Below are 72089 nucleotides of genomic sequence, written 5' to 3'. Positions count from 1 at the left end.
CTGGAAGAAGCTTCACGCTTCTGATTCCGAGTTGGTGGATCCTACTCTATACAGACAGTTGATTGGTTGTTTGATGTATTTGGTCAACACTCGACCAAATATATGTTTTGCAGTTAACACTATGAGTCAGTTCATGTGTGAGCCCAGGAGAGTGCACTGGGTGGCTGCAAAACACATTCTTCGTTACTTGTAGGGGACTGTGGATTTTGGTCTGGATTATAGATAGGTTGATGGAGTGAAACTGGCAAGGTACATGGATTCAGATTGGGAAGGTGGTGCTTCAGATAGGAAGAGTACTTTCGGGTGTTGTTTTGGTTTGGGTTCAACAGTTGTGTCGTGGATCAGCCAGAAACAACAGTCAGTTGCATTGAGTTCAGCTGAGGTAGAGTATATGGTTGCTAGTTTGGCTAGTTGTGAGGCCATATGGCTTCACAAGATGTTGTTTGGTATATTTGGTCAGGTATTGAGACCTTCAGTAATTTACTATGATAATCAAAGTTGCATAAAACTCACGGAGAATCCAGTTTTTCATGATAAGTCAAAGCATATTGAGATCAAGTATCACTTCATTAGAGACTATGTCCAAAAGGGAGTTGTCAAGCTTGAGTAGATTTCCACAAATGAGCAAGTAGCGAACATTTTCGCCAAAGCCTTACCATGGGGTAAGTATGTATACTTCAGAGACAAGATGGGAGTGGTGAGGAACACTTTCCTCGGTAAGAGGGAGTGTTAAAATTTGGGTACCAGAGGACAAGTGGTTCCCTAAGGCTTTGATCTTTGGCCTAGGGAAAAGTGTCCAAATTTATTTTTTACTTTTCTCCTAAAGTGACTTTATAAGTGGTAAAGTCAATTTAATTTAAAAGTGACTTTATAAGTGGTAAAGTTACATTCTAATTTAAAAGTGACTTTATAAGTGGTAAAATTACATTCTAATTTAAAGGTGACTTTATTAAACTCAATGAAGAATTAGAAAGTGAAAAAGTGATTATGGAAATAAAAGGCTAAGTGGGTCTTTATTTAAGTGGGTGAGTTAAAAAATAGAAAGTGAGAATTAAATGCACATTTATTCTCATCCCTATATCTAAATGAATCTCAGCCATTAGATCTTAGGGTAACCCAAAAGGTCTTTTGGAGAATAAAATGAGAAAAGGAGGAAAAAATCAATTCATTCTTTCATGATCATTTGAGAGAAAGAGAAGAGAGAGCAAGGAGAAAATTTATGAGCAGTGAAGGAGAGCAACAAGAAGACATTTCAACAAATATGGGCAGCACCATTTATTGGCACGCATCCCAAGGAAAAACCATACAACAGGAGACAGGCATAAAAATCGAGGAAGAGCGATAGCAAGTTCTGGGCACACTTTTCGATGCTGGTCGTACAACATTTAATGTTGTTTTATTGCTGTAAAAATTTATGTTTTGGCTGTTTGCTGATTGGCATGATTTTTGAGGCGGAGTTCAAGCACAAAAATCGAGATAAGTTGTAATTTGTGGTTGCTGGAATTTTTACTGTGTATTTCAGTTTCTCTGTAAAAGCATTTTCAGAAATAAAGAAGAGTTCTCAAACTGGTTTTCCCCAAGAGTTGTAGGGGGTTTTTCTAGGGTCACATTGACCAAAAAATCACTGTGTTATTTTCTGTGTGTGGCTATCATAATTTTGTTGTGTTTTATTTTTGCAATTTCAGCAGTTGTGAAATCTCTAAATTTGTGTTTTCAGAAAAATATTATCATTTCCAGATTTTAGATTTTTTATCATGCTTGGATTTAAAACTAAATGCATGGAGTGATAAGGAAAACTAATAACTGGAGTGGGGGTTGAAATTTCTTCATTCTTCTTAACCAACATCCAAGAGAGGAGAGGTTCATTAATTCATTTGGTCAATAAATAGTCTCTTCATCCTTTAATTCAACTTAAGCAAAGTTAGTTGGATATTTGTTTTTTGATGTATGTGAGAGAGAATTCTTGTGAGGATTAAGGCCAAATTCTATAGTATGCCACATTCAACCTCCAAGATATCAATTCTATGTTTTTGGTGTACTAGTGGGTTCATAATAGTTGCATGTTGAGAAATGTAATGGTGCTCATTCTTACGCACCTTAGTTGTTACAAATAATAGTGATGTATTGTTTGAATAAACATGCTCTTTGTGTCTCTTCAATATCCCTTTGAATTTCAAGATGCCCCTATTCTCCATCACTGCACTATGTACATATCTAAAACAACCAAAGAAAATATTATATTTGCACATCAATTTCATCCCCAAGAAACAAAGGAATATGTTACTGGCACCATGTACAAAGAACTAAAATAATTGAGGCCCTTAATCAATTGTACCTTACAAATTTTAATATATAAGACTATTGAGAAAAAAATGGTACCAAGAAAGGCAACAAAGCTTTGAGCCATTTCTCTTGCTAAGCAAGTCAAGCAAAGAATGAGATCAACACAACCTCCACCAAAAGGATCAAACGAAAAGGTCACAAATACCACACTTATCCAGAGAAAACTAGTAAAACTAAAACCTTTGAACAAAATTTCTCCATAATTACCATTGAAAGCGACTATCCAAAGCAAAAAAACGTAGGGGAAACCAATTGGAAAAACATAGGGCTAGAGAATAAAAATCGAATACCAAACTCACTTACCATGGAGGTTCTTCTAATTTTTCTAGCTCAAAACCATAATGCTAGAGGACCAAAGTATGAAGGTGTAAAACCCATGACATTGATGCCAAAACAAATGTTTTAGTTTTTATCTCGATAGAATTTCTCGCCATTACCATGAAATAAATCAAATCCCAGATAATCCTCTCAAATTGACATAAATGAAGGCTTGACACTAACAATTATTGACTACAATTTTCCCAATGTCGTCCACCTATATTCCATGATCCTATAATGCTAGTGCAATTACATGCTAAGGTGCTTAACACACAAAGCCAAGGTTAAAGCCGACACGTGAGAGAGGTCGAGGGTTTTCTTATAAGCTCTACTCATAATACCACTGAGTTGATATGTGTGTTGATGAGCCATATGGATATTAATTGATGATTATATGTAATTAAACTATGGTAGTGGCATCATTGACCCATGTATCAACTTCAAATTTGAGCTCACATTTCACATGGAAGAAAGGAACCTTATCGAATGAACTTGTCATTTTGGCTCGGGCTATGACCATAGGTAGTTTTATTGTCACTATAGCATATCTCCTATGAGCTTGCTTATCAATAGAGCATATCTCCCATAAGATTGCTTCTCATTGGAGCATATCTCCCAACAATGTTTTTTAATATCACCATGGAGTTTGCTAAAATTATCGATGTCATTACCTTTGAATTATTATCTATATGGGGACCTCTTGGGAGAATAGATGTTTCTATTAGATTATTTGGTGTTGCCTCGAGACTCTATGCATATGTTGCTATAATAGCTCCTCCAAGATCATATGTCACCCCTAACATAATGCACCCAAATACTACCTTAGAAAAACAACAAGATTCCTATAATTGTTTACATTAATTGTAATTTTACATTCAACCATGATATTTAAGGGAAAATATATTTTTACAAGTTAAAGTTGAAAATGAATCCAAATTACATTATAGGACAACTGAGATTACATTATGGGATAAGTCACAATGATAACTTATGACACACTATTCATTTCATTTGTATCTTACATTTAGATACATGATTACATGCTCTTTTCCCCCAAGTACCACATAATTTCATCATGTAATATAGAATCAAGCAATGATTTGTTTTTGGTGTAGTCTAACTTATAGACAAAATCGTCCTTTTCACTGGAATTCGATTATACAATTTCAAGCAAGATTGTGATTTTTTGTTGTTTAAAATACATTTTGAATGCATAAATGGATTTAGGACTCTGGAAAACCCCCGAAGCACTCAGATTCTATAGATTAAACAACTTAAACTCAAGTTTTAAAAAATATTTGAGGGATTTTAGTTAAAATCAACCAGAAAAAATGCCTTGAAAAAGGCCATTTCGTTCATAAGTTCAACTATGCCTTTATATTTTAGCAGAAAAACAACTATTAATCATTAATGAAGGTGGTTATTTTAAATAAATATTCAATAATCCTCATAAAAAGCAATGTTATCTCATTATGTTAATACATGTTTTCCCTCTCATTTTCAATCATGAAATTTGAAAGTTTTAGTGTATATATGCAATGAGGAGTGTAAGTGTAAGTGAAGCATTTGTTTATGAAATGGACAAAAAATATAATTTCAATTGTAGGCTTTTAAATATTTGTTTTGAATTTATATGATAAGTGAGATGGGTGAAAGAGGAATTGTGATATTTTTTCAGGAGAAAAAAATTAGAGAAAACCCAAAGTTTAGGGATAATATTTATTTTACAAACTTTTAATTGAAAATAATAATACTTTATATATATTTATTTTATAATGAAGTATATGAAGACATTAAATATATACTTCATCATATGTAATATCATAGGTTCATAAACCATGAATGATAAACTTATTATTAATTGTTTCGAAGTTATCTTAACTACTCTATGATCGATTCAATATTAACCAAATATAACCCACTTTAAACTTGACTTCAGAATAAATGCTTATGCCTCTCAAAATTTATTTATTGTATTTTTGGGGACTACAACATGGACCCTTGTCACCTAGGTCTATGTCTACACTTTATATGTGTGAACTTTGAAATCAGGGTTATGTACGCTGCCTAAATAAGTCTTATAGCCATATCCTCATTTACATGTGATAAAATCCAACACCATAAAAAATAATTACAACTGTACACATTAGCACATGATGCTTTAAGACATCAACCTATTTCATTTATATCATCCCTCCTGCTCCAAATACAATTACATGAACCAAGTAGTTCTCAACTAGGTACTTATCTTACCACTATATGCTTGAGAAAATGATGCAATAAACATCTACCTACTTTACATGCATCCCTCTTTGTTCCAAATATACTGATCCAAATCAAGCACTTATTCACTGATTACTTCGTCATCAATTTGTTTTTGCTAGTGTTCAAAGTTAATCCTTATAATGCATTTCCATGTGCCAATTTTCATAGTTCGTATATTGAAGAACCATCATGACCCAAACCATATTCTTAAGTTGAGACAACATTATTATCTACATAATTCTCTTTCACAAGTCACTCAATTAAGCAACAACTTCATAAGTAACACAATATCTTCATTGAGGCCACAAAATATAATACATCCACATTGTTAACTTGAATGATGTTGTATTGGCATTGTTGCATTGTTGCAAGTGCATCATTATTCCTTGAAAAACCCACTTTTGTTGCACCCTTAAAATGATCACTTATATCATAATGGATTTAACATTGTTTAATCTCACTAAATACTAAAAAAAGTTGCTCCATGTTGAGAGTGGATACTCCATAATCCAAAATTGGAGATGCTCAATTTTATATTAGTCTCAAATCAAAGTTACATGCCAAAAACCTCCATGCAATATTCAAACATATCATTATACCAAAGATAACCCTCGGCACAACCAAGAGACTTATTTATGTCATTTATAAATTTTTGGAATTAAAAATAAAATAGTAGAAAACCTCAATCCTACAAGCTACATTGTGGCTCACAATGTACAACCTATAATTTAATATGTGTGCATGGCTTCAACATGATACTCTTGTAACTCCTTATTGAGTTCCTCCATAAAATGATCACATACTTGGTTTTTGAGGCCATGCCTTCTTCCATGACCACAACCACACCTAAATCCATGCCCACGACTTCAATTCCAGCCACCACCTCTTATTCTCATGGAAACAACCCTTGTGTATCCAACTATAATAGAGGTTCCTTGTCCTCTTCCAGTTAATATTCTAGTCAATATAGGCAAAGCCAAGTTTGTGTCAACTACCTTAATCTTCAATGGTTTACCATCAAGTTAGACATCATTGTATCTCTACATTCTTGATGTATTAACCACTCTAATAGAGCAACTAACCAATATTAATTGATCTCTCAAGATTGATTTCAAAACGCAATACTATGTAATAGATCTGCACACCATCCCACAGTATATACATCCATTAATCTCTTTGCAATCACACACCAATGAAAGAAACAAATCTAGTTCTCCATAATCAATTTGAATACATCAACAACAGCTACACTAGGGACCTCACTGCCCACATATTAATAATAATGATCTAGTTATAATATAAATGTCGTTCCTTGCGAATCTATATTCGTTTTTTTTTTTCCAAAGGGGAAAAAAACTGTAATTTTATTTCAACTTTTGAAAAAAAGGAAAAAAATTTCTTTTTGCAGATCCTAAAAGCATTAGATATGTGTGGCCTTACGTCTCAAGAGCAGGGAAAAAACTAAAAATAGAAAATACATTAGAGAAGATTAATTGATATAAAAATCACTTATCTTCTCTTTCTTTTCTTTCTTTCTTTGGACCTTCTACCACCCCCCTACATAATAGTCAATAGGAACAATTTCCAAATCACTAGTAGTTGTTTTTGGTGGGGTTTTTTTGTCTGAATCTGAACTTTCTGAGACATAAACTCTATTTGTGCCCATAGCCCCATCCTCTTTGTGTGCCACACTTTCCTATTCCTTTGGTTCATGGATCAATTACGATTCTATAACATTCTACTTTTGGGTTGCATTACTATTGTGGACTTGAGTACCTCCTTCTTGGTTGGGATGGTTATTTTTTTATTTCCCCTTCTTCTTCCTCCATGAGGTAGGGATTAGAAGGTTTCCATCCTTTTCTTTTGTGGGCTCGCCTCTTTTTCCTTTTTGCGTGCTTTTTTTTTCCCGAGGACATATGTCCTACAAGTGTCTTGTTTGGTAGCAAAATCGACATTTGAATGGCATATTTTCATAATCCAGCATTTGGGTCCATTAGAAGGTTTTATATTTTAGTTGAATGTGATCAAGTAGACCTTTACTTGGATATATTTCTATGTAGATTATGGTGAAGGTAAGTGACCCTTTCTCTGTTCTCTTAGAGTCCGTCTTTTTGAATGACCCTAGGGTGTTTCCAATTTCCTCAAGGATCTTGTGATGCCAAAAAGGAAGGGGGAGATTTGGTAACCTCAACCAAACTGACATTATTAATACCATCATTTTGGTGGCATAAAAATTTGGAAAACAGGGGTAATTAAGAGCTCTGCTTTTCTCCAGAACTAGGGCCCTTCTTTCAATACTTTCTCCAAAACTTTTGGGGTATCAAACTAAATAGTGAAGAAACCTTTTGAGCATAGGTATATGTCGTAGTTGTTGGTCCAAGTTATAAAATTCCAATGATGCAAAACATAATACTTTGGAAAAAACCATTGAATCTACAAATCACTACCCTAGATTGAAGAAGAAGAAGAAAAAGTTGATTCACCTCTGTTAGGTTTACCTCCATGGCGAGCAATTGTTGTTGTTTTTTAACAATGTAAGGTTTGGGATTTTATTGTGTTATATCTGATGGATTACGACCTTTACCCCTTGTCACGTCCTTGTAGGAGGTTGAGCCTCCTGGGTTCTTGGATCCCAAGGCACCCCCACACAATCTCAACAACAAAACAATGATAGAGTTTCTAGAACTGCCATGATCCTTCAAATAGGTATAATACTACTATTGTCTCCCTTCACAAAGAAAATGTTGCATGGCTACAGGAACCCTTAGTTGATTCTCGACAAGCTACTTTAATTTTGCCCCAGAAACTGATCGAGAGACCCAAATTTGGATCAAGTTTCCACTAAGGGTCTTGACAAAAATATGAAAGCCTACCATTTGAAACGAATTTTCAAGGGCCTATTGTATTTGCTACAACACCCTCCAAAATTTTGGCTTACACTCAATTTCGGAGCCTTCCTTGATCTTGAACATTGTTGTTGCAAACATCAAAGCTTATTTCATGAGCTTTCTTGAAGTGTTTTGTCCCCTTTTGCATGTTGGGTGAACTTTCATCTTTTGGCATGTTTGTATGTCGCACAATGTGTACAAGCCTATTATGATGGTTTCAAGGGCATATCTTTGTGTATATGAGTTGCTGTAACTATGTAAACATTTTTCGCATGCATTCACAGAGTTCTGAACACTATCGCATAAGTGTCGCTGCGGTCTCCCCAAAGTCTATCTTAAGTGTCGCAATTGTCGTAATTTGTCATAAAGTTGTCACACAGAGGGAAATGCTTTGTTCATGTGTTTGAATGATCTATGTTGTCATGTTGTCAAAATATTCTAAGTGTGTGCTCACAATAAAAGTTCATCTTCGTTCACACTAATCCCACACTTAGCCATTTTCGGAAAAACTTATCGACCGAGTAACCTAGCTTCACTAGGCCTCTCCTGAGCTACGCACTATGTAGTCTTAGTCCCCTAGTTGTGACCTTGCTACTTGGAACTATGTAATGCATAGTTCCCGCCTCTCACGACTCATGCACTGCGTAGTTTCTATGCCCAAGCCCCAACCTTGACCTTTAGAATTGCGCAATCATGTCCCTAGCCTAGCTTAAACTGCGCACTTTCCATCCTCAAGTTCATCCCCTGAGCCCTTGAAATGCATAGCTACGCAATTTTCCAACCTTCCTTGACTCCCTGAACTACGCAGCTAGCTCTCCCAGTGCCCATTCCCTCAGCTTGTTCCACTTGCTCTGAAAACTGCACAATCTTGTCCATGAGACCTGCCTGAACTGCACACCGCACAATCTCAGGGCTTAAGATTTTCCCCTGGCTGCTGAAACTACGCACTATGTAGTCACTAAGTCCCTCTTCCCATCATGTCACTTGTTCCAGGCTTAGTCGTTGGATTAGAATGCGTCATCTTAGACTAGGGGATTTTCAGATTGTTGTCGTCTCGTCATGAGTGAATTGCAGGAACATGTAACTTATATTGTCATGAAAAGATGATGGAGAAGGATAAGAAGGAGGGGAGCATGCTTAAAGGCTCTCTTGTAGCTAAACTTACAAGTTGATTGATCAAGAGAAAGCGAAGGGACACTAGTTTGCAACTATCCAAGACTCGATATCATTGAAGATTCCTCATCACCAAGCCATGCAGAGGTGAAAAGAAAACATCTTCAAGAAGACATACAACACTCAACATCAACAATGGCTCGACATTGCCATGTCATCAAGCAGTCCACGTCAGGAATGTCATGCCATGTCATGAGTGGTCATATACCACATCACCATTGTGGATCATGTATATTGCATTCAAAATGTATTGTAAAGTGGAAGTCCAAAGGATACACATGGAATGTAAAGGGTCATGTAAGTTGAAAAGTCATAGGAAGTCAAACAATCATGATGGTAGTCAAAGAGTCACCCTTGGTTATATATACTCCCTCATTGTATGAGCAAAATACTTTTTACCTTGGCTCTTCCCACAAGGAATTAAAGACACAGATCAGTTCTTTGAGGAGAAAGGGGTGGCTCCAATGCCCCACTATTGGAACTAGTGATGTACATTGTAAACATGTGTCTTGGAACTTTTACTTAATAATAGAAGCCTTCAAGGCCAACACATTCTTCATGCATGGATTATGAATGTTTGTAAGACTATTTTTCAGATGTTTGTATTTCGTGTTTTCTTTCACATGTGCTAAGATAGTTGAACTATTTTAGTTATTTTAGTACTTATCTTATTGATAATGTGTTGTAATGGTTTTCATTTTTGTCCCATCCTTTTAGACTATCCCGTAGGATATTAGATAGATCTCTCTTCATTTATTGGTTGTAACGACTGTTTCATCCTCTGTGGACTATTTCACTGGATGTTAGACAGATCCTTTTGGTTCATGTGTGTCTCTTCTTGGGTGGTACTACTACCTCTCACTTAGAGGCTCACTTTTGTCCCTTCTCTGCAGTTGAAGAAGCTCAACACATTTACAACTAAACACTCACCAGGCACACCTTCTTTCTTTTCAAAGACACCATGGCATCCCTCTCTCTTGCTAATAGTAAGAGCCATCTTTGAGGATTCGACAACCGAGCCTTTATATCGGATGGGACTTCTACACCAAACTGTGTGATATCTAGTTGGGACTTCATATCGGGGAGATCCCCTAAATGTTGGTGGGTCCAACACCATTAAGAGGGACCTTGGTTCAAACCATATTACTTGAGCCAATATTCAAGAATGGAAAGGGCAACCTTGTTCTATTTTTAGGTATGATTGCAGTGGACAATAAGCTCTTGAAAGGAGATAGTATTGATGGTCATTGATTCCAGGGCCTTAATTTGTTGATTTGTTGATTGTAAATGATGCTTCAATCCCGTCAAGGATGAATTTAATGATGGCACGAGTGGAATTAGGAGCTATTGCATGGAACCCTTGAGATCGTTGCACATTGGTTGAATATGATCGTAGAAGCTAAAAAATTTGGTTGCAAAATATGGACAATGGGTCGTGCATTGCATTGCATCTATTTTTAGTGATACTCGAACCGAGATCAATGCAATCCATGGTTGTTGCATAGGATCTCGAATATTTTAGTCATAAAAAACGTAAAATATAAATCTACATTCTTTCACAAGCCACACCAAAATATTTATTACTCGATGAATCTTAGCATTAGACCACTCTGATTGGAGAGTCTGAATCTATCCAACTCTAATACCGCATGTAGATTCTTAGAGAGAGAAATATCAAAGACAACAAAAAATGCATGCACATAGATATGATATTTACCCTGGAAGTGTTTAACTAAGAAACCAATAACTAATAGATATCTATTTTATTAACTTTGGCCAATCTAACCAAGCTCTAGACTAACACTGCTCACTTGAGGAATTTTACATATGGAGTATTATGAGCCATTAAATAGGATTCGTCATATGTAATACCACTGGCTACCCAAAACCATGGACCCATAAACCATGAATAGTAAAACTATTGTTGATTGCATTGGAGTTATTTTAACTACTTGATGACTTGGTCAAGATTAACCCACCAAATTGTCCTTGAACCAAGCCTAGTTGGCATGGCCAATACAAATAGGGAAACTTGTGATCCATAGACTTGCAAATCCAACCCAACACAAGAATTAGAATACAACTAAAACCAAAGTTTTAAGTCTAATAGATAAAATATAATTTTATTCAATATAAGTGGTTGATAAAAAATGGACCAAAGCTTTAGGGTTGTTAATTGGTGGAGACCTAGTATTTTATGCAAATGAGGCTAGAAACCCAAAATAAAAAAAGAGAAGGTGCTAAGAGAAATCAACAAAACTATGTGCTCTAGACAATTTTATACATCCTACCTATTTACTAGTGATGGTTTATCCATGATGGTTTCGACCTCTCGAAGGGAAGTTGTACCACCTCCAAAAAAAGGAAATGACCAAATTTAGTGCCATGATTGTCGTCACATTGGAAACTTCTAAAGGGTTAGTCATCTAGATTTGTGAAACAAGATGAAAAAAAATAATATGAAATCCCTATTCCAATATCTAATTCAAGACAAATGCATTGTTGATGGTGAAAAGAGGGTTAATAGGACAATTTACTAGGTGTGGTCATCCCTAAGGTCAATGGAAATTTGGATTCAATGGAACTAGGAATTTCATATCAAAAGGTTGAATGTTGTATTTCTTATGTGGTCATGTCCATTGCTCATCCTCTTCCAAGCAAAATATGATAGGGATCTAATTTTAAGAAGTGGACTTTATTTTATGGGTACTGAGGGGGTGTATTTAAACAAGTCAACTCCTAATTTCAACATAGAAAAATGATATTTTGATTATTGTTCAAGTTTGGGTGCAAATGCCTCACCTATTTCTATATTTTTTGAATGATGAAACCCTAAGATGGATTGGGAGTACCCTTGGAATATATATATGTAAATCTATCATAGAGGAAGGGATGTTTGCTTGCTAGGATTTATGTACAAGTGGACTTGGAGAAGGGGCTTCCTAAAATAGTCCTACTAACCTTCGACAAATAGAAACATGAACAATTCTTAGACTATGAAAAACTACTCTTCAAATGCAATATTCACCATGAGCTCGACCACTTTGCAAAAAATTGAAAGAAGGTAGTTGAATCAACCTCTTCAGTGCAAGGAAAGGAGGAGTAAAGGTGAACAATCAAAACGACAAATGGATCCCAAATAAGTGGCACAAGAGAAGAATTTGAAACCAACTCCTTTAATTCAAGTCAAGGAGTAATCGTAGTAGCTCAGGTCAATAATCAACCTAAACAATAGGTTTGGCATGCTCAACATCTAATGAACTGGTAGGAAAATGTCTAGTTAAAAACCCATTACCAAAAGCAACTGAATATGAAGACCTTTATGAGGAAGAATCCATCAAAACTCCAAACTAGGGTCACACGAACCCATTTTTTATGAACTTAATTTCCTAGAAATTCCTAAGCATCATACTTTAAAAAAAAATCTAAAGAAAATTAAGAAATAGAAAACTTTATGGTATATGAAGAGTTTTGATAGATAGGGAGGAGACTAGAGTGTCGATTAATGAAAATCCAAATGAATGCATGGAAATGAGAGCTAGGAAAAACTCTTAACATCTGGATGACTTGGAAAAAGAGGAGGATGATTTGTAGGAGTAATTACCTGAGAAGACTAGAAGAAATTTAGTTAGAACAATAGTACAAGCAACAAATAGAGACACAACTTTAAGTACCCAATCAATCGTATACAAGAACATAATGATGGGTTCCAAGGTAATAAGGAAAGCAGGTGCCTTGGCATCGTCTCAAGGCAATGCCATAAAAACCTATAATAAATAATGAAAAAAATCTCTTAGAATTATAGAGGGTTAGGGAGGAAGTTCAAAGAAGAATCATTGCAATGTCTCATAATATCAAAAAATCTCAAATCCTTCTACTCCAAGAGATGAAGACGGAGATTGTAGAAGCCATCCAAACATGTAAAAAGTAATGGAAAGTAAGTGAAGGTATTGTAGTAAGCTGTCAAGGTGCCTCAAGAGGACTTTGCGCCATGTGTAACAATGATCCAAATCTCGGGGGCTAAGATCTAAGAACATTGAGAAAGAAGAAGAAAACACGAAGAAAAACTTATTTAAAATGAGGAAAACCATTACAACTACATTATGTGGACCAATATGTGCTTTTACAAAATTAGGCCCAAACTTTATAGCCTTTTGAGTTACAATACCATGGGTAATTACCATGGGAGGATACCATGGGTGGATGCGACTTTCCATTTGAATCATTCCTCCCTCCTTGGGAAGCAATTGTCCCCATTAAATAGAGTTCCCTCTTAAGAAGCCTTTGTTGAGTATGAATCAGTGAAAAGAAGGGTTTTGTGTGGTTGACCCCATAATCATGGGTTTGGGGATGACCCATAACCATGATGAACAAATATTTGAGGATAAAGATACCTTGTAATGCTTGTGGGCCAACTGCGATGCTGATAGTGTGCGACCTAGCAAATGGACTTCAGTGGCAAGGGTTTGTGTGGTTGACCCATAAACATGGGTTTGTGGATGACCCATAACCATGATGGATGAATATCTTAGGATAGAGATACCCTGTAGTGATTTTGGGCCAATTGTGATGTTGACAGTGTGCGGCGTAGAAAATGGACTTTGGTGGCAAGGGTTTTGTGTGGTTGACCCATAATCGTGATGAGATAGTTCACTTTTCAGTCTTCCTGGTAAAAACCTGGTGGCTTATCCTTGTAAAATCTCACTATCCAATGATATGCTCTAAGGGTTTCTTTCAAGTACTCAAGTTTCACATTTGTGATTCTCATAGTTGTGATTTGATAGTCCCACCATGACATTACCTTGGCATCATGATATGTGTTTTTCGGCCAAAAGTATGCTTCAAGATATCAACAAAGATATCCCAATCATCGTGGGCACCCCTAACTACCAAATGCATAACCAAAAATGCAGAATACAAAGCTTCAACAAACCCGATATGGATTTCAAATAAATGACGTATCAAGAAGCATGATTCCTAAAGAATCATTACTAGATTGCCCAAAAATAACAATGGCACAAAAATTCCAAACCATAAAAGAACCATAGAAAGCATAGTCCTAAAGGGAACTACATCAAATGATTTCTCGGTGCATAGAGAGTAGAGCAAATGCAAAAAAACAATCCTTGGAAATAGGAATGTTGTCTTCAACTTGTTCTTCCCCCATTTTTTGCCTTTGAACATCTTATATAAATGTGACGATACATACTCCACAAAAAAACCCCTAAATACCCATAACAACAACATAAGTGTCATTAACCTCCACAGTTAGGAGAAGAAAGAAAAGCAATGACCAAAAATATCATTGTCATTGGTATCATGGAAAAAAAAACTAACCTCGAGTTCCCACACGGACACAAAGGAAGCTTGCATTGATTGGGGCACTTAACACATCTCCATGGACCAACCTCCATCCTATTTCCTCTTGAGTCTCATCTTGTGTTTTGTAATTGGTTTTATTTTGAGATATCTCGGTACAATGTTCGCAACATGATCATTCCAACCATTCTAGAAAGAAATAAAACAACCATCAATGAGTTGATAATGGAGAACCAATAGATCTGATCATTTGTCATAAGAAGGTAAGTATCCCAACATGATGCCCATTTCACAAGTATATCCTAGGAAATAACATCATAAGTGAATATAATTTCTTTGTATTTCAAAATTTCTTGGGGAACCTGAGAACTTGACACTATATGCTTGATATTTGGATCACAAGTTTTCAGACAGGGTTTGTCATTATCATGTGGTTATTCATACTCATGCTTCACATTGTACGGTGTAACTTCAAATCCCACTATGCATGTAGAATCAATTTCAACATCCTTATGACACATTAAATAAAGCCAAATGACTGTGGATGAAGTGCCTCTCTTTTGAACTCCCCATGTAGCTTGCTTTAAACCCCACCCGAAAGCCATGCTCATATGTAATAAGACTAGTTTCTCCAGCTATTGCTAGAATCATATTAATATGATATTCATCATAAATCTTCTCCTTGAAGTCCTTCGCAGGATTTGCATCTAGCTTAGTCTTGCAAAGTCTATTTTCTCTCATTTCGAACTCAGAAGACGAGTTTTCACTACAATTGCTCAGAGAAATTCTCTAAGGTTTTCAAATATGCTAATAATTTGAGAAATGGGGATGGATTTAGTTGGAACTCGTCTAGTTGGGGAGGTATTGTTTCTAACTATGGGGATGCTATATCTGTTTGAGTAGGAACTCCCACCTAATTTTGTATATGGAGAGATGTCATACATAGAGCATCTGTATAGGTACTGAAGATGGAAACCTTGTCACAACTTGTGAAGTAAAGGTAGATGGAACTGTGGTTGCCTGAGGGGCGACCATATCCCTTTGACCAAAATAAATCCTCTCAGAAGATTTAATCTGATTTTGTACACCAATTGACGATGTTGTTGGAGCATTAGATGTAGGCTTTAGAGATGGAATTCTTGAAACAACCTTGGAATAGAGGTAGATATAGATGCGCTTGAATGTGATTGATAACATTCCATATCTGTTGGGGCAAAGCCAATCTGTTTTTGCGCTCTAAAAGATGATGTTTTTATAGCATGCAAAACTAGAGATGGAAACATTGGAGCATGGATTTGTTGTTTGACACCTTCCTTCACCAGCGTAACTGCAAGGGAAGTTCCTGCAGGAAGCAGATGACCCATCATGACAATCAAATATTTTCGATGATGATTATTACCATTTATTTTCAATGAATGAGAGGAATTAGACAAAAGAAAATGCAGATCGAGTTTAAGTGTGAATTGCTTGCTGAGATAAAATCATAGGAATTGAAGGTCTGTAGACGTTAAATGAGGGAATGTGATGAGTCTATCAACAGTGACTCGTCTCATTACAACCCCATTTTCCCAGAGAGAATCCTTCTAAATTAATTTGCAGGAGGTTGTGTAATGTCGTATGTAGCGGGATTCCCAAAATTCCTTGATTTAGACTAAGGTGCATATGGGAACGCTTTGTGGGCCTTAACAAGCCTCCTCCTCATTATATGTTCCAACAAATAGGGGGTTTTTAAACTTCCAATGGCCTTTAGGTCATGACGCTTAAAATTGGAGGTTTCAAGTTCCAGCTCTGCCCACTTGACGAGTCGGACTTCTCAGGGACAGAGAGTCTCTTGCTTACAGGCAACGTCTAAGAAGCTAATGGTGGCCATCTCCTAATCCTAGCATTTGATTGCGAAGGCCTTTAGGACGTGGGCGGTGTTGTCTAAGGGATCAGGGTGATGTCCTTATTGGCATAGTTCAGGGAGCAACTTACAACTGCGTAGCAGTTTGGTAGCATGATAAAGTCGAGGTTATTTTTAATGACAAGGGAAACAAATCCACTCCTTCAATCTTGCCTTCACTCACTCTTAGATATTTTTTGGGGATGCCGCCAAATATTAGACTGTAGATAATCCCCACAACATCATCTTTGATGCCAACAGACTTATTGGCCAGCGATTCATTGATTCCACTGTGCAGAGTGATGTTGAGTTATGTCGCTTCATTGTTGTTATCTAAGTTGAATACAAGAGCGAGAGGGAGATGCTTACAACCATGGTCAATAAAGACAATAGAATAAAACTCTGATATCAAAACTTGTTGTGATCATAGTGTTGACCTATTTTAGTGATTCTTAGAGAAAGGTCACCATACATGCACCATGAAAATTATTAATGAACCCACCACTTTTCCAAATGTAGAAAGAAGGGTTATGAGAAAATTCGAGGACTCTTACTAGAAACCCTTATTGCCATGGAATCATAACTCGCTTTGATACCATTGATCTAAATCTTGGGGGTCAAGATCTGAGAACACCAAGAAAAAATAAGAAAATACGATTTATTTTTTTTTACTTAAAATGAGGAAAACCATTACAATTACATTGTGTGGAACAATCTGTCATTTTATAAAGTGATGCCCAAAATTTATAGTCTTTTGAGCTACAATACCATCGGTACTTACCATGGGCAGATACCATGGGTGGATGCAACTTTCCATTCAGATCAAACAATGTTTTCATGAAGATGGTAAATTCCTTTAGTACGTAGGGGGCTTTTAATTACCCTTCTAATTGTTGAGAAAGACAACCAAAAGATTGTGCATTTAATTGTCAACCTGAGGCTTGTATGGAACTTGTCAGTTACCGTACACTGTATAAGAAAATCACACTTTTTACTTTCATTGGTTTGTTTTGTAGTTGTAGTATCAATGATTACTTTTGCAGATGGAGTATAGGTAGTTCACAAGCTTGGCAAGATTCTACAAATTTAGAAGTAAAGCGACTAAATCTACTTGCAGGAAAGTAAACACACTTGCAGGAAATTAAAGATCACACTTGCGAAATTGAAATAACCCACTTCTACCTAGTGGCCTTATGAAGCTTAACGCTTTAGCCCCCAACACTAGTAGAACAAACCACGCGAGTAGAAAATGAAAATACTAGTCCTTGCCAAGATGATCCCTATTTTTACTCAAACCAATAAATGTAATCATGCGTTGAACACATTTATTCGACAATATAAATGAATGAAAACCAATATAAAATGCACTCATGTCAAATTAGAAATACACATGAATAATGAATTGCGTAAATAAATTGATACAACCATTCACAAATAATTAAAATCACACAACCAAAAATTAAATACATAAGTAATAAAACAAATTTTATGTAAATAATTAAATGATGAGTTAAATTATAGAACCAGAAATAGAGCTACATAAATTATACAACACTATGTTTTACTAGAGTGTGCCTTGCCTCCGTAGAACAGCGTTGATATCTATCAACACTTGTTACATTGACAACATAAATTAATTTAATTAATTAAGCTAATTAAAAGAAATTAATATTTCATAAATATGCAAAGGGAATAAATATGTAAAAATAAATTAATTAATCAAAACATAAACTATAGACATTATAAACTACAGTTAAAATTAGAGAGCTTAGTAATTATATTATTCCATTATGATTTGAACATTGCTCTAAGAGTCCTCCTTGTGGAATGAGAAAGGAACTCCTTTTATAAAAAAAACATTTGTTTAAAAATAAAATAACAATCAATAAATGAGATCCACAAGTTTCTCATATGGTTTGATAATAATTAGCAAATAATAAATATGTGTACACAAGTTTCTTGAGAGGTTCGCTAATAACTAGCAAACAATAAACAACTCATACATAATTCCAATTTGAAATAATGGAACAACTTGTGTAACATCATCAATTCAAGTTTCCAATTAGTTTAAGGTTTTGGTGTCGACTCGTGGTTTCGAGAGTTGTATCAATGAGTTGCAACACAAGAGTTGTGGCACAAGTTTCAACACTAGAGTTGCAACAAGGAGTTACAACTCCAAAGTTGCAGTAGGGAGTTGCATCATCAAAGTTACAATAGGGAATTGCAGTGGTGGGTTGCATCACAAGAGTTGCAACATTGGAGTTGCGGCAAGGAGTTGCGACATAATTCCTAAGCTACAACAACATCCCAAAGTTGCAGCAATTTGGTTTCAAAGTTACGACAAAAATCCTCCAAAGTTACAACAAAAATATTATAGAGTTGTGATAATAATGCTTGAGAGTTGCGACAATGTACCAGAGTTGTAGCAACAAGATTCCAAAGTTGCGGCAACAATGCTCTAAAGATGTAGCAACTACATTTCATCGTTGAGTTGTAGCATTAGAGTTGCAACAATAGAATTACAACAATAGTGACCAAGATACGCCCTATGGTGACATTACAACTTGCACAACAAACTTTCAGGTACATCATCCTTACATATTAACTCAAAAATATATATAAATATGATTTTTTTCCAATGTTTAATCATAATTACATGTAAAATTTTAAGGAAATGCAATGGATAACACTTTATGTCTAAATCCCACATATAAACATTAGAATGGACTAATATAGGGTCGCATGCAAGTGAAAAACTTTCAATTAAGAATAAGGGAAAATAAGATGTAAAAATATGCCCATTTTGAGGGTCGTTAGTACCCATCATTTGATTCCTACTAGTTGTATCTACATTCAATCAGGAAAGTAGTTAAATTTGGTTAATGTTCACATGTAAATGGCTTAGAAAAGGAATTATATTAGGGTTCACTCTTATTCCTTCAAAATTTAGAAGAGTCCAGGAACAACATATTAGGGGGTGATTTTAATGTCAATCTAAATAATAAGAAGGAAAGAGAGAATGACATTGTCAGGAACCCTTTTCGAGAGAAGTTGGAGGATTTGATGGTTCAATGGAAATTGTGGATATAAAACCCTCCAAAGAAAAGTTTAGCTGGTCCAACAAAATAATTGAGTTGGGGCACATGGTAGCAAGCCTAGGCCAATTCTTGGTTCATGGTGACATTCTAACTTGGGACTCAATTATCCCCTTGAAAATAATTCCCTCCACCATGTATGATCACAAACCAATCTTGTTGATACTTGAAGAATCCCTTGAATTTGGATCCCTTCCTTTTAGATCTAACCCATTCTGGTTAGAAGATGAAAAAGTAATGAAAGTTATCTCCAAGGCTTGTTGTTCATTCATTGTGGGCTCTCTCGTTTACATTTGGGAGCAAAAGTTAACGACACTGAAGGTGGTACTTAAAAATTGGGTTAAAAACTCATGCCTATCCCTCTTTTAGAAAAAGATTCACCTCTTTCTTAACCCAGTATGGTTTAAGAAAAGCTACAAGCAAGATAAGTAATGGAAGGAGTACAACAAATATAAAAGAAAATATGCCAAAGTTCAGATAAGGAAGATGGAGTGGAAGAAGAAACTTGGTTGTTGAAGTCAAGCAACCTCTGGTTAAAATCAAGGGACCATAATTTATCCTTTTTTCATCACGAAACCATTACAAGACAAAAAATAATGTCAAAGAAATTGTGTTGGAGGATGGTAGAAAGACTATAACTTTATAGGAAATAAAACATCATATAAGGAATCATTCCGAAACTTATACTCGAAGGAAGAGTGGACATACTAAGAGGTAAATAATAATATTCAAAGAAACATCCCTTTGTTGGTCTTTCCAGGGGATAATTCAATTCTCATGAAACAAATCAAATAATTTGAAGTGGTTGAGGTAGTGTGGAGTTTTGAACCAATCGACGCAATGGATGTAGATGGTTTCACCATTTGTTTCTATAGACCATGTTGAGATTTGTTCAAATACAATTTAATTGGAATGATAAGATATGTAAAAAAATAATATAGACTAGGGAAACACAAATTCTTCTTTCCTATTTCTAATACCAAGAGTGACAAATCCATCTTCCTTCACTAGATTTTGACCCATATCTATGTGTAATGCATACTATAAAACAATGATAAAAGTCATGGCAAACAAACCGAGGAAGGAGGTTCCAAGATAATCTTAGAGAATTGAGGGGGATTCATATATAAATGAAAAATAGTAGATAATATAATCCTGGTTCAAGAGGACATTCAATATAGTGGAGAAAATAAGGAGAGGGACATGGTATTCAAAATTAACATGGCAAATTTCTTTGATGGGGTGAGGCATCCACTCCTTGTTGACATCATGCAAAAATCTAGTTTTAATCCTTTGATCATTAGATGGATCACTACATGTGTTAGTACACCTTGTATTTCCCCATTAGTGGATGACAATGTAGTTCCTTTCTTTCATATTGGTAGAGGGCTCAAACAAGGATGTTCTCTCTCCCCTTTGCTTTATATCCCAATGATGTAGGCTCTGAGTTGGAAGTTAGAAATTTAATATCAGTTGGCACTTAAGACTCTCATAGCCTTTATATCTTGTTGGTTGAGGCTCTAAGTAGGAAGATGGAACAAGAAAGATGAGTTGATAATCTCCTAGGAATAAAGATTGTAAGAGGCATTCGGAGAATCAATTTTTAGTTTGCAAATGATACCATCTTGATTAGAGGACCTCTATAATTATTGATTCCTAGTTATAGGCAGTGTTGGATTATTTAATTGGTGTCTTCAGAGGCAGAGTAAACAAGTAAAAAAGATAAATATTTTGATGGAATGTAAGTCCACATATATTTTAGTGTGTCTTGGAGCTCTAGCATTTTCCTTTTCATGAAAAATAGACCTTCTTCATCTACCTATCCATGTCGCTCTCATCAAGCAACCCATATGCTAAAATGTGGCAAGGCGTCTTGGTAAAAAATCGAAGGCAAGTTACTATAGTGGGGCTCTTAGTGATTAAATCCAACTAGGAAATCCAAATTAGTGTGTTTAGGAAGAGTTTGGTCCTTCTTCCTCTCTTTCATGGCATAATAGAATTGTTAATTTTGAGTAGGCACTTTATGTTTTAATCATTTGTTCTTATATTGTGAAGGGACAGTTTGATTGGTTTTTCTTGTGAATGGTTTTTTAACACTCCCTACTACCCCTTATTTCTTTCTTAGTTTGCGGGAAGCGTTACCTGTCGCTTTTACTCGACCTCAAAGGTTTGTTATGAAGATGGGGTTACAAAATCCTCTTTTTAAAATTTCGCATAAATAAATTTTGATACCATTGTTGTGTTCAACTCGTTGAGAGCTTTCTAAAGATATAAAATTTATCTCGATTCAAGTCACGAATCAAAAGTTACACTCATTTTAAGTTTGACCTATTATAAGAGGCCACATCATCGTGTTGGTCATGTGGTGCCTCCTTATAATCTTGACAGGTCAACTTGGAGGGTTTCGCTAGTTGGGTCCATGTCATACCACTCTATTGCATTGTCACTCGAGATGTTTGAATGTTAGCCAAGGGAGAAAGGGCAGTGGGTGACGATAGGGTTTCATGGTAGAAGTGTGGTTCTTCCCCTACATAGCGTTCCACTTTGAAGTTCCACTAAAAATCAGAGTTTTTTTCATTGCGGGTGGTTCCCCTTTAGAACCCTCCCCCCCTTGCTAAGTCACGATATACCAAGGGGGCTCAAAAGTGAATCAGGGTCATAAATCAAACCCATATTATGATTGTGATGTTCAGAGGTAGTGCCCCATTAATGAGTGTCCTATGGTGGTGTTCCTTGTTTTAGACCCCCCTATAAAACCACAACAGACCGAGGGGGCCCTTAAAGTCTAATGGGCCGTAATCACCGACAAGCAACGGGTGGTCCCATTGATCAACAGTACCTCTAAACGACAATTCCCAAATAATTTTTAGTTCTATCTCAGATTTGAAGGTGAAAGTTTGAAAAAAAATGGTGATGCGTAGAGGAGATAGAGGTGATAACCATCAATGACAGTGTTCCTTGGCACTACTAGATCCACGAATGCAAGAATATTTTGACGTGTAGATCTGAACCCAGATGGAATCTGAAATCTACTTAAGTGTGCACCCACTTTGCCACCTATAGATCTGAGATGCTTGGATGCAACAACATCTCGACAGAGAAATCCAACCCAAGTCCATCCGTTCGTGCATGTATATGTTGGTCCTTAGCCAACCCGAGATTCCTAGATGAGATTGGCTATTGAAATGGAAATCTGGCCTAGATGATATCCAATCTCTGCATTACTGAACTACACCTTTCCACTCCTAGAGCTTGGATTTCTGTAGAGTGCTATAAAAAAGGGAATAAGGGAAATAACAAATATTCATTGAGGCAAGGATTATCCATACAAATCATTCCATAGAGCCATAGACATATAAGGAAACTGTCAACCATGAAGATACAATGATTTTAGGTATTCCTTCATGAGGCATACATAACCATATATTAGGCAATAACATAACAAACATAGTCATTATCCATGAATCAAATATGCACATAATAGTATACTTATATAAGTATGTGAGATTAGTTGGAAACTAAAGGAGGGACTTCCACTCTCCACCCAACCGTAGGGTAGCTACACTGCAATCTCTCTTGTATCTAACCACCCCTGAGTTAGATCCAGAGTCCAAGAAAATGCTTACACAAGAGAATATTCACAACAATGGTTTGGTCAAATGCTTAGGAGACGGAATCCATTGTCTAGGTGGTTCATCAACTACACTTTGGTAGTAAGCACCCTAGTGACTCGCTTACTCTCCACGAGTTTCAATACATAGGGCTTCACCCAAATTATAAGGGGGTGTATTGATCAATTTTTGAGGGTTTACTCCATTGTGTAGGTCGTTTGACAACCAATTAGCAAGCACTTAGTGGTCCATCAGCCAATAGGCATGCACCAAATGGTTCATCAACTAACAATAAGCACCTAATAGCTTAATTAACTGTTCGACAAACATTTTGTGGTTCATCAGCCAATCGACAAGCACTAAGTGGTTCATTGGCCAAACTACATGCAATGAGTGGTTCATCAACCAAGGGTAAGCACTTAGTGGTTGAATTCAATATTGGAACTGCACATCGATAACACAAGCTCATATAGGGATTTTAGTGCTCTTAAAAAAATCAAAGTAGTTCACACCGAGAGTCATATGGTACAGGATCAAGGTCACAAAGCACTTGAACTTGGAAGGAGAGGGGAGATTCAGTTCCACCAGAAGCTTAAATAGTGAAAATGTTGAGAAACTCACTTCCTTTAGAATCATCAAACTTTGAATTCACTTAGATTGTGTGTATAAGTAGAATTCCTCCTGTGTCCCTTAATATCGCTAAGACAACATTGCCTTAGTTCTTTTATGTGTTTTCCTGAAGGGTTGTCTCCTCGATCTACGAGAGGGGGAAAATGGGATTGGGCATTGCCCAATATATTCTCTCCTCTCATAAATGAATTGTCAAAAACTATTTCAACTCCAGTTCAACCCTAATCGCTTGAAATTAAGATTCTGTCATGTAATAGTTTTCCGGTTTTGTAAGCAACTTCATCATTTAATTCAACTAGGTATGGGTCATGGAATTTCACAACAGGTGAGCATGCAACTTTACCTCAGAACAAGGATTTGAAGGCTATCACTTCCTTAGTTGATTTATTTAATTTTAAATCATAATTAACAATTTTTAATCAAAGGTTCAACCAGTGGTGGTTTTTCCCATGCTAGTGTTACAAAAAGAAAGGCCAAAATAGGGGATATTATAGGTTTCAACCCTTTATTTTGTCTCATAGTCCCATTTTATTCACTCTCTCTCATCTTTGTTACATCTAGTCACTTTGGTTCTATGTCTTGGTGGCAAGTGGATAGTTCAAGATTGGAAGCAAGGTTTGTTAGGTCTCTTAGGTCTTTTTTTTTCTAGTTTTGGTTAGTTTGTGCTTTCTCTTTTTTTATGAGGCTTGGGAATTCAATACTAACCTCCTCTTTTGGCTAGGTGAAGTTGATATAATAGATATACCCCACTATGAAAGTCATTAGTTCCTATGGAATTGTTCCCTAATAGATATTTTCAACATGTGCAACAGTGAATTTGGTACTTCCATAGACATTTTGGTTTTCCTTAGCCTTTGCAAAAATCAATCATCAATTTCTTAGTTTTAGGGTATCATGGACCATAATGGTTTATATGGAATTGGCAGGGCCTTAAGGATGCACAATGAGACCTTGTAGAATGTATCTCCCTCATAACCATATTTGTCATGATTCATAATCTATAAAAAGACAACAAAATCAACATAAGAAAATAATGGCCATTTTGGAGGAACGTGGGAGACAAAATTTAACAATTGAAGTTTAGTGTTATAGGTTAAGGTGCTCTATATAGAAAATAAGCAAGGAGGAGCAAGCAAAAGAGGATAAAATAAGGCAACAACCAAAGATCCAAAGGAAGAAGATCAATCATCAAATTCCCCAAATATTGATCAACAACAACAAACTTTTTATTGTGTTTTACAAATCTACCTGTATTTTGAATGTTTTTTAGAGGCTACCTGCGATGTTAGTGTTTTTGTGGCAATAACAAAGTTGAAAAAAGATAGGAAAAAAATTATGTGGATGCCAACAAGACTTTTGTAACAACTTGTTAGCTTTATATTAAATATTTTTGCATATTCAACCACCTTTAATACAAATATTCACGAGTCTTGGTTAAAAAATAAATGAAAAAAATCAATAGATGGAGACCTATTGGTGGAATGGGATCCTGACATACTATGATATATCTATTTAAAATAATTCAAATACTGGATGATAGTCTAAACCATGACTATTTTAATTGAGATCAAATTTATCTTTATTGGTAAGTCAATGTCGAAAATGACTCCTTGATCCCTAAGTTAGACTTTATAACAACTCCTTTATCTATGAGGGTTTATGAGGTTAATGGATAATTAGCCCAAGTAAGGTTTTTAAGGGTTTACATTCTATGGAGTTATGTAACTTACTATTTCATGTTCTCCTTGTATTAAGTTAATAAATCTTAGAATCACATTAAAATGCAAAATTCATTTCAAAACTATGGACTCTTTGTGAAATAAATCAAAAAGTTTATATGAAAGTAAATAAAAAACATAATATATTTTTTTCAAATATAATCTAAAAAAGAAAATGGATGGACTATGAGCACTGACATTTAATTGCTAGTCAAATGGCCAACTATAATAGGTAGTAGTTGAAGATCGATGTAAATATCAAGACATGAGAAACATTACCATGTGCCCCTGAAATTGTTAGATCCTATGCTTATGATTGTACACCAATTGAACACACGAGAGGGAGTAGACCATGATGGGAGTCAATTGAGATGGAGTAGTAACCAACCAACTACCTTGGGTGCATGGGAGTTTACTTTGTCCACTTTGATTACTTGGGCCCATATTATGTAGACAATCATGGGTTGTGGTCGAATGCATTAAGGTTTGGGTGTATACTTAAACCTACATATAGACAACAACAACAACAACAACAACAAAACAAAATAACAAAAATAACAAAAAAACAAAAAAAAAAAACAAAAAACTAGGAGATATTAAACAATCCCATGACAAATTTTCACACGAGGGATACATCAAAAGTGGTTTACTACAACAAGATTCAAATTTATCGCATGGTCATACCTCTTTTAAAGAACAAGGGGGGGAGATCAAACCTCTCTAGTCATTTCCTTAATAGTCCACTATGTATATGATTAAATTCTCACCAATTAGTTACAACGAGTCACATAGAAATAACACATCATGAACCTGGGATAAGGCACTCAATGGATGTTCAGCACTAAATTGGATTGTGAGACTTACTTTTTGACACTATTGGTTGAGATGTTGATGGGCATTTCTTCTTCTTTTTCACTTTTGTTCATACTTCTTTTACATTTGCCAAAGTCATTATTTTTATGAATCCTAAAATGTCATGTTCCACTAGTTATGCATGTTTGAGAGTACCATATTCCTCAACTTAATTATCCCAACTTACCATTGGTCATGAAATTCACCAAATTATGTTTCCTACCCCGAATCAGGATGGATGAATTCCTTTTTCTTTGGGCTATACTTTTCCATTTCTTACTCAATTTATGGAGATATTGGCTAGGGTTGAATTGGAGGATCTATCGATGTTGAATTTTCACTGGGATGCAAAACAAACTAATGATTTCCCTTAGGATTGATCCATTAAGTGGATTTACCTTGAGGTCTCCTGTTCTTCCTAGGTCATTTGGGGCAATGTGTCTTGTCTGAAGACAAACTACACAATGTAAAGACACTCTCTCATAGTCTAACTTCTAAGTCCAAACCTATATGTAAAAAATCTTATAGATTAATCTATCATCATCATTCTTTGGAACCAATTGCGCTCAAGTGGTGATTGGTGTTTATTAACATCATCACTTTTCTTGGATTTATGCTATTCACTTCTATTGTATTTCCTTGTTTTAACATCGTTTAAGAGCCATTTGGTTCTTGATCAAATGTTTTGCTAAAACTGAACTGAGTTCCAAAGAAGTTTGTGGCCTCAATGAAGCTATAACATCTTTTCTATGATGTGTTAAGTTTTCCTATTATGTTGCATTCCCTAGAGGGATCTTGTAATCTTTAGAATTATCTTACCAAAGCCAAATTTGTGTAGCACATTATTTGGTGCATTCTTTGATCGGATTTGTAAGATCATTTGGAAAAAACACTTTACATTAGCTCTAGAGCCTCATGGAGACATTTGGTGTATGGTTTGAAGTGCCCAGAAAGATCGACTAAGCTTTGGGTAGATTCAAGTAGAAATGAAGGATGAGATGTATAATTGTCTAAGCCTATTGCCAATTTGTAGTATGATTTCATGTGCCCTGGCATAATTTTGTCACAAAGACTCATCTTTGAGGCATGGCCATTTGGATGCATGGAATACTACCCCCAAGATGCATTCCATATTTTATGTTGGGTACAAATGTAACTTGTAATGCATGTAAGGATAATGTTGAGGTTGGAGTATTGATTAGCTTGTAAATTAAACCATAGACAAATGTAGCCCCAAGGGTTATCTCACTTGGTCGAGTCCCCATTGTTAAAGCACCTTTGTTATTGAAAGGTCGCAGGTTGAATTCTCTCGACACTCTCGAGGTCAAGCTCCATGGTTAAGCCAGCAAGAAGTGATCCCTACTGATGGATAAGTTTGGTATAAATATTTTGTGGATGTAGCGGTCACTGATCTTCGGGGTCTGTGAACCACATAGATAAAAAACCATAAATAAATGTGTAAATTATACGAAGGTAAAGTTGAATAATCATGAAGGTAGTATGAATTGAAGTCCTTTTCAAAGTTATTAGATACATGTGTGTCTTGGAGATTTATACCCACTGAACCTCTAATGATTGTTGATTTCAGTGTAGTTCTAAGATCAATTGAACCCATGTAAAGGTTGGGATTATCGTATAAAAGGGTCATCACATTAGTGGATTATTAGGGGGGAGAGAGAGAGAGAGAGAGAGAGAGAGAGAGAGAGAGAGAGATTTGTACCCACTAAACCCCTCATGTTTGTTGATTTCAGTGTAGTTCTAAGATCAATTGAACCCATGTAAAGGTTGGGATTATCGTATAAAAGGGTCATCACATTGGTGGATTATTGGAATGAAGAGACTTGTCTAGTTGTACACTAGAGAGAGAGAGAGAGATGGTGAAGTTGCATTAATATTTTGGAAGAATGACTTACTATTATATATTTGGTTTTAACCATTTGATCCTTGGTCTATTCCCTTCTAATGCACAATTATCAACAAAAGGATTTTAGAGAGAGCTAATCAAAGATCAAAATTCATTATTCCTCTTAGTAGATGTAAGATTCTTTTTTGGAATATTTGTGTTGTTGAAAATAGATTGGTGAAGATGCATTACTATTTTGGAAGAACGTCTTATTAGTATATATTTGAATTTGGAATTTTAGACAATATTTATTTAATGTTGTGTGTATTGCTTGTTGAAGAAAGGACCTAGCATCAAACATTTGTTGGGTGCCTTTGTTTTATTGGTATATTAATGTTGTCTTGAGCATTTGAAACTACCATCATACGGTATTTTCGACCTAGTTGAAGATCAATGAATCGACAAAAGATGAACAACTTGCTTGTGAATTGACTGGATACATATTTGAATTTTTTTTTTTCGCACACTATGTTGGAAATATGGGCGTTGTTCAAGGAGTTTATCTAGAGAAAGAGAGAAGGTTAGAACTTGTCTCCCATAAAGAAACCATTTTTGGATTGGGAAATTTTGTTTCTTAACTTCATCAAGAGATTGATGGGAAGGGTCAAACCATTCAGAGGTTGCAATAGTGCAAGCCAAGTACTATTGTAGATGAATAATGGACTTCTATCTTTCATAAATAAGACGAAGAATTCAGGAAGATTTTATCATAGAAAAATATTGGAACATATCCTTCAGTACCTTGTGGAAGGGTTTATGGATAACCCATATCTACTTGATGACTCAAAGGAGGAAGTTAAAAGAAATATCTTATATTAATATTCTTGGACTCAAGGATTATCTTGATGGGATGAAGAAAGTGTATTCTGAATTAGAGTTTTAGCCTATATTCCTGTAGTGCCATATTGACTAGCATTGCCAGGAAGTTACTTTACTCCAAGCATACATTGTATGATTCTTCAATGAATCAAATTTCAATGAAATACTATGGATTTTCACTGTTGTAAATGGATGAAATAGATGAAAAATTTCAAGGATTGTGGGATTGCAAACAAGGATATAGAACTAGAAGTCAATTGAATGTAGATTGTTGTGAATGTTGAGAAGATTGATGATATGCTTGAAAAACCATGTTAAGCTACTTATTAGGCCAATGCATCTAATAATATTACTTCTAGCCTTGCTATTTGTGAGAAGGAGGATGTTTGTGGCATGGCATCTTCTCAAGCTGCTACTACTATGACTTCTCTTATATTCAAAAAATGCATTGTAAGTATTAAGTCTTAAATATTGAGTAAGATGAGTTATACTAGCAATGGACTTGGGAAGAGTGAACATTGTATTGTTGTTCAAGTTATTCCTCATCTAAGTTTGATTAGAGGAGGCCTTAAATATGATGGGATTTAAAGTTGACAATGATGACTCAACATTGATTTTTATTTTTTGTGCAACTGGAAGTCATCAAATTGAGTTGCAGGAAGAGTAATCAATTACTAATGGTTCTATTGAGTTGACTAAATATTTAGCTGATAGCCAAAATTTAAAAATATTGTTGTAGATGAAAGTGTTATTGATTTGCAAGGTTGTCATGAACCTTTGGTTGAGTAGAAAACTAAGTATAGACCTTTTGTTTTGTATGGACAAAGCCCTTTTTTTTATATATTGGAATCATGATAATAGAGAATGAAGGAATTTGTCTTGGAATTGACATTCTTGGAATGATGGAAGTACTTATAAGTCTCTATAGAAGAGTCCAAAAGAGGCATAAGTGACATTATTTTTTACTAGTGGCAAGTACTAAGGTCGATTGTGATTGGATTGATGATTAGTTATGGTTGAATTTGAATAAGTTCCTCAGGACTTCGTCCAAATGTATGTCATTGATTATACAAAAATGCAATTCTCCTTGATATATATGTTGATCAATTATAGTGGTCAACTAAGTTTTGACTATATATTTTGTTAAACAATGATATAGTTTTCAAGTTGTGCCTTATGACCTATTGTATTATATTGTATTGATCTCTCGTTGTGTTTAAAGTGGGTGTTATTAACGTTTATTGATGAGTAAACCCAATCGAGATGCTTAGTCATTTAACCAACCAAGACATGTTGTATCAACCAGGACATGTTATTAAGAACTGGCTAAACTAAGTTAGCCTTATATGTTTAAGCATGAAGTGTTGGGGTATGCAGGGACTAGTTTGATTTGATGTCGCAAACTAAAGACTAATGGTTTGTCCTCAATATTGTTATGTCATTAAATAGGAGTGACCACTATTAGTTATGGAGGATACTAATAAAAATAGTGACTAAGAATTGTTTTGTTACACAGCATGCATTGATTTGACGATTTTTAGACCCTTGAGATCCTTCTTTGACATAGATTGTCTATGTGACGTGCAAAGACTAGTTATCAATGATGTATTCTAAATTTATCGAGACTATCTTATCTTGTTGTTTAGTCGATTGATCAACCAAGAATTATTGGACAATAGTTTTAGAATTTTGATATTATTATGATCATATTTGCATATGCTCTTGTTTGTCAGTATGGTGCATACATTGTTTCATTGATTTCAAAGTAAATCTACTAAAGAATATTGTGAAGGTAGTAGTTATTTTAGATGTCGTTCCAAGAGGTGTTATTGTACCACTAATTGAATGCGAACTATTAGAGAATTTTTGTTTGGAGGTGGCAATCTTTCTATGCATGCATGGATTAATTTATTTGGCTATTGGCATTTATAATCCTTGAAAAATTAAGGGAGGACATCATGTAACTTGATTTATCACTCAAGTTTATTTTTCCTTCTTTTTTTTTTGGGTGGGGGGGAGGGGGTGGGGGTGGTGTTGGAACCTATGGTTCTCATTGTAAAATCACCTTGTCAAACACATGAAAGGGAGATAACCATGATAGGAGTCAACCAACATGAAGTATCAACTAACCAACTACCTTGGATTCACGGGAGTTAACTTTGTGCATTTGATCACTTAAATATATATTATGTGAATAGTTATGGGTTGTGGTCCCATACATCAGGTTTTGTGCGTATACCCAACCTACACATAGAAGATCATATAGAATGGCCCAGCAACATCTATGTTTGGATCTATGCTTATTGTTCTTAAGTTTTGAATGGAATTAATTGACACAACCACTCCTCTTGGATTCCCTATTATTCACTTATGTGGTAGTTTTCTATTTCAAGACAAATTTTGATGTGTTAAGAAATGATTGCTTACAAATATGAGAAAGGTGGAGAGGATCCTTATTAAGGTGTTTATGTTGTTAAGGCATCTAATCACCCTGCTTTGCTATGTTTGTGGGCAATCTAAGTGAATGTTGGGATGGTTTAAAGTAGGGGAAGGATGAGAGAATGGAAATTAAGCACATCATGTAAGGCCCAAACATTTTAGAATTGCTCCTATGTGCCCAAGAATGTCTTCCAAGGATTAGAAGATTTGAGAATTTGTTTTGCGATGGTAAACTTTCTTTCCTTATAAAATAGTTGTGATAATCTATTAGGTACAAAATATGTATATTATACATATGCATCTTTCAAAATTTCAAAAATAACTAATCAAAAAAGATCCCTAGAGCTTAGTAAGACCATTAGAAACTTGATTTATACCTTTTAAAGCAAGGCTTACAAAATTCACTTTGAAGAGCTACACTTCCCCCCCCAACCCCCCCCTCCCCCCCCACAATAATAATAATAATAGATAAAAATAAAAGATAAAAGATAAAACAATATTCAACATAGAATGCATACCTTTCCCATAAACAAGGCCTAAATACTTTTCTTAATAAAAAATCAAAATCATGTATTGAGATTGGTCAATATAAAATATAGGCGAGAAGTAAAACTACAACTAACATTGCTCAACCAAAACTACCCATTGCCTTATTAGAGGCTAACTTTCTTTTACCAAAAATCTTTGAGACCAAAGTCACCCCCTTTCATATGTATCCATGTTAGGTTGGTTTCCCAAATTTGACTGAGCATATTATACACTCCTTGAAGTCTGTACCTAAGCTATATTAAATACCAAACTCAAACCTTCTTTGGACAAAAGATCTACACTCCATTAAATTCTCCATACACATGATGAAAGGACACATTAAAAAGGATGATTCCACCTATTTCAGCTGATCTAAGATTGGGAAGAGGAACATGTTATCCATTATAACCTACCAATAATTTAGTTAATAACCACTATGGAATTGCTAATCACCCAAATATCTAACTCCATTTTTTCTAACACCACCTTCATCAACATTTTCAATACTACTAGTGCAACCCTGTTATTTGCCCCTTTTCCTAACGTTGCTTTAAAGTGAAAATAATGAGCTTGAAAATAGAAACAACAACCCACCTTCTCCACTTACCTTTGACTACCTTTGGTTTCATATTCCCAATCCCCTCTTCTCTCTATCAAAGGGTGCTTTAAGGTTCTTTGTTTGACTCCCTTTACAAGTATCTTGATACTAGAAAATATAACTCTATTCTACAAATCATATTGAAAGGAAGGCACATCTTTATCTTGAAGAATACTTGTGTTATGCACAAGCCAAATGTTCAAAGATTACACCAATGAGACGACTTTGTAGTTTTTAAGCTCCTTATTTTGCATCTAGTTTTTAGGGCTTTCCCCTCCAATTTGACCATTATTAGAATTACATAACTAATTAATACTGTGACTCCAAAATGAGAACTTTGGCCCTAAAACCCAATATTTTTGCATCAAAAGATACTAGAACAACCCTTGAATTGAAATGTGGTGCTAAAAGCAACAATTATTTTTTTAATATTAAGATTAAAATATTTTGCAATCAAGGTCTAAAAACTCATAATCTTGCTAACGAAAACCTTGAAATTAATCTCTAAATCAAAAAGTGGTTCCAACATTAGCAACATTTTATGGGTAGGGGTGTTGTGTGGTGGGCTAAATTACATCTTGCTTGAAACAATGGCTTTAGCAATCAATACCACTACAAGATCTTAAAATCAACCACATGAACAAAAAGTGGTGTTATTAATAGTCCTCCTTTTTTATTTTTGGACTTTAAATTGTATATTTATAAAATCATGGCCTTAGCAACTAGTAAAATTGCAACTAAAATATTCAAAATCCACCTTTAATTTGAAAAATTGCACTACTAGTAACTCCTTTTTTTTTTTTTTTTTTTTTTTTTTAAACCATAACCTAAACAATTGATGTTATTACACATAAAAAGATAAAATTAACCCCAAATTTCACCCAAAAAAAAGAAAAAGAAGAAGAAAAATTGTAACATTTTTTGAATCATAACCTAAACGATTGATGTTATTACAAATAAAAAGATAGAATTAACCCCAAATTTTAAAAAAAATGTGCCAATGACAAAAAAATTTCTAATGTCAAAATCACAATTTATTTGAAATCATTACATTACCAACTAGTACTAAAAACAACTAAAATCTTAAAATTACTCTTAATCAAAACAAAAAAATACTAATGACATTTTTTTTTACTTATAATCATAATAATTTTGAAAATAATACTCTAGAAACTATTGTAAATAAATTCATATATATATAAATAATAAAACAAAAAAATATTGCAAAATAAGCCGAGGGTCACACTTCTTACATCATTCCTCTTTTACCCTCCCTTTAAAAAATATTTAAAAAATCTTCACATAACTTATTAAGTTAATTATTATTTTCTAAAACTAAATAAATAAATAAATCCTTTTTTTCAAATTTCTCTTCTACCTCAAAGAGGCATGACAGTTTCTAAAATATCCCTCCCTCTAATGTCCTTTTTCCTTTCCTTCCCACCCATGCCCTTTAGTTCTTTATGTCCTCTTCGTTGGTGCTACTGAGGTGTCCTTTTAATTGGTGCTCTAACTAGTAAGGTGGGATTTGGTAGTAAGAGAAAATGATGATTTGGAAGATTTTTTTGGGGTTTTAAAATGTTTATATATATATATATATATATGCTTTTTCTTTTGTTTTTTTATTTTGTTTTTATTTTATTTTTTTATTCATTCTCGCGTTTTTTTTAACGTTTTTCTTTTATTAGTTTTAAATATTGGTCTTTCATTTATTCATCTTATTATTATTATTATAATTTGAGGAAGGAATAGAATTGGGTAGTGCAATACCTAATATTGCATATTTAATGGTACTTGCATAAGGAATCAAATGTATTAAGTTATTAAAGGAATATGAATTTTCAAGATTCGCTCCACTTGATTAAGTATGTATGATCATCTTCAAACAAAAGATAAAAAAACACAAGAAAGAGAAATTACATGATTGAGCTACATTTTGGTTGTCAATTTTTAGGGACAAGGCTTCTTGGGGAGGGTATGTTGTGTTCCTGAACAAAACAATTTTGAAGGCGAATGTGTGTATTGTTTGTGTGTGTGTGTGCGTGCGATATTTTATATTCTAGCTCATGGTCTTGTAATGCTTTTGTACAAAGCCAATTATGTTAAGCATGATTGCCTATTATGTAGGCATTCAACAAGTGATTCATAATACAATTAAAGATAACTTTTGAGACAAAATTGATTTAATGGGTAGGGCATGTTTTTAATCTATACAAAACATATTTTATAAATCAGTTATTTTGTCTGTAAGCTCATAAATGCCCCATCACAAAGTTAGTAAAGAGTACTCATATTAATGAATTACAACTAAGTTAGTGGATATACATGCATTATATAAATTAGTAACTCACCACTATGTTGGTGGAGTGGTGTTATCATGCAAGTTGTACTAAGAGGGGTCTCAACTGTTCACCTGTAATCAACCCATACTATTATTAATGTATAATAAATTACTCTCTTTTTAGTATTATTTACATGGAGATGTCTTCCTTGATTATTTAGGACTTATACGTGCATTCTAGTTCTTAGGTGTAGATGTGCCTCTAACTCTTTACTCTTTCCATTGTTATTATTTTAGTTGATTAACTCCTCTTCTTCTTCTTCTTTAATTAGAATTAGAATTGGGAGATTTATATTAAGCAAAAATCAATGGTCACGTCACACAACTAAGTTACATCGATAAGAAGATAACTAGATTTTCAAAAATATAAGGGTAATAAACCTAGATTGTGACTATCAAAATGGCCATGAAGAATTTTATTAACTTAATTTGTCATATTCTCAAAAGAATCACATCCTAAAAGTTCTTGCATGAGTATATTCACACATCTTGGTTACATAACAAGAGACAAAAATAATGCATGATTAAAGTGGGTTTTAGGTTTGACTTCTCATTGCCATTAATTGAGATGCTACAAAAGACTTCCTCTTCTTTTTATTGAATCAATTGTTATTTTGAAGTAGTTGGAGACCTTGTTAGTTCTTTCAGGATTTAAGTATCTCGAGCTAGTGATTCTTCTTATTCTAAAGATTCAACTTCTTTAGCTTGATCTTCCCAACTCATTCTTGTCTGAGAGCCCAACTTACCTTGAGTTTCTTTCCTCGAATCATGTGGGACTGGTTCTTTTGTCTTTTAGCATTAGGCCACTTAGTCTTGTTGATTTTCTCGAGGTATTGGAGCCTTGAATCAAATTATCTATTAGTGGTGAGTTATCTTGTGGGATTATCTTGTGTCCTTTGAAGAATCAACTCACCAGGTTGAATTTCTTAGGTGCTTCCTATTTTTCTTAAACCCTTTTAGGCATTGATTTTCAATATGACCTGTGTCGAAACAATCCCTATAATGCAAGGAGACTCTCTCATAGTCTAATTTTTGGGTCTAGGAATAAGTTTCACTTTTCAAGCTATTTTTTGCTAGAAACCCTACTCTGAAATCCACTTCCGCAAATTCTTGCATATGTTGTTATATTATGCCTTCGAGTCTCATGAGATACAAAATGGAGCTTTCATAGAACTAACCCAATGGCTTGAAGAGAGGGTAAACCCCAAAAATGTAGTGGTGGATTTTGAAGCCTCACCCAAATAAAAGTTGTGTCTAGAATGCTTATCAAAGGATTGAAAAGAGCGAAACCATGGCTTCATGCACAAACTTGTTTTGCCCCAAAACCATGTATCTAAGTTAAGAATCAAATCCCTATCTTATATAATGTCAAATTAAACAACAAATAATCCTTTTGCATAGGCGTGGATGAAGGCTTCCCATTTAATTAATGGAATAAATATTTCATGATCTGGTCACGAAGATCTACAAGTCAAGGCTAAAACTCATAAAATGACAAATCAAGTTACTAGAGTTAAGAAAATATTCTTCTTCTTAAACATCACATCCCATGAGAATAGAAATGGTTGGGACTTCACAAATGAAGAAACAGGGAAAGTGAGTAAGAGACCCCTGTCGCAAAACATCCTTTAAAGAAAAGCCCCTAAGAGATCACTATTAATATTAGACATGGATGACATGCTAGAAAGCATGCCAGAAGGGGATTTGTGACACATAACCATGGTTAAGGAGGATGCAAACATTGATTATGCCATAAATCCTAAGCTAGAGGCTACAGGTAATAGGAGAATGAGCAACGAATGGTTGGGGTTAAACCCTAGCTACGACCATTGGGAATAAAAGCGTCATTACAAGCTAAAAAACCCTATTTTAGTTTATCAATACTTATTGTTGGAGTATTTCCATTATTTAGTACTTGCAAGTGCATTCCAACCCCTAGGTTTGTAGATGCCTTCAACACTTTGTTCTTTCAATTGTTGTTCTTTCGATGTATCAATTCTTATTGTTGGAATGTTTATGTTATTTAGGAAGTACATATACATTCCAAGCCTTGGGTGTGGAGGTGCCTCCAACTCTTTGTTCTTTCCGTTATTATTATTTTAGTGCATCAATTCTCTTTTTTTTTAATCTAGGATAATCGGTAACTGGTGAATTTTAGTGCATCAATTCTTATTGCAAGAGTGTTTCTATTATTTAGGAAATACATGTCTATTCCAACCCCTAGGTGTGGAGGTGCTTCCAACTCTTTATTTTGTCCATTGTTATTATTTCAATTATCATTTCTTATTGTTAGATTGTTTCCATTATTAATAATGAAACATTTCATTGATTAATTTATGGTTACATTAATTTTTAGCCTTCTTTTTTTTTAATTCTTGTTTTATAGTAAGATTTTCAAATCAAAGATGTTTAACTAAAATTTTAAAACTCTAAATTATTTTATAGTTTCAAAAAAATTCAATAATATTCTTATACCTTTAAAATATTAAATATATATTGAAATAAAAATAAAATAAAACTTCAATCTTGAGCTAAAAATATTGATATGGTATTTTCTAAAATATATCTAGCTCAAAATTGGATCTAAAAGATGTAACGAGCAACAACTAGGGTTTCTACAACACACCGACCAATGGTGAATTCTAGTGATTCAGAGGAGAAATCTATTTCTCTTGAGAGAATGGTAGCTCAAGCCACGGTTTCGTACAGTGTCATGCCAAAATCTAGATCTGCTCTTATGGTTCAAGAAATTTTGACCATTAATGTTCTTTTGAAAGAGGATGCTTTCAACAATGATTTTTTTTTCCAGATCACAATCTAGTCTGTAGATTTATTGGGTTTTAGCCACGATTGCCGATCTCCACAAATGGATCACTGATACGTGGAAACACTTTTGACTGATGATTTGAATATTTACCCCTTAACTCAAGGTTTTTTTGTTGTGGTTTTTGATAATATTGAGGATAAGCTCAATATTTGTGAATCGCAACCCTAGTTTTGGGGTAGTGTTGGCCTTTTTATGCAACCTTGGTTTCCCACCTTTTATATGGTTACAACTTCAATCTACATGTCTCTTGTTTGGGTAAGGCTCATGAACCTTCCTCTGCATCTTTGGAACCTCCCAACACTATTTTTCATGGTAATACATTAGGAAAGTTTTATTGCTACAACCCAGAATCAAAATATTTTTATAAAACTACTTATGCTCGAATATGTGTTGAGATGGATTTCAATATGGGTTTTCCTGCTAAGATTAATTTGACAACTCCAGAATATGTGTGTTCAGAATATCGATTAGAAAATGTTTCATTTCGATGTTGATCATGTTATGAAAAGGGCACTTAATTAAAAATTACCCAAAGCGTTTACAAAATAACAGAGTTTGGAAAAATAACTAGAGGCCCAAATGGTGGGAAGGAGCTCAGTGTGAACATTATATGGTATATAAAGAAGAAGAGACTCAGGGTAAGAAAGAAGAAAAGGAAAAACATGAAGAAGTTATTGTCAAAGATGATTCATCGAAGGAAACAAAAGCCAGTCTGGAAAAAGTGTATGAGAACACTCCAGATTCAACGACAGTGGGGCCGCAATACACTCCAGTGAAACCCATATCCCCTTCTGAATCTTCAAGGGAAAAAGCCATAAAAACAACTTCTTGGGTAGATCAGGAAGATAAGGAAGAAGCTGAAGACAACAATGCTCACTCATTGAAGGGTGATCCATCAAATACAACAACAAATTCGGGTTGGATTCAAGTGGGGAAGAAGGAAAAAAATATTTCTCCAAGGGAAATCAAAAGCCAGTGAAAAATAAATAAAAAAGTAGTGAAAATGGAATTTAAATGTATTTGGATCTTAGGAGTATTTTGGAAAAAAAAAATAGTTGGAATGATACTGAAATTTTTGTATCATGGGGTAATCACTTGAAGGATTGGATTGAGCCTTCATGCTCAATCTCAAACCTGCAAGAAATATTGGTAATTTTAAAGAAATGTAACGGTTTTGGGCCGGATCCCAGTTTTATTTTTTAATAAAATCTTAGACATGTTTCTTTGAATATAATAAAAATTATAATTATAATTTAATAAAAAAAGCATGTATAATTTATTTTGTAATTAAAAATATATTAATTATATCATATTATTACTCCTCATATATATAGACACACATATACAATGGGAAACCCTGTCATAACAGTGGAGACAGCCATTATTGGTTGCAACCATTACTCGCTCCTTGTCCGCTCACTGTTATTCAAGGAAAAACCATGCCACTTGTAATTACCCGTTAGTAGGTCATTAACATGTTTCCTTAAATCCAAAAAAAAAACTCTTAACCGAACAAAAAGTAATTTTAAAATATACTAATAACTTTATATTATTACTTATTATTATTTTATATATATAATCCAACTCAGAAAATGGTTAAATTTTTGTGTTGTTTTGTTCAATAATTCTTGGTAAAGAACATGATAAACCTTGAGCAAATGACAACCTGAAAAAAGTTACAATCATTCCAACCTCGGTGTTTGAGTCATGTGGAGAAAAGATCTTAAATGGTCGTTCGGGCTTCACGTGATAATGCCGAGTTTTTTTTCTGCAAAAGAGGGTTCCATGATTAGCTCTTTACAACCGAAAGCTTGTTTAAAGTATTGAAAAGCAGGTCACGCCATCAAATAGTACCTTAACTACAACAACACGTTGACACCATTGCCATCATAACACCCATAAAGCATACCCATATGTACTTTATAGCGTTAAATAAAAAAAGGTTTTGCACTTGTTTCCAAATGTATAAATTCCTCGTGGGATTTGTAAAACACCATTTTATTTTGTGAAAATGATTACGTATACAAAATGAGATGTGTAAATTATACCATGCATATAAACCATCACTATATTGCTGAATATGGTATAACAGTAATATAGTATATTGTTAAAGGAATGGTTAGTGTTAGGAGAGGAAGGCACTATTTCAAAGATAATAGCATGTAGGGAATTATATGTTTTTGTAAAAAAATAAAATTATTAATTTTAAATAAAATAAAATAAAAGTAGATTTTATAACTATAAAAAATATTTCAAGATGTTATAAGGTAGGCATATCCAATTTTTATTGGTAAATATGTACTCATGTAACATGTACTATTAAGGAGGAGGGAAAGATTGAGCCTGTGATCACATTTATTCCACAACTATTCAATTTTTGTGTTAGTAGGAGACACCACTCTTTTATGGGTGTTATATTTGCATAATTAAAAGTGTAAGGTTTAAATTTAGTTTATTTTGGTAAAATGATTTGTATTGATTAATGTATTGTTATGATTCATAACTTTTCATAAATTAATCATCAACAAAAGTTATTTATTAAAAGAAAACATTTTAAGTATGTAATTTTGCATTATTTATATTAAAAATTTGATGTGTTATTATTTTATCATTATGTTGGGTCCCTATAATACTAGTGATTACCCCATTACTATTGTAGTTATACCCCTTATTTATATTGTTGTGCCCCTATTACCCCCATATTGTTATTTCTGTGCCCCATAGAATCCCTCTATTGTTATTTTTGTGGCTTTATATTATTATTGTTAGGTCGGCTGGATTATATTGTGACTCCTTAGACTCCTATATATAGAAAGGAGGTTTTGTCATTTGTATCATCCAAGAATTGTTCATTTATGTAATGTAAAGGAGGTTGCCCCCTCGAAGAGGCTGAATTCTAAGGCGTTGATCTATCTTTTCTATCTTTTTTTGAGCTGGTTTCATAACATTTGGTATCAGAGCTTTGGATTCTAGGGTTTCGCTGCTCCAAACAGGTCATCGTAACTTTTTTTCTGTGACGTTTCAGAAGTCGCAAAAAAAACCCATTTGAGAAGAAATCGCGCTGAACCTTGGGTCCGAATTTCAGAGCTTTTCGCGCGATATTTGCGGAGATATGATCTGAGGAAGTTGGTCTTTTTGCAGACTCCTGAATTACATTCAAAACAGGTGACCTGGGGAAAATCGTCATAACTTTCTCTCTGGGGATCGGATTGAAATTTCGTAAGAAGGTACAGAAAGAGGACGGACTGTAGTTTCTTGTATGCATTTTTCAGATCCAAAGGTCGAAACAGTGACTCGTGGCACGTCGTACAAGTTCGCTCTACTGAACTAGTCTATAATCAAGTCACTGTGGGAGATTTCGCATAACTCTTCCTTGGAGAATCCAATTTGGGTCAGACTTGTGGCATTGGAAAGAGGACACAGAAGGCTACTACAGGTCGCAATTTCAGAACTGGATGATCTGGAATTACAGAGATACATCAGATTCAATATCAGGCTTCTACAAAGTGAAAAAAGGTGTGTAGTTTTTTTTTTAATTTTTGTGTAAGCTTGGTTTGAAGGAATTCAAAGGGCATAGTAAAGCATTATTATCGGTAACTGATGCCCCGAGGAAAGAAAATGCAAACACCTAGTAAGGAACCTGAAAGCTCTAGCATGACTCATGAAGAAGAGGAAGAAATGCTACATGATATATCAAAATTACAAGAACAAGTGCAACAAATGTCACGCTCACAAAAGCTAACAGAAGCTAAGATAAGTGGCGTGGAATCTAAGATAAATGGCATGGAAGCTAAGATGGACAATTTGAAGATAAATTTGAACACAAATTTGAAGACAGGCATGGCAAATTTGAAGACAGATTTGAAGACAGACATGGCAGATTTGAAGACAGATTTGACAAATTTTCTACAAGAAATACTTACTAATGGTGAAAAGGTAGTAAAGGAAACTCATGATGAGAACAAAAGAAATGTTAATCATGATTCCATAGACTCTAATGTTGGATCGAAGACCCACCATATTCCAAAAATCGATATGAGGAAGTTTGATGGCAAGGATCCCGCCACATGGATATTACAGATGGAGCAATTCTTCGATCTCAATAATGTGCAAAACACACAAAAGGTACGTATGGCAACTGTATATTTGGAACCAAATCAGTTTGTATGGTATCAATGGCTTTGCTCTCGTAAAAAATTTATCACTTGGGCAATTTTTACGGAAGAATTGATAGCACATTATGAGGATACAAAAAGCAACACTTTTTTTAGCCAATTGATAAGTCTCAAACAAAAGGGTTCAATAATGGAGCACATTGAGGAGTTCCAAAAATTGAACATAAGGGTAAAAGATATTCCAGAGGAGCATAGGATTGATGTGTTCATAGGGTCTTTAAAGGATAATATCCAACATGATGTTCGCCTTTGGGAACCTGATTCATTAGAGAAGGCATTCAGGTTAGCAAGAAAAATGGAAAGCAAAATTATGGCAACCAGGAAGCATACCACTCACAACTATAAAGACGGAAGTGTTGTTGCCCCTAGTCTTCCACAACCTATAAGGTTGACACCACAACAATTGGAAGAAAAAAGAGCAAAAGGGCTTTGTTACAGTTGTGATAGCAAATACACTAAAGGTCATAAGTGTGCTGAGAAGAAATTATTCTACATAGATTGTGAAGAGGAAGAAGAAAAGGAGCAAGAAAGGTCAAAAGAAGAGGATATACTCCAGGAACAAAGCCTAGATGAAGAACAAATAAATCCGACCATATCTTGTAATGCATTGGCGGGAATTACCACTCCTCAAACCATCAAGATAGAAGGACAAATCAAGAAGAAAAAGGTAATAGTGTTGATTGATTCAGGAAGCACCCACAATTTTATTCATTGTAGGGTAGCAAAAGAATTGAATTGCTTCCTATATCCAGCACCAGAGTGTCAAGTGATGATTGCAAATGGAGGAACAATAAATTGCTCTGGAAAGTGCCATAATATCAAGCTATCCATGGGAGAATATGTATTGACTAGCCCAATGCTTTCCATTCCAATGGGAGGTGCTGATGTTGTACTAGGAGTCCAATGGCTACAATCCTTGGGTACAATAGCTTTTAATTTTCAAGAACTTTTCATCAAATTTTCTACGGAAGGAAAGGAAGTTGAATTAAGGGGTATTGCAGGGAAACCAGGAAAGATAATCAGCTCTAATGGTATGACAAAGCTTCTAAAAAAGGAGCAAAGAGGTGTAATTGCACAATTATGTTCGCTAGATGTTTCCACATTGGAATCATCTATTTCTCCAGATCTCCAAAAAGTCCTGGACAATCATTCCAAGGTATTTGAGACTCCCAAAGGTCTCCCACCTATGCGTGATCATGATCATGCTATTCATCTGATTCCAGGAAGTGTTCCTCCAAACATCAGGCCGTACAGATATCCCTATGTCCAAAAAAGTGAAATTGAACGTATGGTTGCAGAAATGCTAGAGGCTGGTATAATTCAACCGAGTCAAAGTTCTTTCTCTGCTCCAGTAGTATTGGTGCACAAGAAGGATGGATCATGGCGCATGTGTCCGGATTATAGGGAGCTCAACAAGCTCACTATTAAAGATAAGTTCCCCATTCCTGTCATTGATGAATTACTGGATGAATTGCATGGATCAATTTACTTCACCAAGTTGGATCTTCGTTCAGGATATCATCAAATCAGAATGAAGATTGAAGACATTCCGAAAACGGCATTTAGAACTCATGAGGGTCATTATGAATTTTTGGTCATGCCTTTTGGCCTTACCAATGCACCTTCAACATTTCAAGGTTTGATGAATTCAATTTTCAAACCATTCCTTAGAAAATTTGTGTTAGTATTTTTTGATGATATACTAATCTACAGCAAGTCTTGGAAGGATCATGTTGAACATGTTGACAGGGTGCTACAACTATTGGAGGAGAAACAATTATATGCAAAAAGATCCAAATGTTTCTTTGGAGTCCAGGAGGTGGAATATTTGGGTCATATTGTATCTCATGAAGGAGTTAAGGTAGACCCTAGCAAAATTAAAGCCATTAAGGAATGGAAAATCCCCACATCCATAAAGCATCTGCGAGGATTTCTTGGGTTGACAGGGTATTATCGCAAGTTTGTTAAGAATTATGGGAGAATAGCAGCACCTCTAACAACATTATTGAAGAAAGATGCATTTTCATGGACTCCGGAAGCAACAAAGGCCTTTGAACATCTTAAAGAGGCAATGTGCCAAGCACCGGTCTTAGCTACACCGGACTTCACAAAAACCTTTATTGTGGAATGTGATGCTTCAGGAAATGGAATTGGTGTTGTTCTAATGCAAGATGAAAGACCCATTGCTTTTGAAAGTCGTCCAATCAAGGGAAAGTTTTTAAGCAAAGCTATTTATGAGAAGGAAATGTTGGCAATACTCCATGCACTTAAGAAATGGCGACCCTACCTAATGGGAAGACACTTCAAGGTAAAAACGGATCATGATAGCCTTAAATACTTTTTAGAACAAAGATTATCCTCTGAAGAGCAACAAAAGTGGGTCACAAAGATGTTGGGTTATGACTTTGAAATCATCTACAAAAAAGGGAAGCAAAATGTGGTGGCAGATGCACTCTCAAGAAAGGATGAGGATGTGGAAGCATTGTTGTGTGCCATTTCTATTATCCAACCAGATTGGATAAACGAAGCAAGGGAGGAATGGAAGAATGACGAAGAAGTGTGGGCACTTATTCGAAAGCTACAACAAGATTCCAGTACGTCTGATACATTTAGCTGGCAAAATGATTCGTTATGGTACAAAGATCGCTTATACCTCTGTAAGAATTCCCAGCTAAAACAAAAGATTCTTATGGAATTGCACACTTCTCCCTTAGGAGGGCACTCAGGATTTTTAAAAACTTACCACAGGGTTAAGAAGGAATTTTTTTGGGATGGCCTTAAATCAGATATTCAAAAGTTTGTGGCGGAATGTTTGGTTTGCCAACAAAATAAAGTTGAAACAATTAAGACACCGGGTCTATTACAACCTTTATCCATTCCAAGCCAACGTTGGGAGGAGGTTTCAATGGATTTTATCACAGGTTTACCCAAGTCTGAGGGAAAGAGTGTCATCATGGTGGTAGTTGACAGACTTACCAAGTATGCACACTTTTGTGCATTATCACATCCATTTAAAGCCAGTACAGTTTCTACTGCATTTATGGAAACAATTCAAAAGCTACATGGAAACCCAAAGATTATTGTAAGTGACAGAGATCCCATTTTCACTGGAAATTTTTGGACAGAATTATTTTCTTGTCTTGGTACTCAGTTAGCTCATAGCTCATCTTATCATCCTCAATCTGATGGGCAAACTGAGATAGTAAACAAATGTTTGGAAGGATATCTTCGTTGCTTTGTATCTGATAAACAGACACAATGGGTCAAATGGTTGCCTCTGGCTGAATGGTGGTATAACACTTCCTTCCATACAGCAACAAAAATGACCCCATTTATGGCACTTTATGGGTATCAACCACCATCCATCACATCATATTTAAGAGAAAATTCTAAGGTTCAGGCAGTGGAACATCACATCGAACATCAACAACAAGTCCTCCAACTCTTAAAGGATAACCTCGTGTTGGCACAAAATAGAATGAAACAACAGGCAGATCAACATCGCAGTGAAAGAAGTTTTGATGTAGGTGATTGGGTATTCCTACGGCTACAACCATATAAGCAAATGTCCCTAAAGCAAGCTAAGAAGGATAATAAATTATCACCAAAGTATTATGGTCCGTACAAGGTGTTGCAAAAGATTGGTACTATGGCATACAAATTGGAGCTTCCTGCAGCTTCTCGATTGCACCCAGTTTTCCATGTTTCATGTTTAAAGAAGGTTATAGGCGACAAGCTCCCAGTTCAAACAATATTGCCAGAACTTGACGAGGAAGGAAAAATTATATTGGAACCGGAAGCAGTCACAGAAACAAGAACTCGACAGCTACGAAATCGATCAATTTCAGAGTATCTTATCAATTGGAAGAACTTATCCGCTGAAGACTCCACATGGGAGGATGAGAATTTTATGCAGAAGTATCCAGAACTACTCAAGCGTTGAGGACAACACTTTTTTGAAGGAGAGGGGCATGTTGGGTCCCTATAATACTAGTGATTACCCCATTACTATTGTAGTTATACCCCTTATTTATATTGTTGTGCCCCTTGTTGAGTCTTGAAAATGTCATTCATTTGCATTACACTTTCGCTATTATGTCCATTATATCACCTCCATTTCACCTCCATTTCACTACTATGTCACCACATTCATCCCACTTTCATCATCATTGGGCTACCTTTATGTTTTTCCAATATTTATTATTTCTAAGCCTTTTAAGTGAATTTGTGGTTAAACATTAGAAAATAATGTGCATATGCTTATACCTAACAAATGGGTTGAGTTTGTTGACATGTGTAGGTTGAAAGGAGACTTCTAGAAGACCCTTATGTGGCACTCTAAGGCCAAATTCGAATTTGGTTGGAAAGAATCATGGGATCATGAGGATATGTGTCACATCTCCTAATTGTATTGTAACTCTAAAAGACATGTGTCTTATCAGTTCCTATTTTGATTAGGACTCTAGAGGTAGAGGGAGATATTCATGGATTATCATTAATGAGATGGCTCTCATCCTTTTGTATAAATAGGAGGTCTCTCTCCTTCATTAGTTAGTCTCTTTAGTCTCTTTTTAGTCTCTCTTTGGAGAGCTTTGTTGTACTTTGCACTTTTGAAGAAATTGAATAAAGCTTTGATGTTCTCAACATGGAAGGAGATGTGAAGTAGATGTCATGGAGCATATTAGGATGTAAGTAGATTAGATTTCATTTTGTAAATATTGCTTTGTAGAATGTAAGGTAGATTAGATTTTCATTCATGCAATTTTAAGTATGCTTTGATTTCATAGGTAGAAGGGGGCCCCTGCCTTGTACAGTTTGAATTATTTCATTTTATTTTCTCCCGGGATTTGTTTTTATGTTTATGTATTTGCTTTACAAACTAATGGTATTTGAAGTTGACAGGTTCAAGCTGCTGCCTTTGTTTTTATAGCTGATTTTTAATTTTATTTCTCAAAGAGCTGCTAACACATAAATGATCTTCATCATAAACTGTTATCCTTTAAGATCAAAATATCACTAACTTGCAGCTTGTTTGGGTGCTTTTTGGACTGTTCTTAAGCTACTTTCTTTCCGTACTTTACACAGTACATGTGCTTTGAAGTATCGAGTTAGAAAGAGTAAATCATTACCACTAGTCTTTAAAGTAGAAGTTTTGATTTTAAAGTGCTTCCTAGACTATTTCCTCACTACTTTCTAATCATGCTTTCCATAGTACATATGGCTGAAGTAGAGAATTAGAAATAGCAAATTATTATCATTAGTCTTTCAAGCATATTTTTCTCACTTTTATAATTCCACTTAAGCTACTTTCTTTCCGTGCTTTACACAGTACATGTGCTTAGAAGCATCGAGTTAGAGAGAGATAATCTTTATCTTTGGTTTTAAAAGTGACTTTCTTTTCTTTTATTTGCAGCAGCATGAATGGTGTCTAGTGCCATTGGAAGTGGTCATTTACTTTCAAGTCATTTCAAGTTCTTTGCTTTCAGTTTCATTTCAAGTTATTTCTGACTACTTCTTAATCGTGCTTTACACAGCACATGTGTTTGAAGCAGAGTTTTAGGAAGAGTTGAACATAAACTATAAAACAACGAAGTAAGAGAAAGGTTAACTAAGCACATATAGTGCACCACACTTCATCAGTTTACGATACCCGGATTGATAATTTATGTAGAGCAATTTAAGACATTAAATTGACTAAACATTTTGGCGCCGTTGCCGGGGAAGTGTAATTAGGAGACCTTATTTCTTACATCTGGAAAAAAATTAATAATCCTTGAGTATGCTCTCCTCTTGCACTTTGTGTGATCTGGAGGATCAGAAAAATGATTGTTAAGTAAAAAAAGACAAAACAATAATTCTTGAGTATGCTCTCCTCCTGCACTTTGTGTGATCTGGAGGATCAGAAAAAGAATTGTTACAAAAAAAAATAGGAGACAAAATAAACTTCATCACTTCAATTGATTCAATAAAAAAAAAAAAAAAAATGAAAAATAAAACTCAAGTGCTTTGATAGGTTCAAATTGTCCAAAATTGTCTGGTTATGCTTTGTAGTGGTCTTCAAAACACTGTATCTTGTTCAAATAAGGTTTTGCAACTTAGTTGCAGAAACTGCCCTGATCCCGCAGCTGTTTAACAATCCTGCAGCTGTTTCAAGGTTTAACAAGTTACAGACATCTAATGAAAAAACCGACCACATGGGCATCTCCAGAATTGTCCCGACATGGATCCTATCCTAGTCACCCAGCTCAGATCGATGAAAAACCAGCCTAGGACCTCAGTCAAAGTCTTGTTTTTAACATGTTTTTCTTGAAATATTTGCTGCCTGAAATTGAAAATCATTAATCTTTTTTATTAAAATTTTACAATTTCAGAGAAGAAAAAAAAAAAGAGAAAAACAATCTAGGGCTATCTCCATTCTTAGTTTTCATTGTGACTTCAATTAAAAAAAAAAATAAAAAATCTGCCTCCCTGATCAAGCTTTTGTCCATTTGGATTCAGTGGTGGATTTTATTGTCATGTGTGGTTTCAATTTGGGCTCAAAACTCTCTTAAATCATGCATGTGCTTGCTGGTTTATGTATGAAAAATCCAAGGAATAGAAAGAGTTTGAGTAGTCTGAACATTAGCTGGAAATCTGCGTTAATTTTTTTTTTCCCACAGACATCACCTTTAATACCAGCATTATAGCCAAAACAATAAGTTATGACTCGTATCAAAAAGGAAATTCCAACGACCATGAACCTAGTGGATATATAGCTTCACAACCAGAGATTTGACGATGTATAGTTCCTTCCCTATTGCATCTGAAATCTGAGGATCCGCCAACAAAATGTCATCTAGAACAGGCCCTGTAAGCTCAAACTTCCTCGCTCCACCTGCTAAACACCTGCAAAACAATAGATCAAACAAGAACAACGAATTCAGAACAGTAAAATTGATAACTCAGAAAAAACGCAAGACCTGAAAAACGTCAAACTTTAAACGTTCGATTCTCCCAAACAAAGATGAATTTCAGAAAAATAAAACATGGGTTTTGTTGCCAGGTGGGTTAATTAGAAAACCCAGAAAAAGTTTGAGAAGATTCGTGCCGGTTAGGGAGAAATGTTCGGTTCTTTGGAGGGTATTTTTGAGTGCCGCGCGTGGAAAAAAATAGAACTTTCAATTAATTGAGCAGACAGAGGTTTAATTTGGCTGTGTGCTGGCACCACCACGTCTTCCACTCTTTTCTACCATATCTGCTACCCTTATGCCACCCGTTGCAAATCTAACTCCATTTCAAATAACTCCATTTCAAATACATACGGCTCTTCACAACAAATACGTGTCCATGTTGTGATCCTAACTGCCAAACAGAAAAGTGGATGGTGAATGGAGAAGTTTGTATTGGTTTGACTGCAATACGAGACATTAAGAAGGGTGAGGAGCTCACATTTGATTACAACTGTTTGCAAGCAATTGGTACTGCAGCAGAGAAGTGTGAATGCGGTTCTGCTGATTGTCGAGGTTTTATTGGTAGTGATCCATTTGCTCGAACAGCTGTACCTAGAAGTGAGCTAGATCCCAGCCTTCTAAAAATCATTCGCTCAGACCGAGTAGGGTCTTCCTAGAAATCATTCGCTCAGCCAAGTTCTGGAATATTTGTCCATATTGCTGCCTTTCAAAGCAAGGTTTCGATCAGCTAATTACACCCTAGAGGAGGACAAATGATTTACTTGCATTTCAAGAATTTGTGCCAAGTCTATCTTCAAAATTTGGAGCTGAACTTGTGGTCGAATTTACTACAACTAGTGGGCCAAAAATCTGTCTTAGGGACTGATATTTTCATGTTGATCTCAGATCTGAAGGTGCCACGAATTTGTCATTTCTGGGTTGAAATTTGTTAGATTAAATACTGTAGTACCTTTGTGTTGATTTCCTGAGTATACCCAAGTTTTGGGAGGTGAAAAACAATTATTAAATCTCTGTTGAACACTGCATGTAATTGCTGATATTATTACTCTGAATGATGACCTCCATATGCAGTCATTTGCTCACTATAGTGGCTGGAAAAAGGGTAGATATACGATGGGGCAACTGCAGATTTGTGGTCATGTGGTGTCATCCTATTTGTTTTAATAGCAGGTTACTTGCCTTTTGATGATCCAAACCTTATGACATTGTATAAAAAGATATATAAAGCAGATTTTACGTGCCCTTCATGGTTTTCTTCTGGTGCAAAGAAATTAAGTACAAGGATTTTGGACCCAAACCCTAAGACACGAATTACAGTACCTGAGATTTTAGACAATGAATGGTTCAAGAAAGGTTATAAGCCACCCAAGTTTAATGAAGATGAAGATGTAAATCTGGATGATGTTGATGCTGTTTTCAATGATTCAGAAGAACATCTTGTTAAAAAAAAAAAAAGGAAACAACTCCAGAGGTGATGAATGCATTTGAACTTATGTCCCAGGGTCTCAATCTTGGCAATCTCTTTGAAATGGACATGGGTATGGTTAAGCGAGAAACGAGGTTTGCATCTAAACGCCATAATTCCATTTTTCAGCTGAAGTTTGAGATGGAGAAATTTCTTAGTTTGTTCGCACACAGCCACTCCATTTCACATTATTTTTTTACACTCTGCAATCCCGCAGCCATTTAGCGATCCCGCAGCCATTTAGTGATCCCGCAGCTGTTTTGTTAAACTCTAGGTTGTAGGTGTCATCAGGCAAAACAGGTCACATGGGTAGCTAGGGAAATGTCAGTACATGGATGGTGTCCTATTCATTCGGTCAAATTTGATGAAAAAGACCCCGGTCAAAGGGAAGTCAAATTGGGTGTTATAACAAAGTCGCCACACTGAGTCGCCACACTAAGTCGCTGCATGTCAAGAAAAAATAATAATTTTGAATCAATGAAATGAACAAGTTATTTTCTCACTTTTCTGAAGGTATTGATTAATTTTGGACTGACAATGAAATTGAATGACTAACTTTTTATTCAAGATTTTTAGCTACAGAGCTGTTCCTCAATTCCGCACCCAGAAAAACCTCATTGTTCAAATCAGCCTATCTTTCTCATACAAAATCAGATTTTGATGATTTAAGTACCATTGGAAAGATCTCAACAAGATCTATACAATGAGAAATATATCATTAGAGTTTGAAATGGCAAATAATGAAATAAATTGCTGAAAAGAAGCAACATCAACTTGAGGCACTAATTCCAAAGCAGGTATAAATTCTTTTGATTTTTCCTTTGAGGACTTGTTTCATTAATACAATTTTCTAGTTTTGTGTGTAAATGTCATAACTAGAGAGATTGGCCACCTCTCTCCTTTGATAATCTTACATTCCATTGCAGAAGAAGTATTAGTTTTTTTTGCAGGTTCCAGGAGGAAGGACAAATGACTACAAGGGAATGATGTCTCTCCAAGAGACCAATTTGTTTCATAAGAGGATGATCAGCAACAAAGAGGAAATATGTTGATGTAAAATCAGATCCAAAACACTTGAAAAACTTTCAGATACTATTGTCTCCATCACATCCATCCATCCATCACATCCATCCATCACATTCATACTTCATAATAAACCATTCACCTCATTCCACTCTATATTTTCCATTTTCATTCACATACACTTTCCATCTCTTTTTGTCCATTCATAACCCACCAATAAAAGCAAAAGGCTCATTCACATGCTTATTGCCCATTGTCATTTCTGTTCTCCATTGCCATTTTCCATGTTCACTTTCCATTCCTTGTCATTTTCATTCCGCAAATAAGCCCTGCTTCAATGCAAATCATTGAGTCCATAGTCCTTTGAGTCTAAGTTCTTTGTAAAAAAAACACCTTGAGACTTGCATGCCTTAATGGCAAGTCCTCATGCTGACAAACAATGGGAATACATTAATGTCCCTTGTTCGTTAGATCTTCTAGGTGACTCGACATCAGCAAATTCATTCGTACCTAGCAAGATGTGTTTGGGCATCTTGACTCTCATTGTCATCAATGGTGAGAGTTCTCGTGTTGACTAGTGGCATCCATTAATGGCCACTAAGCCAACAATTTCCTACTATGTTCGACATCAGAACATCTTTTCACATAGTAGGAATTGTGCCAATGAGTTTTGAAGACATGAAGACTATTATTTTCAGCATTTTGGAGCAGATTCAGCAAGTTTTAGTAGAAGCAATAAAAAGCCATCTTATCTCTCTATCCATGACTCCTCTTGTTCAGCCACTTGAAGAAGAATGTGATCAGAAGTTTTCAGCCACCACACACATACAACTCATCCATTCCAAAGGGTAAGTGAAGGTACGACATTTTCTAACTTTTAACCATATAATTCCATAAAAAAGCTAGAATGATACTTGTTGGAAAAACATTTCTCTTCCTCATTTCATAAAATTGCCAATACTATCAGTTTGGGGGGGGAATACATTCATATTCATATCTTTCCATGTCCATAACATATTCAAGAGCTCACATACTTCCAACATATATTAATTATTACATTGTTATTATGAGCATACAATGGCTTTTGAAAAAGTGCTTAAAGGATAAATTGGATACAAACAAAATCATGGTTGTCACACAAGAACCAACCATCATGCAATCCAATAAAGATATACTTTGCAACAATAATCAAAATATCATTATGCAAAGTTCAAAGATCAAAATAGAAAGCAACAAAAAAAAAAATGGTTGTAACACAAGAACCAACCATGTTGCAATTCAAGTAAAACACTTTGCAGAAATATGAAGTTATCAAATGATATCATGCAAAGTTAAGCCAAAGCTCAAGGATCAAAAGAGTCAATGTAATATATGTTGCATGAGGACATGCAATAGCTTCAGTTGGGGGGTATGTTGAGTCTTGAAAATGTCATTCATTTGCATTACACTTTCGCTATTATGTCCATTATATCACCTCCATTTCACCTCCATTTCACTACTATGTCACCACATTCATCCCACTTTCATCATCATTGGGCTACCTTTATGTTTTTCCAATATTTATTATTTCTAAGCCTTTTAAGTGAATTTGTGGTTAAACATTAGAAAATAATGTGCATATGCTTATACCTAACAAATGGGTTGAGTTTGTTGACATGTGTAGGTTGAAAGGAGACTTCTAGAAGACCCTTATGTGGCACTCTAAGGCCAAATTCGAATTTGGTTGGAAAGAATCATGGGATCATGAGGATATGTGTCACATCTCCTAATTGTATTGTAACTCTAAAAGACATGTGTCTTATCAGTTCCTATTTTGATTAGGACTCTAGAGGTAGAGGGAGATATTCATGGATTATCATTAATGAGATGGCTCTCATCCTTTTGTATAAATAGGAGGTCTCTCTCCTTCATTAGTTAGTCTCTTTAGTCTCTTTTTAGTCTCTCTTTGGAGAGCTTTGTTGTACTTTGCACTTTTGAAGAAATTGAATAAAGCTTTGATGTTCTCAACATGGAAGGAGATGTGAAGTAGATGTCATGGAGCATATTAGGATGTAAGTAGATTAGATTTCATTTTGTAAATATTGCTTTGTAGAATGTAAGGTAGATTAGATTTTCATTCATGCAATTTTAAGTATGCTTTGATTTCATAGGTAGAAGGGGGCCCCTGCCTTGTACAGTTTGAATTATTTCATTTTATTTTCTCCCGGGATTTGTTTTTATGTTTATGTATTTGCTTTACAAACTAATGGTATTTGAAGTTGACAGGTTCAAGCTGCTGCCTTTGTTTTTATAGCTGATTTTTAATTTTATTTCTCAAAGAGCTGCTAACACATAAATGATCTTCATCATAAACTGTTATCCTTTAAGATCAAAATATCACTAACTTGCAGCTTGTTTGGGTGCTTTTTGGACTGTTCTTAAGCTACTTTCTTTCCGTACTTTACACAGTACATGTGCTTTGAAGTATCGAGTTAGAAAGAGTAAATCATTACCACTAGTCTTTAAAGTAGAAGTTTTGATTTTAAAGTGCTTCCTAGACTATTTCCTCACTACTTTCTAATCATGCTTTCCATAGTACATATGGCTGAAGTAGAGAATTAGAAATAGCAAATTATTATCATTAGTCTTTCAAGCATATTTTTCTCACTTTTATAATTCCACTTAAGCTACTTTCTTTCCGTGCTTTACACAGTACATGTGCTTAGAAGCATCGAGTTAGAGAGAGATAATCTTTATCTTTGGTTTTAAAAGTGACTTTCTTTTCTTTTATTTGCAGCAGCATGAATGGTGTCTAGTGCCATTGGAAGTGGTCATTTACTTTCAAGTCATTTCAAGTTCTTTGCTTTCAGTTTCATTTCAAGTTATTTCTGACTACTTCTTAATCGTGCTTTACACAGCACATGTGTTTGAAGCAGAGTTTTAGGAAGAGTTGAACATAAACTATAAAACAACGAAGTAAGAGAAAGGTTAACTAAGCACATATAGTGCACCACACTTCATCAGTTTACGATACCCGGATTGATAATTTATGTAGAGCAATTTAAGACATTAAATTGACTAAACACCCCTATTACCCCCATGTTGTTATTTCTGTGCCCCATAGAATCCCTCTATTGTTATTTTTGTGGCTTTATATTATTATTGTTAGGTCGGCTGGATTATATTGTGACTCCTTAGACTCCTATATATAGAAAGGAGGTTTTCTCATTTGTATCATCCAAGAATTGTTCATTTATGTAATGTAAAGGAGGTTGCCCCCTCAAAGAGGCTAAATTCTAAGGCGTTGATCTATGTTTTCTATCTTTTCTTGAGCTGGTTTCATAACACATTATAAGTTAATAAAGAGAGAAAACAAGAGATTTCATGTTTGGTTCATTGATCAGTAGGTCAAAAGCAGCCATTGTGTGCTTTAGGGTTTATATCATGCGTTATAGTCTTTGTTATCATATAATAGACCCTTGTTGGGCCTTTTTATGTCAAGAAAGAAAAATATTTTTATGTCAACAATGTGTCTTGCCCCTCCTCCATTAAGTTGGCCTAGCCTCCATCGAGTCGACCCCCAAATACATCAAGTCGGTATCTCATTCAAGAAGTTAAATCAACTATATATATAAAGAAGTGCAACTCGACCATCCAAGCATGTGATTCGATCTGCAATTAGCAAGAACTCAATATGAAGTCTCTAATGCTAAAAGAGAAGAACAAAGAACCTAATTTTCTTGAAAGATCAATATTGAAGGAAGGAGAGACCATTGTCGAGGAAAAGAAAGGAAGTCTCTATATGTTCTTATGTCACACATTCGAAGTTAAGAAAAATTGCAGGACCAATTTGTTACGGGACGAAGATCTTTGAAGTAGAAGGAAGGATGGGATTTCAATCATGAAGACGTTGATTGTGATTTTGTTTGAAGAGGCTAACTTTATGGATTGAAGGATTTTTTTATTGGTCTATAGTTCTTAGATTGTCTCAATTTGATTTGAATCTAGTAGTGGAAGAGTTTGACTGGGTTTTCCCCTTCATAAGGGTTTTACTTTGACTGAGTGCTTACATCTGGTGTCCATTTGTCTTTGATGATCTTCATGTTTTTGGTAGTTGTTTGATTATAAAATAACATAATAATAATAAGGAGAAGAATAATCTAAAATAATTTCACAAGCAACTATCAAAAGTTAAGATAAATCAAATTAAATCAGTCTTAACCAGGCTACCCTAGATTTCTCAACATGGTAGCGGAGCTTGGTTCACTTGAATAAGGGCAGTGAAGAAGATATTGTGGGCTTCAAGTCTAGTAAAGAAGGCAATCATCTAGAACTGAGCTCCTAGAAAGAAAACAATTTGAGTTATGGGCACATCAATTAACCCTAATCACAGTGACTAGGCCCTAGGCTTGTGCAAGGAATACGCGGGGTTTTGGAGAACCTATACACTATGTTTCAGAAATCTAAAAGGCTAGTAAAATAACCCTTACAAGGTTGAGCTATCCAAAAAGTATAACCGAACTGATTCGACACATTTTGGGCATAAAATATATGTCTATACATCTGCATCTAGGTTGTAGACTTGGGTAATTAGGGTTGCAGTCCAGAACCTGAAAGACAGTACAATAAGAGGAATTGAACTACATTTTTGGAGATCAAAATAGCTAAGCTATAAAACAATATCAAAGTCGAGTTCCTTATAAAAAGGATTGAACCTCTGTGCATAAAATTAGGGTCTGAAAAAAGGATCCAAAGTTCTATTACAAGGGTGTCCATATCACAAAAAACAATCTTTATGGACTAAAAGAAATTTCCATATCAAGAGATCAATCTATTGAAAAGCATTGAATGTTTGTTCTACGATCATCAAAGAAAAAAAGGAACAAGGATTCCTATAGGAATAAACACATACATGTATGTATATATATATATATACAAGAAGGATGAACTTCCACAGTAGCATTAAAAGTCGACTTAGAAGAATCATGATACTTGGTTTGAATTCTAATCCAATGGGATGTAATCTCAGTATTTTGAAGTCTTGTGATTTGTGGGAAAATGAAAAGGTTCAAGGTCTACAGGAAAGCATATCATCTTTGTCTTAAAGGCAAGCAGTTTAGATCAACTCAAGAGAATCCATCTAGCATCAACTCAAGTAAGTATTGATTTTACTCCTCATAATTTAGTTATCTAACAATTTGTCTTCAGTTTGTAAGAAAAGGGAAACAAGCTCAAAAGAATAACAATCTTTCAAGCATAAAAGGAAAAAGTATGTAATCTTGAGGTAAGTAGAGCATGATCATTTGTTTAAAATATAGTATGAAACGTTTTCAAGTTTTAGTTGCTTATAGGGTTTACAAGTTTTTATCATAATGAAGAATGTTAATATCCAAGGATTGTAAGTCCTAGATAAAATTGATAGAAAAACTTATTTGAATTCTCTGGTCCCCTCTAAGAAACCCCAATTCATGATATTTAGGGTTTGTAGGTATGTGATAATCTTTTATGAAGATAGGGTTTGTAGGTACTCAAAGGGTTTGTACTCAAAATCCCTTGGAATTCTTTCCCTGAGAGGTAATGAAAATCCTAGATAAATATTACACTATTGTACTTGTATATTTTGGTTGTGCTTTTCAATAAATAATGCAGGTGCAGTGACTTGATAAATTGAGTTGGATGCTTGGGCACAAGTTGACTCATAAGGAAATGAACCATGAAGACGTTATCATAATTCAGAGGGAGCCCTTCAATAAAGAAAAACATACAAGGTTTGTAAAAGGAGCAACTTCAAGTATGTTTAAGACCACAAGATTTGTAGCTAATCTTTTTCATTAAAAGGGTATAATAAATTTGGAATTTGCTTCGTATTACAAACTCTCTTATTCCTAAGGTTTTCAATCATAAAGATTCTTATTTAGGGTGATTAATCCTTAGATTAAATCAACCCTTATCATACTCTTTATCTTTTGTTTACTTTGATGAAACCTTAACCTTTAGGGTTCACTGTAAAACCATAACCTTTTGAAGCTTAGGGTACATTGACAATATTGATGAAGCCTTAGTCTACTTAGGTTTGTTGATAAAATCTATAACATATATTGATATCCTACTCTCTTGATATTTAGGATTTTGGTAATGTTATGAAGAAACCCAATCCCTTTTAGGGTTTGTCGTTGATATCTAGGTTATATGATGAAACCCTAGATCTTTAGGGTTTGTTAAATTAGGGTTTATGATGAAACCCTTGAAATAATTAATGAAAGATACTAGGAAATGAAATCCTAGGTGTATGGGCTTTTGTTTGATTGAAACCCTAGCTTGGTCAAGTTGTTGTATATCTAACATTAAAATTTTGATGTTTGTATATGGGTTTATGACAAAACCCTAGTAGAGTTTGATATAAAATTCTAGGGCATGATAATAAAACCCTAGATATAGAAATGCTTTCATTATGATTGAAATGCTAACTCAATATAGTTGTTGACATCTAAGGCTTTCGTCTTAAAGATGAAATCTAGGGTTTGTGACAAAAACCCTAACATAGATGGATGTAAAAGTCTATGGCATGAAAGATGTAACCCTTATTGATTATGGACCTAACTAGGTTTAGGTTTTGGATATCTAAAGCTTGATTGATAACATGCTAACCCTATTTTGATAAAGTCAACTTCATATTTGTACTTGATTATACTTGTTATTGAAATTTTGCAGGTACATAATCTTCAAGATACCTCATAATTGAAGATGACTTGATAATAATGATGGACATGATGGAAAGAGGGAGTTGTAAGAATGATAACATTAAATATGAATATATGATTATGTTGCCATATAAAGAATGATGTTCTTAAGGAATAATGTTTCGGAAGGTTGAAGTTCTCCGATGAAATGATGGTGCAAAAGAAAGAGTCTATGTGGCTAGAAGAATAAAATTGTTGATGGAATTATTCCCTAACTATTAAGGAACTTGGATAAAGGAAAAGTGTATATTTTCCTAGTTGAGAGGGAGCTTGGTTGAAAAATTAATCTCCTCCAGTTGATAACTTGATATAAATATCACAAGGATGATTGAGATCAGAGAATAACTAAAGCACTACAGAAGGATATTTGTGATTAATGAACAAGACTTGGATGTTTTTGGAAGAAGTGTTGAAGATGAATTTGGTGTTGTTGGATAAGTTGAAGAAGGAAGCTTCTGTAAAAAATGAGTTTGGACATTGTGATGGCCTAAGCAGCATCAGAAATTGAGGACCCCAAAGGTCTGTGCATACATACATACATAAATACATACATATGTACGTACGTACGTACATACATATACATACATATATATTTGTGTGTGTGTGTGTGTGTTGAAATTTTGAAACTAATTGGGGTTGTGATTGTATGGGTAGATCCCTCCATAAGAAAGTTGAACATCTTGGAAACATGCTTGAACTGGTGGATATATCTGATTTAGTTGATAGGAGAGATGAAGCATCTTGGGGCAATAAGATGCTTGGGAGGATATCTGGCCGACCTATGATGATGTCTAGTTCCCAAAGTAGGGAGGGTATCATTGGTCTTGTGGAGCTCTAACCTTGGATATGACACCTAGTTCCTTGTGGGTTGGTGTTAGAGTTGAATCTTGATGGTACCTATAGTGATTAAAGCTTGGAACATACCTTAGTCCCAACCAATTAGATACCTTGGTCAAGTATCTAATCTATAGCACTGTGTGTGTTATGACTCTTTGTATAAACATATCATTTTAAGTTCATCCACACACCTATGTATATATGTAATTATGAATACCTCCATAGCTAATAGGAAGTGTTTAAGAATGTAACTAAAGTCAGTCTTCATAATTGTATTTGTCAAAATAAAGAAAAATATTTTTTTATTATAAAAGAAAATTAACTTATTAAAGCATGAGTTTCCTACTTAGGTCATTGGTCAATAGGTCAAAAGCACCCATTATATGCTCTAGGGTTTATGTCATGAGTTTTAGTCTTTTTTATCATGTAATATACCCTTCTTAGGCCTTTTTATGAATTTTGAAACTGATTGGGGTTGTGATTGTACGGGTAGATCCCTCCATAAGAAAGTTGATCATCTTGGAAACATGCTTGCATTGGTGGATATATCTGATTTTGGGGCAACAAGATGCTTGGGAGGACATATGGCCGACCTGTGATGATGTCTAGATCCCAAAGTAGGGAGAGTATCATTGGTCTTGTGGAGCTCTGACCTTTGATATGATACCTAGATCCCTGTGGGTTATTAGAGTTGAAGCTTGATGGTACCTGTAATGATTAAAGCTTGGAACATACCTTAGTCCCAACCGATTAGATACATTGGTTAAGTATCTAATCTATAGCACTGTGTGTGTTATGACTCTTCATGGAAACATATCATTTTGAGTTCATCCACGCACCTATGTATATATGTAATTATGAATACCCCCTTAGTTAATCGGGAGTGTTGAAGAATGTAACTAGCGTCAGTCTTCATAATTGTATTTGTCAAAAGAAAGAAAAATAATTTTTATTATAAAAGAAAATTGATTTATTAAAGCAAGGGTTTCATGCTTGGGTCATTGGTTAATAGGTCAAAAGCACCCATTGTGTGCTCTGTGGTTTGTGTCATGAGTTCTAGTCTTTGTTATCATGCAATATACCCTTATTAGGTCATTTTATGTTAAGAAATAAAAATATTCTTATGTAAAAAATATATCTTGCCCCTCCTCCATTAAGTTGGCCTAACCTCCATCAAGTGAGCCCCTAAATACAACAAGTCAGCTTGTCATTCAAGAAGCTGCATCGATTATATATGTAAATAAGTGCAACTCAACCATCCAAGCATGTGATTTGATTTGCAATTAGGAATAACTCGATTTGAAGTCTACAATGCTAAAAGAGAAGAACAAGGAACCTAGTTTTCTTGGAAGATCCATATCGAAGGAAGGAGATGCCATTGTCGAGGAAAAGAAAGGAAGTATCTATTTGTTCTTATGTCACACATGTAAAGTTAAGAAAAATTGCAGGACTAATCTGTTACAAGCTGAAGACCTCTGAAGTATAAGAAAGGATGGGATTTCAATCATGAAGAGGTTGACTGTGATTTTGTTTGAAGAGGCTAACTTGATGGATTGAAGGAGGTTGTTGTTTTGGTATATAGGTCTTATATTGTCTCAATTTGATTTGAATATAGTAGTGGAAGAGTTTGACTGGGTTTTCCCCTTCATAGGGGTTTTTCCCTGGCTGAGTGCCTACATTTGGTGTCCATTTATCTTTGATCATCTTCGTGGTTTTGGTAGTTGTTTGATGATAAAATAATATAATAATTACAAGGAGAAGAAGAATCTAAAATAATTTCACAAGCAACTATCAAAAGTTAAGAGAAATTAAATTGAATAAGCCCTAACTAAGTTGCCCTAGATTTCTCAACAGTATATCTATTAATGAAAATATATTTCAGCGAATTCTTTTTAGAATTAGTTTCATTCTATCCATTATAATCACCCCTAACTTGCACACAAAAAGTATTATGATAAATTCACTTAAAATCCATGCTTGGTATCATCTATAAACTTATCGTGTTAATGTGATATCGTGCTTATTGAAGGACATATATACACCTTTTTTATGGCCCTAGTGCTAAGCATCATGGTGTAATCAGGTATGAAGTAGTCAACATGTGGCAAATAATCTTTAAGGAGTTTGTTGTAAGTTTTTGTAGTTTTGTATTTTATGTCCTAACATATTCAAAGTTTAAGGTTTATGGTTTATTGAGTTACCCAATGTAATTATGTATCCATGAATAGAGAACATATATTCATTATTGGGACATTAATTGTAGAAGGTGCAATCTAATTAATCTATGTTTTGGTTTTTCTAGTTAACATTAAATGATACAATTTTTGGTGAGATTGTGATTTTTTATTAATTAAATTGTGTTTTTAAATACATAAATCGATTCAGTGTCCCGAAACACCCTTAGAGCACTCTGCTTGTGTAGACTATGAAGCTCAAACTTATGATTCCAATAATTCCCTACAAATTTTTGGGTAAATATTGACAATAAAATATGCCCAAAAAGGGGCCAAAATGCAAAGGAGTTAGACTACATGATTGTAGAATTCATCTCTTACTTAGTTGTATTGAAATTCCTCCCTTTGAAGTGGTTTGGATTTCATGCTCACTATTTGGATATTTTGACTTCATGCTTCTTTTGGATGCAACACATTTTTCCATTACTGTGATGGATGTTGTTGATATTTTTGGGTTGAAGAATTATAGAAGTGTCATTGCAAGTGGTTCTAAAACCACAATTTTTCAATGTGAGGGGTTCTTTTTTTCTTTTTCTTTTTTCAATAATAGTAAATATTTATATTAGAAATCTGTGCTTGGGGCACAACCATTCAACAATAGCACAAAAATAACGAGGTTAATGTTGTTTCTATCACCCCTTTTCTAACGACTAAATCCAAAAAGAAAGAAGTCTAATGTACTAGTATTTGAAAACTACAGGAGGAATATATCCTAAAAAATAGTATATTAATAGTCAGTTGCTCTTAGTATGGCCATGACTCGTAATGTCTTCATTCAAAAGTTCCCCATTTTCCTTATTGACAACAAAAACATTTAGATTAGGAATTTCTAAGATGTTGTGACTCATATGTTTACCCAAAGGAGAGTTTTGTTGAATTTGTTCTATGTTGTGTTGAAGATAGTCCATTGGTTGATGAATGTTAGCTATTTCATCACCAATCCTATGAAGTTAATAATTAACTTCCACTATCTTCTTCATTGCATGTGTTGGACTAGATGATGTTTGATTGTGACATATTTAGAGTAGCGAAATTTCTATTTGTAGTAGTGGAGCTCCTCTGCCCAGCCTCTCGGTTGAGCAATATGAGCTCCCTTCCTGTGTGCCATAGGAGATCAAGATTCACATATTGTGCATTGTTTCTTTTCCAACCTTGAAAACTTCCCAACATATACCCCTATCTCAATACCATTCACTATTTCAATCTCCCATTAGTCTACACAAGACGACTAAACCACCCCCAACTCCCTCCTTAATGGACTAACTAAAGAAGGGTAGCATCACAAATTGAAATTTGAGACTTTTGCTGGGTCTATCTTGACTTCCTCCACTAAAATATGCTTGAGAACCTTCCCAAAATTTAAAGTTCTAATTATGCAGTTGTTGCCTTTGCCTATTTATCCAAAATAGACTAAATAGAGATCTCGACCTTGCTATATCTCATCATATTTTGTCATGCTACAATTAATTAATTTAATGTGAGACATAGTCCAAAGCTTCCTACCTTCCACTTGGATTGATTATGCCCCTAATTTATATGGCCAACATGTCAGAAAATTAAATATTCTTGTACTCCTTATTCCTTCACCCAACTGCGTTTAGATAGGGAATATCATCTCACCATTAAACATAAAGTGATCCACACACAATAGAGGGTATGCATGAACATGCTAATCCAGACCTTGCATTACCATATTTTTTTCCTACTTCATTCTTACCTTAGATTGCACCTTACTCCACTCCCATGCTTGGACATAAATGACCATGTTAGCTATTTTCCAATCCAATGATCCATTTGACGAAGAATAAAACTATGTAATATATGGACTCTAGGTGTCCTTGATTATAAATAAGGAGCTAGCATGTATATCAATGATGGCTTGTCATACATAGTAGAATAATTATGTCCAAGAGTGGGAGTGGAGTAAGGTGCAGGCTAAGGTAAGAATGAAGCAGGAAAAAAATATGGTAATGCAAGGTCTAGCTTAGCATGTTCCTGCATACCCTCTGTTGTGTGTGGATCACTTTATGTTTAATGATGATATTATGTTCCCTATCTAAACGTGGTTAGGTGAAGGAATAAGGAGTACAAGAATATTTGATGTTCTGACATGTTGGCCATATAAATTAGGGGCATAATCAGTCCAAGTGGAAGGTAGGAAGCTTTGGACTATGCCTTACATTAAATTAATTAATTGTAGCATGACAAGATGTGATGAGATAGAGCAAGGTTGATATCTCTATTTAGTATGTTTTGGAGAAATAGGCAAAGACAACGACTGCATAATTAGAACTTTAAATTTTGGGAAGGTTCTCAATCATATTTTAGTGGAGGAAGTCAAGATAGACCCAACAAAAGTCTCAAATTTCACTTTATGATGCTACCCTTCTTTAGTCAGTCCATTAAGGAGGGAGTTGGGGGTGGTTTGGTTGTCTTGTGTAGACCAATGGGAGATTTAAATAGTGAATGGTATTGAGATAGGGGCATATGTTGGGAAGTTTTCAAGGTTGGAAAAGAAACAATGCACAATATGTGAATCTTGATCTCTTATGGCACACGGGAAGGGAAAATTATGTAACTAGAATGCCCTTTTATTATTGCATTTGTTTACAATTGGTCTAGTACCGTGAAAAACAAAGTTTTCCCACCGTTTATGAATTAAGGAATGGTGATTATGATGAATGTTAAGGAACTTATTTCCATTTTCAAGTTAAAAGGTGTGATCTCAAAACCGAGTGGAACAAAGGAGATCCCATAAATATAAGTTGTCTTTTTTCTCTCTTGTACTTAAAGTTGAAGATTTGGGCATTGTAAATTTGTTATGTTTTGGATTTCTCAAGTCATCATTTAACTATATGGGGAGTAAATTGAAGGGCCTGAAAACACTAAGAAAATATATACATTGAATATACTTCAGTCCCATCAGTCGAAGTAGTGCAATAAAGAATTGATAACGTGAAAAATCAACATGCATAACTTCTTCACAAGCAAATCTAAGGGTTTAAAGATATTTGCAAGAGATCCATGATGATTTGAAGAACTATGTATCAAAAACTAGTACACATGTCACAACAAATTATGTCGACAGCAAAGACTCAATTCTTAGAAAGATTGCAAGAAATACATGACAATTGTACTAGTAGTTCCATTGCATACTCTACTAGGCTCTAATAATATTTGCAAAGGTCCATGATTTTCTTTGCCAAACAAAATTCTTATGTGGTTTGATGATAATGATGTATAATTATGGATCAACTAAATTGAGCAATATTTTAAACTTTACTAGGTTCCTCAATATGCTTACATGGCTTGTGCTTCATTCTATATTTAATTATATGCATATCAATGCAACCAATTGGGTGCCTAAATGAAGAAAATGAGGAATGATGTGCTCATGAATTGAATTTGTTGGTGACTTGATGGATTGATATGAAAATATATGGATCAATGACTATTCCATTTGACTAGCCAAGCTATGCTAGATTGGTTTGATTATGGAGTGCAATATGCAACACCAAAGACCATCTAGTCGATTCAATAAGTTGGACAAAGATTGGTTTTTGTAATTGTGTATTAGAGGCTTATGAATGTGATTCAACATGAGCTAAACATTTAATTAGATGAAAGAATGAATGAAGTTGTCTAAATGGATAAATGTATTGAGGTGAGACTCTCATCTAGCCACAATTTTTTTTTAAGGATCTTCATGAGGGTCACAAGATAGGTACATAACCATCATCGTTGCATCATCATAGCTCACTTGTCCCACCCTTCAGCAAGCATAACATGAGCTAAGATCATATGTTACCTATGTGACAAAAAGCGATGCATGGAACAGAAAAGTAGGAAAAAACATCTCATAGCCATTGAAAACAACATGTCTAGTGAAAATTTTGAAGAAGATGAGGAAGAAGTACCAATTCGAGAGAACCTTCAAGATCATTTGATTGAAGAAGAAGAAACCATTGCATCACTTCATGCCCCATTAGATGTTAACGCCCCTATAAAAATCAAAATCAAAGGATACATCAAGAAGATAATGATGGTTACATTGACTTACATAGGATGTACACAAATTTTCATTATCAAAAAGTTGTTGACACATTGAATTGCTTTGATTACCCGTATTCAAAATTACAAGTCATGGTTATGAATCAAAATTCCATCTTAAATGGTAGTAAGTGTCATGACATTAAACTCTTAATGGGTGATATTTTTTGGATTCTCCATTACATCCATTCCTCTAAAAGGCACAAATTTGGTCTTAGGTGCATAATGGCTCAACCCAATAGGACATTTCTCAAATAATTTTCAAGAATTGCTTGTTTTCTTTTTCCCCAAGGAAAAATCACAATTTTCTATTATAAATAGAAAATTGCATTTTGCAAATGCACATTGTGCATTCAAAAACCTGACCATCCATGAAGGACAATCAACCATAAAAAAAATATCAAAACTGACACAGTATCGACACCATTGACCTAATGACCATAAAAAATAAAGAGTCCAAAAACTAGTGAGATACTCATTGCATCAAAGACAGTACATCATAAATAGTAACATGTACTTCCCTAGATGGGATATACTCCAAAGGCTATCATATGAACGACTATCATAATAATAAAAGAGAGTGATCAAAAGTGTCTGTCAGGCATGAACCTGAGTAAGGCCATCTATGAATGGTTGATGGTAGAACTCATAGAAATCATCTCTATTCTATTTTGCAATCTTGCATGTGCCCCGAACTTGCTGCGCCCCCACTTTGGAAAGATTGCAGGCCAATGTGTTCCTTTCCCTCGACCCAAACCACTTTGAAGTTCGAAAAAAATGATTATCCTATAAGAATAGTACAACGCCAACCCCACAATCACCATTTGGCTAGGTCATACCATCGAAATAAGCATAAGGCCATGATCTATCCACTTCTTCCTGGGAGAGAATCCTCTGTCGATGAGATTTGGTTCGATTTGGGATCAAATCATATATAGCTAAAGAGTTGGTTGCCATGGTTTCCCGAGGAACATAATCATTTTCAAAAATAGCTTGGTTCCTTGCTAGCTAAATCCCCCAATTAATAATAGGAGGAAAAATTCTCAATTTTTTAGGGGAGGCAACTTCCCACCATGTGTGACATGCATCTAAAGGTGATAACCCCTACCATATAAAATTCAAATATAGAGAAGTGCAAGCAATTTTCCATACAACATGGGAGAAACAAAAATCAATAAAAAGGTGATTAACATTCTCGTATGAATGTTTCCATAGAGGACACAAACTGAGGTCGTAGAAACTTCTCTTTTTCAAATTTTCCCCTGTCAACAACTTGTTTTCAAGGAAACACCATTGGAGTAACCGTGATTTAGTTAGACAATTAAGCTTCCATAATTGTTTCCACCACCATGCTAGATCCCCCAACTCCTTGTCAGCCATAATACTTAGGTATCCATTCTTGGGGTATATTCCCCATTTGGGGAATGGATCCATTGCAATAGATCTTCCCTGTCACTGATCCTGATGTGGGAGGCATTCAAGGAGATGATGTAGTTTCGCCATAATTTAAACCAATCTGATAGCAAGTTTAGCTAGTTTTCCCCCATCTAGCCTCGAGCCTAGATAGAAGATCAGAGCGGATCAACCACCTGATTTAAAGTAAAGAAACCTTTATCATTTAGAAAAAACACCAAATCCTAAGGAAAATAATAGCTTGCATCGCATCTTGATCCAGGTGTCTCTAGAAAGGCTCAAAAAGAAAAGTTCTTGAATTTCATCAAAACCAGGACCAGTTCGAAGAGCTCATCGTCCTAATTCCAATGACGCAGATGACACTGGAATCTGAGTCCTTATGAGAATATTATTGCATATTGAAGTTTGTACCAAACAATAGAAAAAAAGTCAAAGTCAAAATTCAACCAGAAGGTGCCACGTGGAGCTCCCATAGGCTTCCGCATGGCATCCCAATCAACAGACCAGGTGGACCACATCAGGTGATGTAGAAATATCACAAGTCAACAAACAGCATGTAGGTGACAAAAGTGGCATATGATATGGACCAATGAGAGCCTGCCACATGGCCCAATCACATGGTGCCACATGGCACCTCAAATTAGGCCCAAGTGGCCTTCGCATGGTGCAGCCCACATTTTTGTCTTATTCTCATGGTTTGGGGAGTTGTTATAATATGGACATACGTTTAAAATAATATTATATGGTTTGAAAACTATATTAAAACCAAAATTGGGCTTTAAAACCTTATTAAAGCAAAATTGGGAGTCCATGGGTTTTGAACCCAAAACCTGTCCAACTGTAAGTAACTTAATATGACTATTCCAACCTTTGTGCCAACCACACACTTTGTCTTATTCACCTACACTCTTTGTTATAAAATGCCATTCAAATGGTTCAAAGGGAACCATGGAGAATACATGAGAGATGAGGGCACAGGCAGGCCAATGAAGACATGAATCTCACAAATATTCTAGGAATATTGTTAGAGCATATTTCAAAGAATATTCTCTATGAGGAATCTTTAAGATTCCCTAGGGCGAAATTTGAAGGTGTCATAAATATGTCTAGTTTCTACGCATTTGAACTAGTTTCTTCGCAAGGAATGCAGTGACATGATCAATTTCTTCATTTGAGTAGCCAAATTTCAGTGAACCCGCAGAAGAGAATCTTTGACCGAGTGAAAAAAGGGCTTAAGTTTACAGTCAGATTTCATGATTATTCGCTAGGAATTCAACAACGTTGTCCATTTCTTCAACATAGTTGTGCATTTTCAGGCCATCCCCATAAGTGGAGGTATAAGATGCATTGTTATCATTTCTTCTTTTGATTTTTTATAAGATGATGATGTGTTGTTGAGATCCTTGTTTGCCATTTTTGTGGAGGATCCTTGTATGCCAATTCATGTGAGAATTTGATATTTTGTCATGTTGAAGGAGAGTTTATATGAGTGAGAGTTTTCATCGGAGAACGTCTCGTGGAGAGACATGGCAGTCTAGTTAAGGGAGTTCTTCCTTGTATTGACAAAGAACACATCATTTATTCAACATTATCTTGCAGTAATTAATGAAGCGGTCTCCCCACTCTTGACACCGAGCCCAGAGACATAATCCACAGTAGACGAACTCTGTTAGCAATTTGTGTGTGTTCTTTGATTTGATGGTTGCCTTTATGTTTTCCTCTTCTTTAAAGTATGCACATGTGGTTTCTTCATACTCTTTCGCATGCAATTCTGCTAACATCACAAAAGTAAAAGATCTTGGTTAATTTTGATAGTTGATAGAATCTGGATCACATCTAATCCATGCATCTAAACCAACACAGACTCTCTCCCCAGAGCCAACCTTCCATGCCAGGCCTTGTTCAATAACAACAAAAGAGCTCACCACCACTTTCCATACAATTAAGGCATGCAAAGAATGCTTATCTATAGAGTGAATCCAATTTTTGAGGGAGGAAGGGAAAATATACTTCCTGTAGACCAACTCCTTCCAGAGTCTGTCAAATGAGATCAACCTCCATCCCACCTTTTCTTCCAAGGATTTTGAAAAAGACACAAGATTCTTCAGCCCCCATCCACCCCACTTATTGGGCAAAGTTATTCTCTCCCATTTAACCCATGGAAAGATTATGCCATCTTTAGCCCCCATCCATAAATATCTTCAACAGATTTTGCAAATAGCAATGAGGATCCCGAAAGTGACATCCAAAACACCAAAATAGATTATAAGACAGATTTGACGAGAACCAGTCTTCCAACCCTTAGCAGCCATCTAAGACGCTAGATTTTAACTCTTTTTTTCAATATTAGCCTATAGTGAATTCCAATCTGCCTTCTTGTAGTAGTTAGGTTATAGAGAAAAATCCCCAAATATTCGAGGCCTTCATCAATAGGGTTTGAATGGAATGGAAAGAGATCTTGTGCTATAGATATCTCTTCCCGATATAGCCTCACCTTGATATAAGAATACTTCTATAATTTTACCATCATTCTAGTTGTTTTTTCAAAGAGGGACAAAATAGATCAACCAAATCGCTTCTGAAACCATCATAAAACAACAAAATATCACCCATGAATAATAGATGGGTAGTGAACAAATCCCCTGCAACTGCAAGTCCCTTTAAATCACCTCTTCACTTTGCATCTGCAAGCAAGTGACTGAGACCCTCCGCAACCAGTAGAAAAAGCAAAGGGGAGAGAATACAACCTTGCTGAAGCCCTCTCTCAACATGGAAAAAACTTTAGGTAGATCCATTAATAAGCACAACGAAAGAAACCAAAGTAATGCAACACATAATATAATTAATGAAATTTACCTTAAAACCCAAATGTGTAAGCAACATTCTGATGTATACCCAACTGACCTTGTCATATGCTTTAGATAAATCAATCTTAAGAATCATACCTTTTAACTTCTTGATTTTAATGCTATTAAGGCCCTCCTAAGCAACCCCAGTTGCCTCGTGGATTTGTCGATCTTAAAGTAAGGCAAATTGCTCCTTAGAGATATGCTGAGACAGAACAATATTGATCTTATTGGTAATATTTTTGGCCATAATTTTGAATATGCAGTTGCATAGAAAAATCAACCTGAAGTCATCAAAAGTTATAGGGGAATCAGAATTAGGGATTAGTGCTATAAAAGTATATTTGAAAGCATCATACATCTGACCATTCTTCTTGCATTCTTATATGATTGCGAGGAGATCCTTCCTAGAAGCTCATAAAAACCTACAAAGAATTCAATGGGTCAACCATTAGTGCCTGAAATTTTATCTTTCTGGAAGTTGCAAATAACAATTTTCAGCTCTTCCTCCGATACATGAGCCATCAAGGAATTGTTAGTTTCTTCTTCAGAGCACCGAGGAAAGTGACCAACCATATTGATTATTTCCGCCAAAAAGTAGTTCCTCGGGGCTTTAAACAAAGATTTAAAATGATTAACCCATACTCGAGCTAGAGCCTCAAAATTATTTGCTTGACCTCCATCTGGGTCATGAAGGGCCCATATTGTATTAAATGCCTATCGCCCTTTAGCATAATCCTGGAAAATTTTTGAATTCTTATCCTCACTCTTTAACCTCCATCCTTCCTCCTGGTCCTTTAGAATCCTATTTCTTGAGGCTTCCAACTAAATTATTCTTTGTTTAGCTTCTTTAGTTGCGTATCCCCCCTTTCTAATATTCCAGTTGCTCCAATTCCAATAATATCCTCTTTAATTCCTCCACATCTTTTTTTGTTTTCTCCTTTTCCTAACTGATTGTAGTTTTTTTGAGATTGTTGATATTAGTGGCAAACTGAGCTGCCAAGGAGCCATCTATTTCAGTATATATAGGAGACCACCGACTCATGATAAGGGCTCATAAAGATTCACCATTTTTCCATGAAGAGTTAAATTTGAAAGGATCCTTGGGCTTCCTAAAACTGCCTCTAAGCTCCAAAAAAATTGGATGATGGTACGATATACCACCCACCCCAATCCACTAGCAAAATAAGGGGATCTTCTCTAACAAAGGTTCAACTACTAAAAAACGATCAATCCTCTTAGCTACCATGGTTTCCCTGACTCTCCTGTTACACCAAGTGGGATTTAGTTTTACCAAATCATCATCACATAGGTTATAATCATTCAGGATATCGGAAAGATAATCCGACAACATATCTAGATGAGAATGAGGTCCCCAAGACTCAGAGATTCCCATTGAAAAATTTAAATCACCTCCATAAATAACATTATCCTTGTTCATGAAAGAAAAAACCATCAGTCTATCCTAGAATGCAGGCCTGTCCTAATGTTGACCATAGATGTTAACCAACTTACATTCCATTCCCAACTCAAAACTAAAAACATCAATAACCAAAACTCCATCGGCTCCCCACGAACCCAGCATCTTAATATATTTTTGGTTGACACCTAACGCGAGTCCCCCTGGTCGACTATGGTGTCTACTGCAGCAAAACTCCAACCAGACCCCAAAGATTCCAAAGTATGAATTATGACATCACCAGGCCCGAGGGTTTCTTAGAGGAAAATAACATCAACTGGCTCGGAAAGCATAAGATGCTTGCTTGTTTTCTTTGCCTATGGATGTAAGATTTATCACCTAAAGGACCTAATGGGACCGCCAAACCTAATCACTAAGTCCCATTGAATGGAAAAATTATAAAGAAGAGAAAAGCTAATATAGTGCCATAAAAATAGTCTGAAGGAGCCAACAAGGAACCTCTTTATCAATATGAGCAAGTATTTTAGAAGGTTCCTTTGAAATTGCTTCTAATCAAAGAACACAAACATTATATTGAGATAATTATAGGTAGTCATTCACCCATTATCGAAACCTATTATTATCTACAATATCATAAAATGGGATAGGTAAGATGTTTCAATACATGTTAGGCACATGAATGATATATCCTAATACATGTGATTTATCTGCTCTAATGATCTTAGGTAGAAAGAAGGATGGTCTTAGAGGATGTATTTGGATTGCATGGAACTCAACAAAATTACTGTTAAAAGAAAAAAAAAAGAATCCCATATTGATCATTAATCAATTACATGGTGCAATGTGCTTTACAAATATCGATGTTCGATATGGATATCATCAAATCCACCTTAATGTAAATTTGTGTCTAAAAAACTTTTAGAACACACAAATATTGTTATGGATTGTTGCATGAAGCAATTTTGTCTAATAAATTCCCCCTCAATGTTTTAGAGTTTCGTAAATTCAAGAAGACAAAGGTGATTGTGTTGATTCCCATGAGGATTAAACATGATTTCATTGAAAAAAGTAGGTACCACAATTTAATTTCTTTTCTTACCCCATATAAAACTTTAAACTCATGATCACAAACGGGAATTTTGTCTCATGTGCACATAAATGTCATGGCATTAAACTCTTCATGGGTGGTCATTATTCGAATTATTTGATGTATTGCATTCCTTAAGGATCAAGCACATATTTGTACTTATATGTGCAATGTTCTCAACTAATATTCAAGAAATGATCCTTCGTTTTACCACCAAGGATAAGACCTATAACCTCAAGGACCCCATGATTCCTCCAAACTAAGCCATTAGCTCCCATCAAATGTGAGAATTTGTAAATAAATGGGCAATTAGTACAATGG

The sequence above is a fragment of the Pinus tabuliformis genome, chromosome Q (assembly GCF_031772625.1).
Source record: "Pinus tabuliformis cultivar Carrire ecotype Pingquan chromosome Q, CPIR1, whole genome shotgun sequence".
NCBI lineage: Eukaryota > Viridiplantae > Streptophyta > Pinopsida > Pinales > Pinaceae > Pinus > Pinus tabuliformis.
This window is presented reverse-complemented; position numbering follows the sequence as displayed.